Below are 62,981 nucleotides of genomic sequence, written 5' to 3'. Positions count from 1 at the left end.
GTATGCAATATTTGTATATTCTGTAATTAAGACCATTTTCATAAATCTGGCAACCTGTACTCGCTTTTACAATCTATTTTGGCAGAGAAAGCAACAGGGTTTAGAGGATAATACGTATTTACTCCAAACAATGAATACAAAAAAATCAAATACATAAAGACAGCATGAGTTGACATTGATTTACATTTTGAAGTAAATATTCAGCTTAACTATTACAACATGAAGATGCTACTCCCCTATGTAACAAGAATTGTGGTCCACAAGCTTTTTAATGGATATTTGTACAAAAATGTAACTTTCTTCACAACGTAATGATTCATTTCTTTCTCTATTAACTGTAAGCTAGAAAAACACACACACACACACACACACACACACACACACACACACACACACACACACACACACGCCAGGAACAGAAGAAGTACACACCCTATTATCTTTACACACACACACACACACACACACACACACACACACACACACACACACACACACACACACACACACACACACACACACACACACACACACACACACACACACACACACACCCAATCTGTCTAAATAGGGTTCCCATTTCAGCCCCTTGAGTGAAGCTCACCACTAAGTGGGACAGTTAGAGGACATTTTCTCTCTCTGCCTGTCTTACTGTGATTTCTAAGCATATGGCTTGTCTGAGCTTGTGTGCATAGTGTGTGTGTCCTTTGCATAATACCTGCATGTGGCTGCTGAAAGTGCATTTAAACTCTTCATGCTCTGCTAGTGAAAGGCCTCAGGATGCAAATATTGATTGACAGGTGTGTATGTGTGTATGGCAGAGGGAATGGATTGATGGAGGGATAAATAATGTTATGATAAGATGCTGAATGTAGGCTACATTTGAATACTAGAGATCTTCCTGATATGGTAATTGAGTTGACATCAGTTGCCTTAAAGGTCCAATATGTAATATATTTACTGTAATAAAGCCAAAAATGACCTCAATGCATCATCAGATATTAAGGAAACATGCTAATTTGAAATACTATCTTTTCAGACAACAATGCTAATGCCAGTATTTTCTCCTTTTGAAATTTCCGCAATCGCACACGCAATCGCAAGGTAATGTAAGTCAATGGAGGCCAAACGGCACTTAATAAACACCCGAAATAGCGAGTATGCGTCTTTATAACACGCAAATCATGGCAAATGAATTAGTGTGGCCTAGGCAAAAATGTTTCAGAGATGCAAATCATTTCTAGTTAAAGGCAATGCCTTTGTCTATTTTTTTTTCACGGCTGCTATAGTGGGTGAGCAGTAGCCTGTAACGTATTCCACTGTCTCCACATCATTATGTATTTATCTTGATTTATTAGTGTGTGTCCTTATCATCCAACTTTGATTATCTGACTATCATGAGATTATGCCAATAGTGAATATGGTGTCTCAACACTCTCTTCTTTGTTTAATCCACTTTAGTCCTTCTAAAAATTAGTACCAATCTTTCCAACCTCAGCAAAACCATTACATCATTATTTTTTAAATACATAGTCCAAGTGCAACCTTAATATATAAAGATAAAAACAAATCAAACAAAACAAATCTGCCATTTCAAACACATTATGCTTCTTAATGCTCTAGTACCACCTTGTTTACAATTACTGTAAGCTACTACTGTATCACAAACATGCGCAGGATAAAACCAAGCTGAATCAAATCATAGGATCAAGTCAAACAATTAAGCAAAAGTCTATTGTGTGATATTCCCTTGATTGTGCCCTCACTCTTATAGGACAAAGGCGTTAACATGACAAATTCAACAGTCTGAACAGTGCCTCAATGCGCTAATCAACACTAAATCATACACCCTAATCATTAATGTCAGCGGGTGTGTTGAGTGTAGCCACAAGTGAAATATGCTTGAAGTGTAAAGCCTATATACTGTATAGACAGCAATGCTGGTTTAAATAAGATCAGGTGTGCATGTAAGTGTATGACACTTGTCAGAAATGAGAACAATGAAACCAACAAACTATCCATAGTTTAGTTTCAGTGTAGTCTCTGCCAGTGATTTGATGTGTATTGAAGCATCGGTACAATACAATACACGCACAGTATGTCTGCAAAAGATTAGAAATGCAAACAAGGCACAGGTGTAGCTGCTTGTCCATTATTAGTCACTTATACTGTGCAAACACACACACCCAACCTTTTCATATCACACACACATTTTTCATCATCATCTATATCACTAGGGTCCGGCTTGTAAGGATGCTTTCGACAGAAGGTCCTCTAGCTCCAGATTAAACTAAGATATAACGTGTGTGTGTGTGTGTGTGTGTGTGTGTGTGTGTGTGTGTGTGTGTGTGTGTGTGTGTGTGTGTGTGTCCATGTTTGTGTACGTGAGCCTATTAAACCCCTCAGGATTACCTCCCTGTGCTCTCTTGTTAATTTATTAATCAACAGGGAGTGGTACTAACTGTCGTTAAGCCTTCTAAGCACAGACTCCCCAAACACTTTTACATTCCAAAGGCTGTAACAATGTCTCTATGAGCATGTTTAACCTTTTTCCTATAGGCCTGTATTGGATATATAAAATAAAGTAAAATAAATAATAATGATAATAATCTGAATAATTGTCTAGTCCTGCATTATTTATTGATTCAATGAAATATTTTCAGTGGTAAATCTTTGTTGCAGCAGACAATTTGGCTCATCATAGCATAAAAAGCACAGTAATATTAATTGATAATATTACTGATGGCAGTGTTCCATTTAGGTATACCAGTTCCAAAGTCCAGGTTTTATGCATGCTGGCTGTTCGGCATTGGCTCACTAAATGGAACAGAGCCATTATTAATGTTATTAGTTACACCTGCATTTTTCCGACCGTAACAAGTCCAAATTCATGCCATGAAAAAGGTCTTAATTTCTCTATGTGCATGCCACACACTAATTATAAAGAAATATGCAATGGCTATACAGTATTTCACAACAGGATATGAGTCATGTGATACAGAAAGGTAGTAAGGAATTATACGAGTATATAGTATATATATATGTATATAGAGAAGTGCAGTTGCCAGTGACTAATAATTCAACATGCTGTTGAGTTCTGTCTGTAGAAAAGGGAGACACCCAAAACCATTTTACACTACAGACACAACCTGCATATGCACCATTAACATACAGTGTGTGCATGTATACAGTATGCATGTGGGCTGTCTGTGTGTACGGTACACGGACATTTTACATGAGTATTACTAGCATTTATGTTGAGTGGAAGTACAGTATTAGCTCCTTGTCCTCGGGAGTGTTCTCCCAGCATGTCGTGCAGTACTCATCTGAATGATTTAGAGCGCTAGAAGAGCCCTCCCAGAGACTCCTTAATGTTTAATGTGAAACAACATGCACAAGGAGGCTAGGAAGAACTCTCGAACAGCGAGAGTAGTGGCATATAGGAGTGTTGCATTAACCTGACTTTGTCAACTATCCAAATAGAAAGCATGTGTTAGCTAAGCTACGATGCCTTAAAGCAAATAATTACTGCTCTTTTTTTATGATTTGGGTCAAACGCAAAAATGGGACGCTGCCGTAAGAACTGGGCCTTAGAATATGGGGCACACGCTTAACCAGGTAAGCTACCAGGGCCCCCCTGTTCTTATCAGTACTTTGATGTTGCAACTTAAAGCTTTAGTGCGTAACTTTTTGATATCAATGAACGTCCGTAACATTCAAGCCATTGCCAAATGAGTTGCTACAGAGCTAATTAAGGCTATCAGTTCCACACAACTCTCTCTGTATTTCTCAATAAGGCTTTGGTTAGAAGATAGTGTCGTCAGGTGACTTTCGCTCGCAGAAGCTCGAGTGAAGATAATTACCTCTTCTGAAGATTCCATCATGTTTTTTAATCCTCCGTGGCTACTAGCAACTGCGTGGGGGAGGGGTGGGAGCGCGTGAGCGATCTAAGCGTGAATTACAGAAGGCTTGTATCATGTGGACGCGCCAGTGTTGTTGTCATTACTTAGAATTCATCATGGGAAGACAGAAACTACGCACAACAGCTTTAAATTAATCCTATTAAAGCAACTCTAACTAACTTAACTAAACTGAACACTGTGAGCTACAACTTGTTTCTGATTGAAGTAAGGCATTATAAAGCCTCTTTTGCACACGGAATTCATCAAATTTAAAAATTTTATTGAATAAAAAGGTTGGAGAAACCTTAAGAGAGAACCAGATAGAGGTACAATATGTACAGTTGTGTTCAAAATAATCGCAGTCCAACATCACTAACTTCATAAATCAATTTTTTTGGTAGAAGTGATATTTCTACATGGCAAATAATTTACTAGTAAGTGTTATGAGTCATAGAACACCAACAGACCCAACAGTCATGACATGCATGCTGCTCATTCTGTGTAATTGAATCTGTAATTGAAAGGGGCATGTTCAAAATAGCAGTGTTGTGTTCAATTATTGAGGTGATTGATTCTGTGAAGAAACAGGTGTCAAGTATGGCCCATATTTAAGGAAGGAAGGAAGCAAATGTTGTGCATGCTGGTTATAGTGCATTTTACACTGAAATACTCAGCAAAATGGGTTGTTCCAGACATTGCTCTGAGGAACAGCGGACTTTGATTAAAAAGTTGATTGGAGAGGGGAAAACATATAAAGAAGTGCAGAAAATTATAGGTTGCTCAGCCAAAATGATTTCAAATGCCTTGAAATGGCATCCAAAGCCTGAATGACGTGGGAAAAAAACGGTCAACTACCATTCGAATGGATCGAAGAATAGCCAAAATGGCAAAGGCTCAACCAATGATCAGCTCCAGCAAAAATCAAAGAAGACTTAAAGTCACCTGTGAGTACTGTTACGATCAGAAGAAGGCTATGTGAAGCAAAGCTATCAGCTAGAAGCCCCCGCAAAGTCCCATTGCTGAAAAAAAGACATGTACTGAATGGGTTGAAATTTGACAAAGGACACGTTGACTGGCCAAAGGAGAAATGGTGCAACATTCTGTGGACTGATGAGAGCAAAATTGTTCTTTTTGGGTCTAGGGGCCACAGACAGTTTGTCCGATGACTGAATTCAAGCCACAGCACACTGTGAAGACAGTAAAGCATGGTGGTGCAAAAATCATGTTATGGGGATGTTTCTCATACTGTGGTGTTGGGCCTATTTATCGCATACCAGGGATCATGGATCAGTTTCAATACATCAAAATACTTGAAGAGGTCATGTTGCCTTGTGCTGAAGAGGAAATTCCTTTGAAATGGGTCTTTCAACAAGACAATGACCCAAAACACACCAGTATGCGAGCAAAGTCTTGGTTCCAGATGAACAAGATTGATGTTATGGAGTGGCCAGCCCAATCCCCAGACCTCAATCCCATAGAAAACTTGTGGGGTGACATCAAAAATGCTGTTTCTGATGCAAAACCCAGTAATGCATAGGAATTGTGGAATGAAGTTCAATCGTCCTGGGCTGGAATACATGTTCACAGGTGCCAGAAGTTGGTCGACTCCATGCAACACAGATGTGAAGCAGTTCTCAGAACAGCCTAATATTCCTTTTTAACACAAACTTGATCAATTTTGGTCATCATCATGTTAATCATGTTTTGATTTGGAATTGAATGTGCAGTGTTCCCAATGCATTGATATTATGGAATTAAAAGCTATTCTGAGGATTTTGAGCATTATTCACTTTTTTTAAACACACTGCTATTATTCTGAACACAACTGTATGTAAAGTGAAACTAAGGTTGCTAAAAACCATATTCTTCATTCTTCTACATGTTTGTGTACTCTGGGGGCCAATTTTTTTGCCCTTTTCCCTCTGAATGTAGAGAGTATGGAGCTTTGGAGAAAGCTGACACAGGGAGTGCACACATCACACTGCACTGCCAGTCCAAGTTGTGCAAGTGTGCAAGTTGTTGTAGCTGCTCATTAGACATTGATTTGTCTAAGGCCAATGGTCACTTTGTCTGATTGCTGTGTGAATGCGTATGTAAGCACAAAACTCCCATTTATTCCTGCAGTATGTGAGGACAGTGAAGAGAGTGGTGTTTCAGAAATAACTAGTTCACTGCCAGTGCTGCAAGCACAAATTCCATAAAGTATTTAGAAGCACACAGGCTGAGTCTCTGGTGTTGTGAAGGCATGTTTTGTTTCCTTGAGTGCGGCGCAAAGCACTGCACAAATAAAATATACGTAGGTAATAATGGATTTGCAGAGACACACACATCGCACATTCACTCTGTATGCTGACATCCTCCAGGTTTTAACTCTCGTCTTTCTGCAGCAATCGGATTGAGGGAGATGTTTGCTTGTACAGTAAATCCAATCCAATGAAGATCAAATCCTTTCTGAGCTCCGATATGAAGCAAAGTTACAACTTCGGTCTGGAATTAACACTGAATTATTATGGTTTTTAAATATAGCCAAAATACACAGTCTGGCTCGAAAATAAATGTGAACTTAAAGGACAATTCCAGCGCAAAACGAACCTAGGGGTTAATAACAGATGTGTACCCACTCTGTCGCTCTCTGGGACATGTTTTCATGCTAATCGAATGCGTTTGTAGCTCGAAACAAGCTAGCGCGGACCGCTGATTAGCTTACAACGCTAGTATTCGGGGCACAGGGAACGTAAAAACAAATCGCTATTTATACCACTAAAAAGGCTCAAAATATCACCAAACTTCAACGGTAGCATAATGAGGGTCCCTAAATGTTAACCGAAACATTGAGAACTTTGTAAGTGTACAGACAGTTTATTAAAAAGATAGATTATAAAGACAGTCGCGTTCTCGTATACAGGCGGCCGCCATCTTGGGAGCTGCTGTGTTTCTTTGTTTCAAGCTACAAACATTTGATTAGCATGAAAACATGTCCGAGAGAGCAATCAAGTGGGTACACATCTGTTATTAACCCCTAGATTCGTTTTGGGCCGGATTTGTCCTTTAAGTTCACATTTATTTTTGAGCCAGACTGTGTATTTTGGCTATATTTAAAAACCATAATAAAACCCTTGTGTTGTCTTCCTTTCAACCTTGAAAAAAAACACTTTTTTTTTTTACGTTTTTGACGCCTTTTTTCACAGTTTGTTTTTGCTTTTTCCAACGTTTTAAATTTTTTAATTTTTCTTTAACTTCGCTTATTTCTACGTCCCATATTTTCTGATATAAAACAAAAATTTAAAATGGGTCAATGTGACCCAAAGTCAACACAAGGGTTAAGGCCTAAATGCCAATTCCCGAAGGGCAGTAAACGTAACCCAGTTAGGTGTAGAAAAGTGGCCTGCTCCAAGATGTGAGTGCAACTAAAGGAACCTTTGGGATTGTCTGTGCTGGTGTCTTTTCATATTACACTGTTTTAAATGCACTGTAAGGCAATGTTAGGTTTGGGTATGGTAAGGCACCCTAAAATTAAGTATATTATTATTAAGTTAATCTTATAAATCCTGATTTATTGTTACCTACAATAACATTTTATGTAGATATATATATTATGAAGAGTATTTCGACACAAGTATTAGCACACACTATAACTTCTATCCAGTAATGCCAAGCCACACATTTCTTTTTCTAAATTTCCCTTTTTAAAGAGTCCAGCATTTGTCAGTGTTTAGCAGCAGTGGAATGTACTGAGTACATTTACTCAAGTACAACTTTGAGATACTTGTTCTTTACTTTAGTATTTCCATATTATGCTACTTTATACTTCTACTCCACTTTGCCCACTCCACTACATATCAGAGGGAACTCTTGTACCGTTTACTCCACTACATTTATTTGACATTTATAGTTACTAGTAACTTTTTACATAGAACATATGATGCAGCACTATATTACTAATAAGTATCTAAAATTTGCTCCACTTTGATTAATTGCATTAAAATGCATTTGTTGGCAATAAAACCTAAATATAATATTCTATAACAACATAACACTTTGAAAAGGAGCCATTCTAAATAATGAGTACTTTAACTTTTGATACTTTGAGGAGCAGCTATTATACTACTTTTCTGGTCTTAGTTTTTGATTCTGGACTCCTATAGAGCAGCCTGACATGACTCACCGCACAATAATCTATGAAGATCGTCGGCAAACTCTTACCCACTTTCTGCAGCTCCTCTGAAAGCTTGGTTTAGGTTCCTCCTTCCTCAATTACATTTTGCTGATAATACTTGTGTTGTTTTACTTAGTTACTATGCTTAAACAATCTTTTAAAGTTTTGGCTCGTGACACAGTGACAGGGATAGCCGGTTTAGCTCACGATACATCCAAAATAGGCTAAGTTACTGTATGCAACACTTGAAATCCAACGATGCATTTGTAACGTATTCTCTTAATGTAAATGAATGATTTACTTTCTGAGCAAAACATTCATCGCAACGATATGACCTCCAGGTAACGCTAACTTCGTAACATAGGCAATAAAGCACTGTAAAGAAAAGACCGTTACCATGGCAGGTGTGGTAAAAACACTGCTGATTTTGTCCAAAGCAGCCGCTAGAATCATCACAAACTGAAAGTTACATATTGCCACTTTAAGTAACATTTCGAATTCAGAACTTTTACTTATAATTGAGTATTTCTACTTTGACTTAAGGATCTGAGTACTTCTTCCACCACTGGTGCTTAGACACGCAGACTCATTGACCTTCCACCTTGTCCCAAGAGTATCTGTGACAGTGACCTGGGATCAGGGTCAGCTGTCATAAATAATCAGTCATTGACATGACAGACACAGACGACCAATAGGATTTGGGGATCAATTCACGTTAGTAAGTGAGATTATCTAATCAATGTGAGATGTGAAATAGGATTAAATGATCAATGAGGGTGGCAGTTAACAGCTGAACCTTTTCAGGGTCTGCACGTCACAGTAATAGTTAAATAAGGGAAATGACCAGTGACTTCTTAAATCAAAACCGTGTTTAGTCCGATGAAGTTAGTAGTGCAGCAAAATTCTGGTTCAGCGTAGCTTCCAGTGCTAGATTATCTTTACTAATTTAGAATTTGAGGTTTTATTTTTTTTTAAGTCGCTTACATTGGAGCAAAATCAACATTCAGATTAGGCTGGATTCAAGCCTTTAGATGAGATGAAATATTTCTGGTGCCAAAAAAAGTGATTTTCTGTGGGTTTTCATGTAGGGAAATATGATTATTTGTTAAGAATATCAAGGCCATATGTTTAGGATTATATAAAAAGCTGAACAAACTAGAAGACTCACTAATTTTGGATGAATTTATTCTCTTATTCTATTCATTAATTTTCTATAGAGCTTTTCAACATTCATAAAAAAACAAGCTTTTTTGTATAGGTGCAGTATATGACATATTAATGACGCTTTCCATTGAGATTTAGACCATACACACATACAACTTCATTCACTCGGCCCATTCAGGACCATTGCGTAATCAGCAACCTTATCACATACAGAACCACAGCTTCCCCTCGACACGCACACGCTTTCAGTAAGCCCTCACTCACTCGCGCCTGTCCCTCGCTATCCCACAATCCCCGTGTTTGGTCTCAGCAGGTCATGCGTGCCACTCCAAACTCCAGGCTGACAACAGCTGGCTCCTCTTTGGCCGACTCGCTGTTGTATGTCCCTTCCAGCTCTCCGTAGCTCTGCTTCCTGCTCTCGGTGCCGCTGCTGCCCTCCACCATCCGCTCCGTGTCCGTGCTCTCCGTGGCCTCCTCACCCACCTCCTCCTGCTCGTCGTCGTCCTCCTCCTGCCGCTGCACTTCTTTGTGGTTGATCGGCGCCCCCAGGATGAGGGAATTGGGACGTGGCGGGAGGGTGTTGGAGTTGGAGCGCTGATCTCTGGTGGGAGGAGGTGCAGGGGGGTCGGAGGTCACAATGGGAATCACACCGAGCTGGTGGAGCTGCTGGACAGAGAGGAAGGGACAAGACAACACAGAGGAGCAGGTTTTCACTCAGGAATTCAGAACTGCAGCCACTTACTTTTCACCTTTTGACATGCTCTAAATATGATGGCATATTTAGGTTAATATATAGTTAATAATATATATTATGTCTAAATTTTAAACATCATCACATTTCAAGATTAATATATATATTCTAAGATGATTTTACATGCATCCACTAAAAATGTTTTTGGAAAATAATTAAGAGGTTGCAATTATTTCATCTCAAGACAACAATATGCATCGTAACAAGATAATGACCTTGTTATCTCAAAATAAATGTCTTTTTCTCCACCATTTGTTTCCCCAATGTCACGAAAAAAACAACGTTATTTATACGAGATAATTAGCTCATGATCTCGGGATGATGAAATAAAAAACTAAAAAAACATAATTGCAACCATGGCTTCTGAAGGAACGGGATTTAATTTAAAAAAATAAATTAAAAAAATAAAACAGCATATATCCACACTGAATGTATAAAACAAAACAAAAACACTGACAACTGAGTGTATCTTCACATGCCTTAACTACAACAAATAGGCTCTACAGAGAAGTGTCTCAACTCACCTTCTCCAGAGCTTGCAAAGTGCTCTCTGACTTGCGGTTGTTCTCTCTCATAGTCAGAACGGTTTTGAGGATAGACTGACGAGGGTGCATAGACCGGTCGAACTGGTGGTACATGTTCCTCCAGAACCTTTAAACAAAGAAACAGATAAGACATGACGGAGACAATCGAAATACGGTAGATAAAATATGTAACGACAGCGGGGAGGCGAGGAAGGCTGTACTGACTTGAAATTGTAGGGCAGAGTGGAAGGCTCTAGCACAGGGTGCGCTTCAGAGTAGGCAGGGCTGTAGAACGGATTCAAGTAGTTCTGTTTTTCGCTCATTAGAAATGCCCACAGTGAGTGTGTCCGCTCTCTCAGCCTGGAATACAAAACATCAGTTAGAAGGACACAAAGCACATACATTTAAACACAGTCCAATGTCCAATTGTTTAGGTTTTTCAAAAACCAAGATTGATCTCGCTTTCACACACAAAAAGCTCACAGCCGATCTCCACCAAATCCATCACTGCGGCCACTCACGCCACCCTCACAAAATGCCGCAGATATAAACACCTGGATGCTAACGTCCTCAAACTCAACAGCGACATATATGAAATCCTCATCATTGGCCCCAAATCCCTCAACAAATCCTGCCATAATTTCTCCCTCTGCATCGATGGCTCTGCTGTTCCTGCTTCCACACACACCCGTCATCTTGGTGTCATCTTTGATCAAATACTCTCCATCGAAACGCCACGTTAAACACAGTACAGAAACTGCCTTCTTCCATTTTAAAAACATTGCCTGTCTTCGCCTCTCTTCTCGCTCCTGCATGTGTGTGTGTGTGTGTGTGTGTGTGTACGTGTGTGTGCGTGTGTGTGTGTGTGTGTGCGCGTGTGTGTGTGTTGGAATCACCGCAAATCCTCTCTTTGTCTCTGGTTGTTGCCAAGGAAGTTCCCATATTGACAGGAGTGGACGTGTTCATGAATCTGCAGCAGGAACCAGTCGCTGAACTCAAATGCCTACGGAGATGGTTGTCATTACATGAATGCAAAAAAAATATATATATTGCATGTAAGACACAAGCCTGTGTAAATATGATACACAAGTCGTGTAGCTCGCACACTCCCACACACCTGTGGGAACTGCTCTGTCAGCTGCCAGACACACTCCAGGAACTGAGTGAAGATAGGAGACACCTCCTTTGGATCCCCATCCAACTGGTCACACCTAAGGGTACACAATTCACATACACAAAAACAGCCACATAATTACTATTAAAGAATTAACTAAGTAGTATAAATGGTATGTATATAAATAATAATAGAGTTAGGTCGATATCCGGTTTCACCCGTCTGACAGGCTAATCCTATAACAATTTACTGCAGAGTCGAGCAGCCATGAAGGAGATCACATTAGCAGTAGCGTTGGGAGGGGGAAGGGTGCACGTTGTGTTCGTTTACTAGAAAGTTGTGTTGTCTTAGGCCGGCGACAGACTGGATGCGTGGCGTGAGCGTGTCAGCTGCGTGGCGTGTCCGGTTTTTTTCCGGCTCCCATGTTAACAGGTTAGAGCTTGCAAACTGCCTGCGTGACACGCACGTCTCACGCGAATGCACGTGCATGCTAGAAATAGAACCGACGCCTATTTTTCACGCGACACGCAAGCGTGTTGGAAGAGTTTCCAGGCAAAGTAGAATAGGAAAATATGTTTACATGTCATTTGGACACAAATACATATTAATAAATGACATGTTGATGTTTGAAAGTCTCTAGGTTTTAATATAAATGAAGATATAAATGTAATAAAAAAAATAATCGATTTTCTAATATTGCACCTGTCAATACAGAACGAAATAATCTGTAGCCTATTTTGCGGTCAATACTGCCGACGTTGTCTTTGCTGTAATCAAATCAGTATATTTATGTTTAACATGGTATTTCATTTTATCAATGGGAAACATACATGTGTACAGACAAGGCTAGCAGCAGCAGCGCCGCGTCAGACACGTTTCTGGTGTGTAAAGACATAGAAACATCCACGCAGCCGCCACGCAGCTGACACGCAACAGAAACGCCACGCTCACGCCACGCATCCAGTCTGTCGCCGGCCTTAGAGGTGCGTTACCAGCACCAAGTGGACTGGAGTCACTCTCTCGTCAGTCTCACTTGGGAGCCGCTTGTGTGACACCTAGCGGTAAAATTTCGTTATATACCGGTCTGGTCCTGTGTAACAACCCGGTTATTATATTGTATATTAAAAATATAAATGACTATGAAATAAAGAGCAGACTAAATCTTGAGGCTTATTTAATCCAATTCAAACCTCACCTGTCTGCAAACTTGTGACCAAAGGAGATCCAGTCTTTCTCTATCAGTACCTAGAAGACAGAAATGTGCAGAAAAAGAAAGTTTGAAGTAAGACTTTTCACTAGTGCCTAACTGTGTGTGTGTGTGTGTGTGTGTGTGTGTGTGTGTGTGTGTGTGTGTGTGTGTGTGTGGTACCATGAAGCCCTTGATGGTGCGGTAGTAAGGGTCCATAAGCAGCGCCCCCAGTGAGCAGACCTGGGCTGTTCTGTCCCATCCGTCTGAACAGTGAACCAACACACTGGCCCCTTCCACTGTCACCGCCTGGGGTAAAAGTGAAGACAGACGGCAGAGGATTGTTGTGGCATTAAAAAAGGGAAAAGAAATGAAGCAGTCCTTGACAGTCAGTCTATGACGGACTAGTGGAGATGAGCCCATGATGAGCGAGGAGATGATGATATCATCATTGTTATTATTGAATGCTTTACACTTTATTTATGGAATAATATAAACACTAAATGCATTTTCACAGAAACTCAAGCAGGAAAGGGATTTTTTTTTTACCTTGACGAGAAAGATAGCTGCGTCTACAACAGCCTTGATGTGCCGCAGCCAGCCACTACTCTCCAGGCCAACCAGGAAGTCACTCATGGAAAGAGACCGAGTCCCAATCACTGAGAGACACACAGACACAAAGTCATTTCAGACTAACCGTTTACTGATTACTTTTGACATTTGAATTATCAAAAAAGTGGCCTTCATAATCTGCAAAAACTGAAACGGCATTTTTGGGCTGGTGTGTGTCAACACGTGTTTAACCTTCTAGCAATTTATGTAGGCTGGTCCTCATTACGTGGATGTTTTCAATGCCAACAAACTGGAAGCGGATGTTGGAGTAGTTGTCCTCGTTCTCATAGCCTTTACCTGCTGCTCGGTTAGCTAGCGCATTCAACTGCAAGACAGAAAGAAAACACATAAACACAAAGTCTGGTTTCAAAACTGTTTTATGTAGTGTTGAGTCCAGTTGTACGTACAAACAGCACATTTGAAGCATTTCAGAAGAAGTTTTTTGTTCAGCTGTTACCTTTGGCCTAGTGTCCATGACGTAGACGAATCGGCTGTTGTGATTGGCTTTGCTGATGGCCTGCAGCATGCTCTCATCCTCCAAGCATCGCGCACTGAACCCAGAGAGAGGCTGACTGCATCGACACACTGCCGCCTGTCGGGGTGAACAGAGAACGCTGATCACAACAAGGACGTGCACAAAAAAAAGTTTTAAGTGTTAAGGAAAGACTCAGGAGCAGCACAACCCGAAGATTCGGGAGACCTTGATGAATTCCACAGAAGCATTTTATAATGAACTCTCAATTGAGGAGAGAATTTAGGCAGGCAGTACAGTTTGACCACAATGCGTTATTGTGTCGTGCCGTCCCAACTCTCCGAAGTTGCTGTCTTCCTGAAGGTGTACTTCAACTCATGCTGGAAGCGTTACATTTAGCTGAACCTTCAATATAAACAAAGATATTGCAGGCGCCGTAAACACAGATGGCTTAGCTAAAGCCTAGTTTTCACCGACCTACAAAAAGAGACAGTCCTCGAACAAAACATTCCCTTATCATGCAGCTGCCTAGATTCCCCGAATCTGTAGAGACACATATTTTTTCATCAACAGTTTAATGGTTAGTTGATCATGACTAAGCCATTCTGTGGAACTGTATATAGGCTATGGTTGTACTCATTCTGTGAAAACCCCAGATGAAGTCACTATGCCAAAAATGCATTCACTGAATGCCGAGTGCAGATAGTTCATTTTGACGAATCCGTGCTGAGAGTCAGTTTTCCGCATAATGTGGCACAGCAGGCTGGCAGGACTTCTGCTCTCTTGGGCTTTGTGTTTTTAATGAAAAATTTGCTAAAACAATTTAAAATAAATCAACTGATGGAAGAATACTGTCTTTTGAAAACCAATACTACACCTTTAATAGCAATCTTTTGTTACTTTCCATGGTGATTTCTTTTTTCCTTTCACACCCTCTCTACACACTACTACAACAACATACACAATTACTAAACCAAACTTAATAAAAAAGAAATTTCCAAAGCACGGAAAAATGGTTCATACTCATACTGTGAACAGGTTGTTACAGTACCTTCTTTTCTTGGTAGAAGTATGTGAGTACAGGAAAGCGTCCTTTGCTTCTGAACTTGGAACTCCCCACAATGATAGGCTTACTGGCAGTTATGGGAACATACAGGTCCCGTGGATATGTCTCACACACCTGGAAAACCAAACACAAAACATACACAAAATATAATACATAATATAATATTGGCAGATGTCTCCTGGTTTTGGAGCATTGGTATTTCTCTGAACAGTGAAACATGGTGCTGTTAACTAAATCCATTAATCGATTAGTTCAAAACAACAGATGAGTCTACCCTAAAAACTACTCTGTGTAACTATAGTTTGGGTTCTGCACTTTCCTGCGAGTAATCGCTTTTTTAAAGTTTAACTTTTGGATTGGAGCTGTGCTTGTCTGTCATTTTAGAGTTGGAGGTGACCAGTGAAGCTCCAGCGCCCTCTTATGGACATATGTGCATCATGTTTTCATCATGTGTGGTTTCTCCAATATACTAGTATATAGGTGCAATAGGAGTTCCTGCACGACGTCACTTCTGTTGACGTTCCAAGTAAATATCAAACAAAACAGAGCAAGCTCGTCCCTCCCCCCATGGTTCCGTATCTGTCATGACTAAGTGACTTACTGTATTATAGTACTGTCACTGACCCCCAACCATCTTGTCGGTGACTGGCTGGAATGTGGTTTGTTGTATTTTGGGGTACATTTCATTTGTACAGAGAGTCTGGCCACTCTCCATTGACAAGTGTTAACTTCCTTAAAGCAGTCCTTCCAGAAAAAAAGTTTTTTTTGTGATTGTTGCGGGCAAAAATCCTTGATTATGCGGCACGTTTTCTTAAAAAATGCAATGGAATATGCGGGATATTTATGCAATTTTATGCGATGAAATTGCAAAAAATTGCGGGAACTTGCAAAAACTGCGGTTTCATCATGGCTTCATCGCGGGGTTTGCAGCTTTTCGATGATGTTCACGTCGCGTAATTACATCACTTCATAATGTTCCCATGGCAACAGGGGAAAATGGCTGCTCTTGCGTGAAGTAAAGGCAACATTTTTCAACTTTCGGCTAAGATATATGTGACTTTTTTGCAACGAAAATGCGGGGATTATGAAATCATGCAAGTCCCGCATATTTTGTGCGGAAATCGGCAATTTATGCGGCGAAAGTGCGGCGTATTTGAAAAAATGCGGCGCCAGCATAAATATGCAGACTTTGGCTGATTATGCATTGAATTATGCGATCGCATAATCGCGTTTTTCTGGAGGGACTGATAAAGGCGGGTACTCTGTTGAAGTTTAAAACTATTGGATCTTCCCAGAGCCACTCTGGATCTGCCATAACCAATCGCTTACGTTTGGTCGTGACGTATGTCATGCGCATGTGCAACAAGAGGGGAGACGTCAAGGCTATTAGCATTAGCACCGCTAGCGATAGCCTTAGCCAACTCCTTCACCACTAACAGAGCAAGCTGGAAAATCAAACTTTTCCCGAACCCCGTGGGGAGGAGGGCCACAACATCATGGCCACCAACAAAACTCAGCAAAGATTGTTCTTGCTCGGGCTTTAACTTCTGGATATTCGGCGGCGTTGCCACAACGGACCGAATGGCTCTAGCGCACGTCCTCAACAACATTGTTCTCAGCCACTGCCTCTGTTCGCTGATTGGACCGCCAAAAACCTTGGTCGAGAAAACCCAAGACTGTACCGCGAACCCAGACGGAGTACTAAAGCAAAATGAAAATTGAGTGGAAGTACGTAGCAGGGGCGGAGCCAGGCTACACAGCCTAAGTCCCTAGTGTTTGTTTGACATTTACGACCCCTGTGTTGTCTCCTGAAACCGGGCTTTATCACAGTGTATTCAGGGAGCAGGCAGCTAGCGGATCAAGGAGAGATGCCTACGATTTGAGACAAAAATGAAATTGCGCTGAAACCATGCAGGAACTCATAGTGCACCTCTAACTGATTAACTAACTATATTTAACATAGGGATCCCTTTGCCTCATGTTTGAGCAGGCAAGCCTGGAAAATGTTTACACGAAACAAAGTAATACAGAGTGTCAGAAAATAAAACTGTGCCATATGTGTGACTTTACTGCTCTGTAATCATGTGAGATTAACAAACTACCTACTCCTTGGGAGTTTTTGTCTTTGTAGCATGTGTTGTTTATTGCACACAGAGACAGTGCCAAGGTTCAACAAGTTCAACAGCTTTAACTGGACAGAGTGCTTGCTGGGTACAATTTGGAAGCTTTTTAAACTCTTTTACTCCAAGTTTTATTTCATCACTTTCTGTACATGGACAATATATCCTTGCAGTTACCAAAACTGTTGACATGATCAGTGGTGTTTATCCATTTTGTCCTGACTGAGGAGGATGTTGGGCTAATTAAAAAAAGGTGTATGTTTACACAAAAGTCTGGCTTACGGCAGATTTAACTACATCTTGGCTGTGAATGGTAACAAGACATACCATGAAACTGCAGAGACTATTGCTTCATTTCCACTGCATAGTACAGCATGGCCGTACCCAACTTGACTCGCTCGTTTTCTGTTCTCCATTAGCAGAGTTTGTGGATAGTACCTGATACTTCTATGGTATTCGCCTACACTGGGGATAATATCCGCAGTGGAAAACTAAATAGAGAAAAGGACCTACGTAGTACCAAAAGTGAGTTGAGTCAAGCAGAACCATGCAGTAAAAATTAGACGTGCTTGTTCCTCTTTCTCAGCACAGAAAATAAGCTATGACTACAACAATTTGGCACGTCAGATGACCAAAACTTACGGTTTACAAGACACAGCCAACTATCTACCTTGTAGTCTCTGTTGACGTTCGTGAGCTGCCATTGGTCGCAGGGGACACCCATTCTCTCAAACTCCGCCCCGAGGTCGATGATTTGCCATCCTTCCTCCCTCTGTTGGTCGTTCTGTTTAGGGTTGTATGAGAACGCATATACCTCCTCATAGGATACTGCACAAAGGAGAAGGAAATTAGGGACTAAAAACCCTAACAAAACGCACACAAATATGGACAGATAAAAACACAGATCTCAGACGGACACACTGAAACCCACCAGGCCGTAGAAGACGCAGCAGCGAGCTGTAAATGTCGTGGCAATCTCTCTCTCTCTGTACCACAAAATGAACCACCCTGAAGTTGCGACACTGGATGACCAGAGGACAGCCTGTGGTGGTCAGGGAGAGCTTCTCCACAGACGCTATATGGTGATGCAAAATCTGCACAGGAGGGGAGAAGCACAGGAGCAACAGAGAGACAGAGTTGATGATGTTCAGAGTTATTTACGTAGGCTTAATTATGTCGAAAGAAAAAAAAATATTTCTGGAGTATACCGCTAAAGATCCATAGTATGCAAGGTGCTCCTTTCCATTCTTCTCATAACTTTCTGCACCTTTGGTAAACTTAATGTATACACAAAGAAATGCGGTGTGTCAAGATTAATTAATGTAACACCCTTTAATGTGTTCAATCTAGTAACCTCAAACCATTCTAAATTGTTCTAAGGGGACTTATAAGCAAATCATGAGGTTATAAAGCAAAGCCAGACAAGTCATTTTGAAATTTTAAAAAAAGGCACACGTACAAATCCTGCCACTGGTTCAGTTGCTGGACAACAACATCTGTCTTTAGAACTAATGAAGAGAATCTGACAGCATGTTCAAAATCTTTGCAAACAGAGTCCACTAGAGGAAGCCTTTATGCCTACTGTAGCATTTGAACCTATTTTGCGGTTGTTTGCATCACAGATCTTTGTCAGAATAATTAAGATTCAGAATATTGAAAGATGTGCGAGGATTTCAAGAACAGGTAAGTTAAACAGAGGAAAGTTGCAAAAAGCTTGCCGTTTGCTCCATATTACCACTTCATCATAAACTGTTTTAATGCCATACAGTACAAAGGGCAAGCAGGCCAAGAGCAGCACATCACCATATTCAATGAGGGCAGTTTGAACTCCACAGGGATTCCAACCATGGGAGATCATTAAGATGCACATTCATCAGCATTGGTAATGACCAGTGAAATACACACACCCACACAAAGTATATGCTGATCTCACCAGCTGTTGAGACAGACATTAACTCAACTGTTTAATATTTTATAAGGCACAATGGTATTCTAACAAACTCTTTTCTCTCTGACCAACAGACTGATCCTAAAATGCCTCCACAAATGCACGCAGATACAGCACACTGGCACATGCGCGCGCACACACACACACACACACACACACGACTAAATGCACCAACAAACACACAGGACCCAGTAGGAGACATCCCTGCATGCTGCACAGTGCACCAGAACCAAAACAAGAGAAAATGTTCCCTTCTCTCAGCAAATAAAGCAGGAAGGATGTTGGGGAGGGGAGGAGGTCATGGCCCAGGATCTACTGCACAAAGCATTTTAAACCACACTAATCTTTTCACAATGCAGGCCATCTAAACACTGAGAGTGCTACTTTCACTCCATCACATAACAGGATACAAAAAAGGATAGAATTTCTTCCATGCATACCCCAACACATGCCATTGTGTTGCCACTGTAACATTAAAAAAGGAGACCATCAACAAATCACTTCAGGATGCCCTACCGACTGTTGCAGCAGGACATAAGATAACCCAGTTCTCACAGTGCTACAACAGTAATCCTCTTTCAGGTGAAAGCAGAAAACACACACACACTTCACATGTACGCACAAAAGCCTAACTGGATACCTTGAGACTATATAATGAGGCTTTTGAACCTCTAACCTACTTCCTCTTACCACACACATGCTTGCATATTCTCTCCTTTTGCCCAACACACCACCAACGCACGGACACACACACACACACACACACACACACACACACACACAGATTGCAGACTTCCTTGTGGTGGTCACGCTGATGTCTCTTTTCAAAACTGGCTGCAAATTTAGTAAAAAATTGCGCGGGTATGGAGTGCCGTGGGCTGCCAGCCGTGACGGAGCTCCATCTACCTGCCAGCGGGCCGGGGTCTGTAAAGGAGGACAGGCCGGGCGGCGAGGCAGCAACACAGGCAGCACCGGCCGCTGAAGTCCGACACACAGTCGGACAAAATTTGCAATTAGCCATCAATTTTCGTAAAACGGCCCATATTTGACCTCTACATAGTTGACTTTCTCGCATAAAAAAGTCTCAGAAGTGAATTTAGTGATAAAATAGCAGACGAACAATGCATACAATTTCTGAGATCTGCGCAACCTATTCAGAAGACTACCTGATCTGATGAAATTGTGAGATTTGCAGAGGAAAGAGGTGTCAATTGGATTTTGAGGTTCTATGTATGTCCTATTTACTCACCAAACTGTCGTTATTGAACTATGACAAGGTAAAATCGGTTTTGCATTCAATCACCCGTTGAAAGTCCTCCCATTCTGCACCTAACCCTGCACTACTGTGGTATACAACACTCAGCGGGGTTAGCCTAACCAATGGTGGATTTATTGCGGTTACATCCATGTATAACATACTGGGTCAGAAAAGGGACCGTGAATGACACCTGTCATATCGGCAGAATGCAGTCACCACCTAAACTACTCACCCAGATCTCCTGTGCGGCAGATGTTGAGTTGTTAGAGCTGCTCTCCACAAAGATGAGATGTGTAGCTGTGAGGTACAGTGTGCCATTTGTGGACTTGTTGCTGAATCGATCCAACAGTCGCACCTGTTCCACCTGCAAACACACACAACACAGCACACGCACCAGTAAAAACAACATTAATCAGCAGTTCAAAGTTATGTATAGTATATACAAAAAGAAGACAGATAGGATCTTGCTAACATGAATGCAACCTGTCACAAAATGACTAAGTGGCACTCTGCACTGGCTCCAGCTGGCACACCACCTAATCCTGACCACCTGGCCTACCGTTCAGCTGCCAGTTCCATTATAATGAGTCACAAATGATTTCTGGATATGGGAAGAAAGTCTTTGTGTGCGGTTTGACTGAACAATGTAACAAATGTAAATGTGCATGAATCATCTGATTGTTAAATGTGTTTGACCAACTGGTAGCACCGCAAGTCAAACGCAACTATTTATTTCTCCATTTTTCCCTTTTATTCAAAATGTGTTGTCATATAATGCTGATGTATGTAGCCTTGCAGTGCCCCCAACTCTTCCACGCACATAAACACCAAACACCCATACTGTATATGATCTCAGTAGAACATTTACTCCAGTAACACATTTTCACACAGGAAGAAGGTTATGGTCCACTAACTATAATAAGCAACAGGTTTTAATAGCGTTGGTAGTCAGAGTGCCAATTCATTATTCCATTAAATAAGGATTGGCAGAAAACCTCCAGTCAAGAATACATGTTTTTCCATTAATGCATGCATTTTACACTTTTTCCAGAATTACCAAATACACATCACAGGCCTTCATAAGATATTTCACAACATGATGGGGATGTATTCTAAACTTAGCAAAGATGCTATTGATGGACTTTGTGTAATGTGTAACAAATCCCTTTCGAGCACTGAAATCCATTAGAATAAGAGTTCTCCTTATTGTAAAAACATTAAGTATGCTGTTGACAGCAGCAAACAGTCACATACAGGATTCATCATATTAGTGGTTCTGTGGATGACTCAGACATCCTCTCCTTTGTTTCCGTTTTCCTGTGGTTCTCAGATATGAAGAAATAATTAAGCCTATCTGTGTCTCCTAGCAACCAGCGGGACACAGCTCTGTCATATAGACAGGCTTATTAGCAGATAGGTAGGCCTACTGGAAGTCAGGTGTGTGTTTGAGTGAATCTCGTAAGAAAGTTTATGATGAATGTGTATATAACAATGCAATGCAACCTAAGCTCTGCTTAGTACTTACAATATTTAGTTTTATTCAAGCAAATAACCGATAAGACTTAAGACAGACAGTCTGTATGCAATCCCACCCACCAGCATACACTTATTCCATTATGTTCCCAAAGAATTGTGTGCACTTGGCTGTAATGTAGGACTATCCTTGAGCCTCGAAAATGAGGTCACAATGTTTCCAAACATGATGAAGAAAGCTCACCTTTCAACATACACACCCTTACAATTACACATACGAGAATAGATTAGGTGTGGGCCTAAATCATGTCCCAAACTCTGAGCTACAGAGGCTTATGAAGGATACTTTTGAGTTGTTATTGTTGCAACCTGTAAGTATTTGGACAGTGACACGTATTTTTGCTGTGTTGCCTTTGTACTCCAGCAATCTGGATTTGAAGTAAACAATGATTATGAGCATAACGTGCTGTCTGTTTTAGCTTTAATCTGAAGATATAAGTCCCATACTGGGTGAACAGTGTATACTGTAGCCCTTTTAATACAACTTTTAGAGTAGCTGCTACATTGTTACCAGCTACTGGGGATCCAAATAAAAGATAAAGATGGGACGAAACATAATTTGATCATTTATCATACAATTAAATTCAGCATATTTAATATCCGGTTGCTAATCATTTAACGTCCCTCAATTTCTTAAGTATCTAACCCATATGCATCACCAGCCACTTTGTATCTTTTCTATTGCTGCTCTGCAAGGCCTGTACTTCAGTGATCATCAGTTCTTGCTTGTTTGAGGACTTTTTGCCGTCTGGCTGGTGTTAACTCAGGGAGTGATTTGGGAGTCAAGTAATTGACTTGGCCAGTCAAAAACACTCCAATGTTTAGCAAACCCTAATCCATGGTTGGTTGTTTAGGATAACTGTGCAGATGATGAACAGGTGAGACTACATATAAAAAAAGACTGCCAGTCCTGTTGCCTGTCCAGTGATCACTCTGGGTGTGAACACCTAACAGTACAAACACTATCAGACAACACAGATGTGTCATTATGCTTGAACGTAGCTTGGTCTCTCCTTGTGGTGTTCTATCACACTGCATGTGTAACGTTAACTCAGTCAATAATAGGGCGTGCAGATAGTAACATTACAAAGAGGAAGCCCAGCTAACGTTATTTGCTGAACGAAAAAAAATAAATAGCTCATTGATTCTCGTCACGTCTGACACTCCAAGCAGCTGACGACACCTGCTACTAGTCATCGTGCTGTTAGCTAGATCCACAAACATTAGTCTAAACATTTATATTTGGTAAACGTAACCACACTCGGGCATTCCAGAAATCCCCACAAGACAGGCCGAGCTGCTGAATGTACCCCATCCATTTGCAATTAGCTAGAAATGTTAGCTACCTTTGGCGTTCGGATATGCTCCATTTTACCGAGTCGAAACAGCTGTCAGCGACTGAAAGGTTCACACGACGCCTTCCGGATATAACTGTATCATTGATAATTTGTTGGCTCAGACTGCTGCACAAATTGCCTGAACTTTACCGGAGACATACGATGTATGTTTATTGTCAATTATTTTACTCCTCCATACGCGTAAAGATCCTGGCACTTCACGTTGCACACTTTTCAAAGTAAAAGCACGACTTTATGTCGGTATTTATATAACATAAAATGGGTCACGAATTTATCCCACTATTTATAAATTGTGTATAAATTGTTTTTTTAATCTTAATTCAGCACAACTTTACTATTCAGTAAACTTTTTACTATTTACTATTTAAATACTGAAGTAATAAAGGCCTTACAAATCGATATAGTCAAAGATTCTCTGGTTCTAAACTGTCTCTATAGTAATATGTAGATGTTTCCTTAAGGCTACCTAGTATTTCAATTTATAATACCTTATTATAGGATATAGAGCATTTGCCCATTTTGCCTGTGGTTATCTAGATAATGTATGATCATATGGTAAAATCTACACTATAGCAGGTATTGGCCAGTATTACAAAACATTTTACAAAAGTGTTTGCAATAGCACTAGGGGTACTGCAGAAAGGTAACATTAAAATTAAGTTGTATGAAAAATGTGCTTATTGTAAAGGTATTTTTATGCAAAACATAGAAATGTAAATAATGATATATTTGCATTATACATCTGGAGATAGATTATATGCAGTGTAAAATGAAAAAAGAGAGAGAAATTACAACAACAAAAAAAGAAAAACAATATATAAAAGAGAAATCATTCACAAATACAGTACAATGGAACAAGTAAGGCTAATATAGAAATTGACTAGTGGCAAGAATTGACCAAAAAAGAGTGTTTGAGGGAAACAGCATCGTGCAAATAATGTTTGAACCTATTTACAGTCTATGGTTTCCAAATACAGTGCTAAGCATAAGTGAATACACCCATGCTAAAGTTGACTAAAAAGTTGAGAAAAAAAATTGATCTTAATGCCTTAATTAAAAAAAAATGAGGACATATCCAACCTTTAAGGACACCAATTTTCTTTGTGAATGAATAATGTATCGTAAATAAATAAATGTTCTTCCTTAAAATACAGGGGGCATAAGTATACACACCCCTATGTTAAATTCCCATAGAGGCAGGCAGATTTTTATTTTTAAAAGCCTGCAGTTATTTCATGGATCCAGGATACTATGCATCCTGATAAAGTTCCCTTGGCAGAGATTGGCATGGGGTACTTCCCATAAGATCAAAGCATGATTTGTTATTCCTCTTTTTAGTCAACTTTAGCATGGGTGTATTCACTTATGCTTAGCACTGTACATATGTTTTGTCTGCCTGACCTAAGCATCTACTATATCTAGTCTCAAATGGCGTATTTTATTTTGAAAGCAAGGCCGGTCAACGTCCGAAAGTACTAAAATTGATACCTTGCGCATGTGTGAGGCATCACGCGAGAACAAAAAACAGCGATAGGGACGACGGGGAATGTAGTTAAACAAATTACCCGAAATGCAACAGCATTCGGGAATTACCAGGCGGGGAATAGAAAAACACCATGCGAGAATTAATCCTGCGGTATTTGACAGCTTTACAAATCTAAAAACAAAAGAAAGAAGTGCGAAACCATAACACTAAGATTACAGCCAAAGAGCTCCGGATTTAACGTATTTGGAAAAGCCGACATTTTTGTCTTTTTGAGGAAAGGCAAACCGCGAATTTGGCCCTCACGCGGGCATCTTTCAAAGCTAACTAGCGTGCATTAGCCGGGATGCTGGGTTGCTAGCTGAGTGTCTTCTGGATAAAGTCCAAATCGCCAGTTGGTGTTAAATGTGTGCCTCTTAAGACAAAATGTCTGGCTTTAACTTTGGATCAGGGACTCTTGGTTCTACCAACACTGGTGGAGGATTCGCATTTGGGGCCGCAACCAGGTAACGTAATGAGATATTTCAAATAGCCGACTGAGCTAACGTTAGCATAGTTAACCTGGCGTTAGCAGGTGACAAAACGTGCATGCTTTTATAACATTTCCTGAGTATTCTAACCTTATGTTATCGTTAAAGGCAACTCGACATACTTTTGCGAAGACAAGTAACGTTAATATGTGAGCGAGGATTGTTTATGTAACGTTAACGCTAACAATCTAACGAGAGAAAGTGTTAGCTAACGCGTATTTTAAGTTCAAAGTTACGTTCTGTCTGTTGTGTAATTAACGTTACTTGTAGCTTGTCCTGATAAGCAAAACAAATGTGGCGTGGCATTCTCAACAGAAGGAACTGTCACAGCTGTTACTTTGATCCACCAAATTTAACTCTGCGAATTGTCCTGGTAATCTGTTGTCTGGACATGTAACAAGTAAAATGTGTAACGTTAAGGGAAAGAGTTGGAGGGCATTTTTTTTCTATTCTTTCTATTGAGTAGTTCTACCAAGTTCTATTAGAAAAAAAACAAAAAACGTTTGCATAACTGTGACGATGACAGATTATCCCTAGTTTGACACTTGTCTGTGGTATCTTGAAAGAACTGTGTTATGTAACTGAATTTACTGCCTTTTGCCTCATTAGTGCACCTGCGGCCAATACTGGTGGCTTCTCCATCGGGACTGCTCTGGGTACAGCAGCAGCAACCCTTGCCACCTCCACCAGCACCACCCCATCTCTTGGTCTCGGAGGAAGTCTCTTTGCTCAGAAACCAACTGGAGGATTTTCTTTCAACACACCTGCCTCAAGTAATAATGTCACACAGATTCAAAAAAACAAACCCCATGGCAAACGGTGACATAAATTCCTGTGTCTGGCAGCTGCATCCATAGGCTAATACCTTATCTTATGTTGCGATGTTGTTCTCTTTTAGGCACTGCAGCACCCACTGCAGGCCTTACATTAGGTATGTTTGTGTTAATGTTTTATTTATTTTTAAGAAAAATCGGGAAAAGTTAATGAAATAAGTTTTATATCCTTGATTTCTACATATACTTTCTTTCAGGTGCCCCAGCTACTACAGCTGCGTCCACTGGCTTCAGCTTGGCCTTTAACAAGCCCACCGCCTCAGCAACACCCTTCTCCCTCACCACCACTTCCATTTCCTCATCAGTCCCTGCAGGGGCAGGTTTATCATTTGGCTCTGTCCTGACATCCGTGGCTCCACAGCAGCCTGCATCGGCAGGCTTCAGCCTTGGTCTTGGTGGCACAACGACCACCACAGCTGCAACCTCAACAGGCCCATCACTGGGCGGAAGTCTCTTCGCCAACACTTTATCTGCAGGTGAGATGCAAACAGGTAACCTGAGCTTGTGGACATGGTGCTGAGAGCTCAGCATATTGGCAAAACATTGTATGATTTATATTAAAGCAAGAATTGTATACAAAGGCAAAGTCAATAAAACGTCTTAATTGTTATAAATGAACTAATCATAATAAGTTTTTTTTTTTTTTTTGGTCAGTGGGAGAGCAATGTAGTGGTGGCCTTTTCACAGCGCTATGACTGTTGATTTTTAATGAGGAAATCAATGTTTTAAATTGTTAAAGCTGCCGTGGTTTTGATTATGACTCAATCTTAACTGAGGACTATTTCAGAAGTAGTTCTCAATCTTTACAATGTTGCACAAGGTTACAACCCATATGTGTACTTGGTGTTGCAGGTTTGGGTCAGACCACTCTTGGACTAGGAGGCGGGTTAACGTTGGGTTCTCTGTTAGCTGCCTCCACAGCAGTATCAGCGGCCCCTGCCCCCAGTATTGGCCTGGGTGGAGTCGACTTCAGCACTTCCTCTGAGAGTAAGAGCGACACTTCTGGAGCCAACGCACAGTAAGTCCTGCTGACTAACAAATGCATGGTTCTTTGCTCAATGTAAATCCTAGAACTGTCCAGACCTGTACATGCTATAATGTAAAATAGTGTATATAACTGTTTACTGAGAGGCATTCTGTGGCTTTGTACCCTGTTTATGTATACCTGATCAGCATGTACTATTCAGTTTTTTTGTAATGATGAAAAGCACTTTTTTTCTCTCTCAGGGACAGTAAAGCTCTGAAAGATGAGAACCTGCCCCCAGTTATTTGTCAGGATGTCGAGAATTTCCAGTAAGTGTTTTTGTATGTGTATACACTCACCTAAAGGATTATTAGGAACACCTGTGAAATTTCTTGTTAATGCAATTATCTAATCAACCAATCACATGGCAGCTGCATCAATGCATTTAGGGGTGTGGTCCTGGTCAAGACAATCTCCTGAACTCCAAACTGAATGTCAGAATGGGAAAGAAAGGTGATCTAAGCAACTTTGAGCGTGACATGGTTGTTGGTGCCAGATGGGCTGGTCTGAGTATTTCACAATCTGCTCAGTTACTGAGATTTTCACGCACAACCATTTCTAGGGTTTACAAAGAATGGTCTGAAAAAGGAAAAACATCCCGTATGCGGCAGTCTTGTGGGTGAAAATACCTTGTTTATGTTAGAGGTCAGAGGAGAATGGGCCGAGTGATTCCAGCTGATAGAAGATCAACTTTGACTCAAATAACCACTCGTTACAACAGAGGTATGCAGCAAAGCATTTGTAAACCTGGCTAGAAGGATCGTAGTCATAAAGCTATGACTTCCACTTATTAGGTGGAGTGTGGCAATGTTAGGGCTGGGTACCGAATTCAATACTTTTTAGGCACCGACCAAGTTGCCTCTAAAGTATCGAAAAATGCTGCGTCATTCAATACCCAATTTCAATATCTAAGGATTAATTCAGCGTCAGGGAGCCAATAAGCAGGCGCCAGAGATTTTTTTTGCTGGTGCTATGGGGTTGCTCGACGTTTCTGTGAGGGTGCTCTCAGGGCTATAAATAAATCAATGTCCTGTGCACTGTTAATGTTGGTTTTGTGATTTTATTTATTCACAGTTCTGTAAAAAACATTTTCACTGTAATGTTCTGCTACGAGACAGAGATAGGAGTGAAGTTCTTGCATAGACCCCTATAGAAAACTCCTCGCCCACTATGGCCTCGCTGTGCGATCCCCTGGCCTAATGTAATTTACAGCAGTGTAACGTTAGGCATCCTCAGCAGCAATCACGGCCGCGGTCAGGTCATCATCCTCGTCCCGGTTGGTGACAGGTTCACCATATCGCTGTAAATCGTCTCATTTACAGGTTTTTTGATAAAGTCTCCACACGTTGACGTTTAGCTAGTAAAAACGACCCATTACTAACGTTACACTCACTTCGCTAATCCTAATGGCTCCAAATATTGCGCTCTTCTACTGTGTGAATATCTTACTGTGGAAGTAAGGTCAAAAGTTTAATATGTGCTGCACACATTGGCCGAATAGTATCTGTGTTTGCTTCATGTTTTTATTCTAAAAATAATCGGTTTGTTTTATTAATGTATAATGTTTAAATCTAAATTATAGTATTATTAAGACATTAACGAAAACATATTTTTTTTTATAAATAAACCACAGCAATTTCTTGGGGGTGCTGAGGGGATGCTATAGGAATCCTAGGGCTAGCTACAGCACCCCCAAGCCCCTCCCTGGAGCCGCCAAGTGCTGGCCAATTGCCATGTAAAATCCATTATTCACTTTGGAATTAAAATGCAAAACAACTAGTACTGGTACCCGTCCACCGACAATGTATTGCTGGAAAACATTTTTTGTTTAGTTATTTCCAGTTTTCTGTCTGTCTTCTTTTTATAGAAAATTTGTGAAAGACCAGAAACAGGTTCAGGAAGACATCAGCAGGATGTCATCTAAGGCCATTTCCAAAGTCCAAGACGACATCAAGAGCCTCAAACAGCTTCTCTCTGTCAGTGCCAGCGGTCTGCAGCGCCAAGCCCTGGCCATCGACAAGCTAAAGCTGGAGACAGCGCAGGTAAAAACAGTACATTTACATACACAAGCCTAAGTGTGAAGTTATGTGTTGACTCAACTTTTTGGTCCTGATGCACAAATTCTATATAGTCATACAGTAGATTCATTGTCAGTATGAGCATGCATCACAAGGAACACTTGACTTCCTCAATCAAGTCAAAAAATACACATGGCAACACACATTGTATGTACCTACTGTTGCCCATTTTAATCACAAACTACATATATAATTCACAAGAAAATGCCCCAGTTCTATACCAAGATGGATAAGTGGTATTTTTCTCTATAGCTGTAGATCAATGTAGCTCTTGCAAATGGGACTTCAAATGAGAGGAAGTGAATTAACTGAAAATGTTCTCCAAAAGAAAAGAAAAAAAATCTGTCTTTTTACTTCCCTCTTTTCCTTTGTTCTCAAGGAGCTGAAAAATGCTGACATAGCACTGCGTACACAAAAGACTCCCCCTGGACTTCAGCATGAAAACACTGCTCCATCAGAGTAAGTAAGCCACCACATGTAGCAAGTAAATCAAAGGGAGATGTGCAGTAGCAGTGGACAAAGATGAAAATATGTCTACATTTTCTGTGTTTAGTTATTTCCGTAGCCTGGTAGAGCAGTTTGAGGTGCAGTTGCAGCAGTACCGCCAGCAGATAGAAGAACTGGAGAACCACCTGACAACGCAGAGCAGTGGCTCCCACATCACTCCTCAGGGTGAGAGGACATTTGTCTTTTTAACACAACCCAGGAAAGTAGGTAAATGTGTCTTGTCATCTCCATGTATTAATTCATGTATTTTCTATTAACATTAACGCTGATGACTGTGGAAAGTGAAAACTGTTGCTCACAGTGACAAACGGCAAATTACTGATCTGTTTAGGTACTCTGTTTTATATTATTGAAAAAAAATTAAAAAAAGAATATCCAAATACTAAAATTGAAATCCGAATACCTACCCATCAAACAAATTTCAGAATAGTTGAATTTTTGGGTCCAGACCTACTTATTTTGATGCAAAGATATGTACATTAGCAGGAATGAAGCACAGCATTGAAATGAAAGCAGTGCTCTGTTTATTTAAATGTGAAAGTGCAACAACAACAAAAAATGTCCGTAATCACTGAATAATCGTGATTATCATTTTGGCCATAAACATGCACCCCTACCTTCATCTTTTCTTGAACTCAGCTCAAATGTGTACTCGGATGATGATGATATTTTGTATGTTTTTTGTTTCCAGACCTGACATTGGCCATGCAGAAGTTGTACCAGACATTTGTTGCACAGGCTGCCCAGCTCCAGTCTGTTAATGAGAATGTCAAGGTCAGTTCTTTTCCTCCAGCTTTGTCTGAAAATGATGCAATATTCTTATCATATTTCAAAACCCTGTTTTGAAAATGTGTTTAATATTGTCTAATGGTGCGTTCACACCGGCTGCGCTACACACGAAATGCGCGGCGTAATTACAAAGTCAACGCAAAGACGCCAGTAGACGTAAATGAAGCGAACATGCGAAATTCACGTGACTTGCGTATTTGCACGTCGTTAAAAAAATGGCAACTCGAGCAAAACAAATTGCGTGACGTTGTGTCGCGAAACCGAATCGGCGTTGAGATTCTCCTGCATAGCATAGCCCTGATTGATCCTAACTAGGTTTGGGTACCGAAACTCGGTTCCTACACACCCGGTAGGAATCGGACCGGATTACAACGCAGATTTCAGTTCCTCATTTCGGTTCCACTTAATGTGTCGACTGAAATATTTTCCCTCGGTCGCTCCGAAACGGCCGTAAAAATATCACACTTTCTCTGTAGTCTACCGTTAGCTAGCTACCGTGAATGTAGGCTACTTTTAAAATGCCATATTCTCCCTCTGGGCTCACCAAAATGGACGTAAAAGCATATTAACCATTTACTGCACGTGATCGCTAGCAAACATAAACTTCGTTTTTCAAGAATCGGTTTAGGAATCGGAATAGTTTTAAAAGTACCGGTTCGGAATCGTAAAAATCCAAACGATACCCAACCCTAATCCTAACCTGCAGAAAACAAGCATTTCAAAAGCTGTTTGGTTGTCGTCTTGCGGACAGACTTGACAAAGCATGAATTCAGACTTTTTATACATCGCCATCATGATGTAGTTATTGTGGCATACTTTTGATGAGTTTATTACAAACAAACCAACCAGATTTAATTGACAAAGCACATCATAAGCTACGCTTCATCTGTATCATCTTCTCGTTTGTTTAGTTTTGTCTTTCCAAGTTTATTTGTTAATGTTGTAGTCATTGTTTTCAATAATTAGTGAATACACCTTTTGTTTTACTAGTTTATGTGGGAAACGCTGAAGGCAGTAAAAATTCACCGAGCTGTGTGCTCCTTCAGATGATGTTATGAATCCAGACACGATTTTGTGACATATCTGGGACTTCCGCAACGGGTACAAAGCAGCAATAGTGGTTATTTGGGCTGTGGTTGATGGCGGAACGAATCGTTGTTGGTGCCTACAGCTCTGCACTGGCGCAAGTAAGCACAATGATGCTGCGATCAAACTCGCGCAAATAATAATACACAAAACTATCGGCCAGTGTGAACCCAACACAAGGCTGTGTGAAAAGGCATTTATCAAGCATAAGCATTGTAATAATATGATCATGTTATTATTTACAAAATGATGTTGCCCACATTGTCCAGATTCTAAGCAAATTGTAAGTTACAATGTGTCAACCATATGTTAATTCCATTCTTTTCTTTGTCTTTCCCTTTGTATACGTCTGATATCATAGATCTTGAAGCACCAGTACCTTTCCTACCGTCGGTCTTTCCTGGAGGACTCGACGGACGTCTTTGAGTCCAAACGGGCATCCAACAGGAAGTGGCAGAGTACGCCGCGAGTCACGACTGGGCCTGCCCCATTCTCCAGTGTGCCCAACGCTGCAGCGGTTGCCATGGCAGCCACGTTGACCCAGCAACAACAGCCTACTCCAGGTCTGACTGCCTACAAGTTCTAGAAAGTTTTCCTCTTCTCACCTTAAAATAAAGGAGGGAGAGGAGAGAAATGTTTTGGAGAGGACAGGATAAGTAACTTTTAAAATGAGGCAATCGTGGGAGTGGAAAGGTCAAGAGGGGACAGAGAGGATGATTAGAAATAATAAAAAAATAAAACCTTAGCTGGTGCCAAGCTATTGTGTCTGTACTTTCTCTAATGAAAGAACAGCTAAAGAAAGATGGAGAAAGGCAGAGATAAGAAATCTGTTGCTAAACTCCGACAGGAAACCTTTGTGCTGCCTTACCATCTTATCATACAGAATGTCATACAAACACTTTCAGTAATACTAGGGATACAATAACCTACTTCACCTAATTTCTCTCTGTGCCCTATGTTAGAGCAGGTATATGTGGCTGACAATGAAGAAATGATAATGTGAGAGAAAGTCCAGCTATCTCAATTTTACTCACATGAATCTTGAAGTTATAATTGGAGCTTGTACATTTCATTTGAGTTAGGACTCACTTTTTTATTTAATGGATGCTTGAAATGAGCCTACTCAATGAAGGTTGTTATGTGATGGGGTTAGAAGCATTAGACACTTGCTGTGTGATTACTTGGCAAACATTCTTTGAATTGAATCAGAGTTCTGTTTGTTTTTTTTGTTTTGTTTTTTTAACAAGATTGTGTCTTGGTGGTCAGTTGGTGTATAAATGTATTATAATGTAGCTCCTACTCTCTTTCAGTCCAACTGTGATGTAGGGAAGCTCCAATTGATTATTTACTTCACTAAAAATACAGGAATGTTGAACATTTTAAAGAACAATTTATAAAAAGATTGTATTGCCATTGTTTATTGAAGCATGGAGCTTCTCCTGTTCAGGGTCTTTCTGATAGTAGGCACAGTTTAGGCTAAGACCCATTTTAAGGCAACCACACTCTAAATAATTAAACTAAAGGCCTAAATCAACTTGTATTCAAAAAAGCAAGTTCTATTTAATAATTTAAAAAGTTATATTCCTTAAATGTTAACCATCATACCACATGTGAAATTCTTTCCATATTCTGCAAGTAAAATCCTAACTATTTCTAAAGGTTGTTCTACACAGTATTAATATCCAGGACAAGCAGACAGGTGATTACACATGCAGCTTACACACAGATTGGTGTCAACGGTGTGTTAAGACTAGTGTCCATAATGGTTGTTGCCACATCTCGGAGGTGTTAAACAAATGTTTGGCCTTTTTTGTAGGCTTTGTTTTGTAGGCCATTTTATTGGCATAAGCTCCTCTATATTGGCATGTTTCTGCTGTATTTTTCTTTCTTGTAAAGTGTAGTAAAGACATAATTCAAAAGTTTAAAAGCAATATTTTAATTGGATGGGGTTGGGCAGCATGGTTTGGAAATTCTCACATGGAAAATTCAGCTCAAGTCTGGCTTCATTTACAAATATCTGCTGCCTCCCTTTTCACAAAAATCAGCAAATCTGCTCAGACTGTCATCAGATCAAATAATCACCAATTGTTACCCAGACAATGAATGAAAGAAATAATTTTTCAGTGTTATAATATTGGAACATTCAAATGCCTTTGGTCGCTTAGCGGGACATGCAGTAGCTATTCTGAATAAGCATCTAGCCTTTTTAAGTATGTGCCAAGTAGGGAAAGGAATATTTTTTACAATCCATTGCTTGACCCTGATTTGCAGATAAAAGCCCTTTGTAATCAAGCCCTGTTGCCACAGTAGGTCAAATCCACTTGTGTGGTAGAAGTGCACGCTACCTTGGTGCCTGCTGAAGATTTGTGTGTTGCTTTCCATTTTTTATTTCATATAAAGCCAAATCAGTTCCTGATCATTTTGTTTGATCATTTGTATTGTAACTGTGTTCTCTGGGTATGCTAGCTGTCAAAAAGGCTGCGTTGCGCTGTAAATTATTTAATATAAGGTATAACTTTGCAAGCCTGTTAACCCCAGAGTTGGGTACTACGTTACAAGATTGCATTTATTATTATTTATTTTTATAGCAATGATAATATTCAGCAAAGTTCCCATCCCTCTTTCTAAACAGTGGTTATTTACTAGTATTTGACTGAAGTCACTGAGTCATTTCATAGAATAAGCCTACTCAGAAGTGGTTGTCTTGATCTCTTCACTATTTATTTACCTATTTATTTCCATTTATTTTTTTGTTTGTGTGTAACTTAGTCTGTAATTGGAATGGCATAGTGGCAGGTGGCCAGTATCACAACTCTTACAACACTAACCAGGCTCTTACTTCAGGCAGATTCTTGTTTGACCCATATATTTGTCAGCGTTGGGTTGATTGTGCCTCAATGGACATAAGGTGAAAGGTGCCAAAAGACTCAGGACTGAAAATAGAAGTTATTTAATTACCTGAACTGTTCATTAAAACTAAGATTATCTTTACATTACTGCACTTACTCTGTCTTAAAGTGGAAGTGAGGCTGCTGAAATAGCCCCAGTCTTTGTCACTTATTGATGGCCTCAATGAACCGGTGTGCTCAGTGTTTGTATACAATCAAGTGTTGTGAACGAAGAGCCCTCATTTATATTGAAGATTCATTTACTAAATTGATATTCAACAGTCCCAAAACTAGTCTGCGTTTACTCACTGTTCAATACTGGATTTGGTAGGTGTAGTTGTGTGAGGCCATACTGCTGTTACTTGATTTAAGCTATTTCACCTAAGGGCTACTGTCAGCGTAACGGGGACAGATCATTTCACATTCAGTTCAATTGAATGCAAATGTAGAGTAAAAGTACTGTTAACAAGTTGTAATTTCAGGTATTTTATCCAAGGTGTTGGTACTTTGTATGGACCTTTTGCCGTGACAAGTTTTCTTGTAGAACACATACTTTCTTATTAGTTTGAGTCTAGTTTGTTTGGTAGTTCCTTAGAGAAGAATGATCTTTGCTGCTCACACTGGTCCTTCAGTACCAGCAGGATATATTGGTGCCAAACGAAACAGACAGATCAGTGTGGTTCAGATTGTGTAGTGTCCACGTCTCTTTATTGCACGGGGTGTTATTTCTGACCATTTTATGATGAAAGGATAGTCTTGCTTGATATTGAATTATATTGATTGAGATAGTGGTGAGAGCATAGCATTTTTGGCACTCAAAAGATTGAAGACAAACATTTAATGTGTTGTGATATTAACTGGTCAGTTCTCTCTCCAGCATGTGCTGTATATTGCTGCTAGTTACAGTGGTGCTCGGGTGTTCCCAACCTAGTGGATTCTGTCTTGATGGAGCCGCTGCGCGTTAAGAGAGAAACTGCTGCTTTGGACATTCCAGTCCTCTGTTAAACAACTCTAAACTTTCTATAGGCTTGAAATACAGTTTTGGGGCTGAGCAAAAGTTCGTTTTAAAGTTAGCTAGATTCCCAAGTTGTCCAGACTTTTGTGTAATTTAGCATACACCTTAACATATTGTCTTCCACATCTCTGCAGGCATACTTGGCACAATAATGACTATTAAATTATGTAATAATTATTGGTCTGTCAAAGCTGTTTGAACCTAAGTGGTGATAGTTGGTATTTAGCCACCGTATTCCTGTATGTTGGGTGTCTTCTCAATATCTGTCAGTAATATGTATGCAAATGCTGACTGTTGTATTTTCTTGAAAGGCATTACAACATTTTTTTTTATTTTTAATGAAGGAATTCAAATGTGAACACAGTGCTCAACTCAACATGAGTTATTCTGAAACGCAATGATTCTGAATTTATACGGTATAGTATCTTCTTACTGTGTGATGTTGAGCATCAACACAGAAGTTCTCTTAAACCAGCCCGATTAGTCGAAATCCAGAAAATCACTCTGGTCCTTATTGGCTGTTGACTGTTTTTTGAATGTTCTTATTCTCTCTTAATCATTTCCTTTTGACCATTTCTCATATGCTTACATTATGCTTTTTTGAAGTGCTATTTCTGTATGTGGCTTCCAGGAGGTACTACTATTGCAGGTTGTGTTTTGGGGGGGGGGTCCTCTGTGATCTCCGACCAAGCTAATATTTAACTAGACTGAATCTCGTATCAGACTTGATTCAAAGTGTGTTTGTAGCTTATAATCACGTGTAGATTTATCCAAGGTGCAGCTTTTGTGTTTAGAAAACAACCACCAAAAATTTGGCTGTTATGTCACTGGTGAAAAGTGTTCAGACACAAACCACAAAACTTGACCACATTGACTTTGACAGGCAAACTGTAACATATCACTGAGTTTCCTTTTATCTTGACCAGTTTACACTGAGGCAGCCGTAGATGCCAAATTCACATTTCTTATCTAAATCTCGAGTGCTTTTACTTGTAGATGAATGTTTAAAACATATATAACCAATGCCTGTTGATACAGTATATTTAATATATAATATGGTGTGCCTTTTAAGCTTTATTCAATAATTGTGTGATGCATTTTTTTGCCGTATGCTAGTTCATTCACTCTCAGAAATCTTGAAAATTTGGAAACTTGTCAAATGCAGTAGCAGTTAGCAATTAACAATCAATTCTGTTATAAACTTTGTTTGTTTGTGTTTTATGTAAGTGAAATTGCATATTAAATTGACAATAAATCCATTTTTAAACAAAGAAACGTTTGTCCTTGTTTCTTTTCGACTGAAGTTGTATTAACAATGCAGACTAATTGGAAGCCTTACAAAATTTGATTACATAAAAGAAAAAATTGCATAGAGGAAAAAAAGACAAGTTTCTGAGTGAAAGAACTAGCAGCATCCCCCCCCCCTAGTTTGTCAGCAACTACTGTTATAGTTTAAACTTTTTGTAAATATTTATAAAGTACATATATAAGTGCACTGCATTTGTAAAAGCATGGTGCATTTTCTAATTCTGCAGTTGCACTGTAGTAATCTCGTGATGGCTTGACAAATACAACCACAATGTTAGATTACTCTTATGCAAGCTATTGCAGACATGTTTTTATCACGGATGCATTTAAAAACAAGGTTATTTAAAACCTACGTGCTTGGGATCTTTTTGAAGCATATTTTCAATGTGAAAAGGAAGTCAATTTTATGTGACCGTAGTGCAAATCCCCAAATACATAATGTCCTCGTCATAGTGAATGTTCTTACCAACTTTTTTCTGTCAAAGGAGATGGACATAATTACACACAGACATGCACGCATTCAGAGGAGTAAAGCATATGCTCTCTCCCTGTGCCTTAGGGACCCAGGCACCCTTGGGGGCAGGGTTCGGAAACCCCTTTGCCTCGGCAGTGGGCACTAGCTTGGGCTCTTCTACCCTTGGAGGTATTACCTCTGCCCTTCCCTTACACAGAATACCCTTCCCCTAATGTCTTCTAGCTTTTTTTTTTTTGGTCTTTGTGTTGTCCTGTATGAAAGTATTGGTAGGCAGTGTGTATGTGTGAGAGAGTGGTTCAGTTAAAGCTTGGCAATGCATTTTCTTCTCCTGTTCTTCCTTGCATAAGAGGTCAAGTGCGTTCACACCACAAGAAAACTGAGCACTGGTCACTGTGTCTTTTGACGTGACAAGTTGGATGATTGTTTTCCTTTAGTGAGGAGACATTTGGCCAAAACTAAGCAGTCTGTTATACTAAAATAATGTTCTGCATGTACCATGTAGCTAAAACACCTTTGGATGTCAACTGGCAAATCCACTTGGCCACAACAGCCAGTTAAAAGTAACTTGGCGGTGTGGGAGCAAGTGGCTGAACGCACACCGAGTTGGTGTGTTCTCTTGTAGTTGGTGTGTTTGGTAAAATCTTTCTCATGATGTTTTTCTCCCTTTGGCCCTTGCTTTGCCATTAAGTGTACTGCTAGTACTGCTTTGATCTGCAGTCTCCAGTCAGACGTTAAGCTCTGGGCACTGCTCTATTGATTAGGTTGTGGCATTTGTTTTGCATATGGGTCATTCTGTGTCAAATCAAATAGAGGTTTTTGTTTACATTTATGATTTTGTTCAAACTGTTTATACAAAAAAATATTTTTGTGAATTACATAGTTTTTTTTTGCCCCTGGGAATTTTGTCATTTTCACACCTATCAGAAATATAACTTCTAGAGACATGACATGTTGTAGGGGCACAGACAAAACAATGTACAACGGATCCAGATTGGCTTGTCATACTTGCCATAATGGTAAGAATGGTGAGCCAAGGTTGCAATTTGTTGCCTTTTATTTTTGTCTATCTGATTTGACACATAATTACCCAAATATGTCTGCCACTGCCTGCCTTTGTGTAATCCTGAGCCACTGCGCCTTGTTTTTATTTCTAGTGTAGGCTGTGTGCTTAGCCCAAACTGACTTCCATGTCACTCTCTCCCACAGGTTTTGGTGGTGGGCCAGGATTTGGTGGGGTGGGGACTGGGGGGTCTTCTTTTGCCTTCTCCTCCACCAGTAAGCCCACAGGAGGCAGTCTGAGTGCAGGTACATAATACTGTATACCCCCTTCACACCCCGCCCCCAAAAATTACAGTGCAACTAGAATCTGAGTAGGCTTGTGTTTTCAAGTGTACTTCCTTAATTGAGATATTTCTCTGTGCAAATGTCATCAGAAGCAGTTGGTCAAGCTTTCTGTTACATTTTGTCAAGCTACTTTGAGCAATGTGCAGATACTACTGTATAACAAGATTTTCTGGTTTCCTGTTTGCTGTAAGCAGGTTTTGTCGACAACATTATCCTTGTGTAGTTAGCCTTTTACGCAAGTGTGCTGCCAGCTTAGCCAACACATTTTGGGATTTGGGGTTTCACAACAAGTGGACAAAATCTGTTCACAACAGAATGTGTATTTCATATGGACATCCTTTATTTTAATCCTTTATTTGCTCCACTACTTTAGTTTTCTCTAACATTTCTCATGTTTTCCTCTTTCTTTTTTTGTCCTGTGTCCCCTGTCTTTTGCTTTTCTAGGTTTTGGTAGCAGCAGCAGCACAGGCTTTAACTTCAGTAGTAACCCTGGCATAAACCCCTCGGCCGGCCTGACCTTTGGCGTGTCTAACCCAGCTGCTGCAGGCTTCGGCCCAGCACCCCTTCTCCAGCTCAAGAAACCCCCTGCTGGTAATAAACGGGGCAAGAGATAGAACCAAGGAAAAACCAGAACCCTGTGACTGAACAGCTTGGAGTTTAGAGCGGGTAAGACCTGGTCTCCCAAAAGCATAAAAGTGCTGTAATAATTGTTATCCAACAACAAGACAAAGAAAATGTAGATCTGAGGAAAACATCAGGGCTGGGATTGAACCCACCATAAAACGGCAACACAGGATCACCCATTTAAAATCACATGGAGGTATATACTCAATGAACTTTGAGAAAAAGCAAATCCCATTCACCAACAAGCATTATCTTTCCATCATACGTTGGTGTGTATTGTCCACTGAGTTAATTCAATTTAATTTGATTCCAAATTGCCAATTCCTGAGCCAATATGACCTGTCGGTTGATACCAAAAGGTTCCTACGTTAAAGTGTTCCTATTAGATTAAACAATTCAATTATATTACTTTGGTCTTATTAATACTCAGTAACTCTGAATAAATGTAGTAGACGGTTGACTGTGTGGAAAGGTTATAAATAGGGTTTGTATAATTTCAAACGCAAGTTTTCCCATTTGCATTGACTCCAAATGCTGCCTGCACACTCTACTCTGTAGCGCTATAATGCTTTTGGGAACGCCAGCCATGGACAGAGCTGGGTCACTTCAAATCGCTATCTGTGAGGATGTGCTTTTGTCTGAATATTTTTCAAGATTGATGTGTTTTTGTGCTTTGAGGTGGACAGAGCAGTTGGTTCCATTGTTTTACACAAACTCTGTCAATCGCATAACTGCACTTGAATGCCTGTCAAATGATGACTTAGACCAAAGTCTCGTCCAGGGAAGGGTAAGATAAGGTAAAGGGAAAGGAGCTTATGAGATAATAGTTGGTCTGGAACAGTGTAATCCCTGCCTGAAGATGTCAATGGGGAGTATTATCTGATCCTAGATAGTTTTATAGGCACAGGAGTGTCCAGGGTGGGTTTTTTGGGGAAGCACAGTTTTATTTTTGTACCAAGTGGAGAAAGAGATGACATTCGGGAGGGGTAAAAGGGGACTAGGGCCTTGGGATAGTCCACATAACCTGTGTTGTTTTTGCTAGAGTCCATCCTTATCATTGTTTAATAATGACTTTTTTTTAGACACATTTAGTTTGCTCCAATGTAAGAACTTGAGAGAGGAAACGCTGTGCTGTATTACATGGCTCCCATTAAATGTTAAGTTAGTTGAATCTGAAAGGGATTTCACAAGCAGATTCTACCTACACATCTTATACATGTGCTCAAATAAATTTGCACTTGCCAGCGTATATGACCTGACAGTGATTGTGTGAATGTGCATGTGTGCCTATTGCACAAGTATGCATTTGTTTCTGTGGTCTATCATAGTTTCTGACTTATTTTGAGTGTCGGGGGTGGTAGAGGTGATATTCTGCTTTTTTAAATTGTCCATGTCCGTTCCGTTACCAAATACTGATAGTTGTACTATTATTTTCTAATCACAGTCTGTGTTAACCTGTATTTTCAAGAAGCTGTTTAATAATAAAATCTTCAATATGTTTTGCTATGGCATCACTTCAATAAATGTGTGTGTTGACACAGAATGGTGTATGTCATTATATGTTTGTCCGAATGTGCAAATCACCTGATTTGGGACAGTTGTAACTTTAATCTGACAATGAAGATCTAGTTGTATTCAGTCTATGATGAAGATACATATATGGTGCAGCAGTTGTACCACTTCTGTGGTACTGTTTACTGTATGTTAACATTATCATAGCAGGCCCTGTATCCATTTCCCTGGAAATTGCACAAGCAAGTAACCTTTTTGAAATACTTTGTCAAACGAGTTTTAAAAATTCAGTGTATAACTAGTTCCTATGGGAAAGAGTGTCTGCTTCACAAGACACATTTTTAAGTTGTTCCGGATAAAACAGGATCAGTTTCTTGGGAACATGATGCATCAATGCCAATGTCTTAAGTGGTATTAAATAAGCTTTTAAGTTTTTTTGATTCATCTTTGCAAGAGTTAGAAGTTAAATTATTTTGTAATTATTGTCATTTTATATGTCCAACAGCTTGATAAGTGAAATATCCTTTGTCCTCTCCTTAGCAGAAGGAGGCGGTAGTGCGCTTCACGCAGCATTACAGCTGCCCTTGAAAACAGAAGAAGAACGCTGTTGCTATGCGACGTTGTTGCGATACACACATTAACCGTTCTCTTAATACATCCATGACATCAACTGCTACTTTTACATTATTTGAGCCGGCCACCCATATTTTAGCCAATCTTTCCGCATTTTTGTCTGCATTCATTGTTCAACAATCCAGGTAACGTCGACGTTACATTTGGTAAAACTCAAGATATTCTGACAGGTCAAATTAGTCAGAAATGCCTTGGCTTTATGCCAATATTTGCCAATTTAGCTAGCTAAATGGACGGTAACCTATGACTAAAAGAGCCCATTTTACGTTAAGGAACGTTCATGTATTAACAGCTAGCTAGCTAGCTACATTTAACGTTAACTAAGGTTTCTTGTTTCTAACATTATTAACTCTGTTGCTTTATTCGCCGAGCAGCTTCTGCAATTTACTGTAAAATGTTAACGTTAACTTGGCTACATTTTTCGGGTGGCTAATGCCAGATTCAGACACATTTATTCTCGGCCTTTTACTTTCTTGCTGTATTTCTCATTTAGCTAAGCAACTTTACCTAATTGATGATAACAAAACTGTATTCATTGCGGGATGTTCGCCAACATGGCTCCTTTTATCATACAGTTCTATTTTGTATCATAGTTCTGTATAATAAAAAGATACACATAGCCTATATGTAGCTTTTTTGGGCTTGTACTGTATCTCATGAAACACGTACCTCCATATTCCTCTTAAACTTACTAAGTCAGAAGACCCAGAACCATTTCATTATGTTAATGGGGTGGTTATTGTCACTAGTTTTAGGTGGCCAGCCCAGTGAGCTGCCACTTTTTCTCTTAAATCTGCTAGATCTTATCTGCTAATTGGACTATATTGCGATGTTTTAGATTGCAGCCATGCCTCTTCCAGACACAATGTACTGTGCCCAGCAAATCAACATCCCTCCCCAGCTGCCAGACATCCTCAAAAACTTCACTAAGGCAGCCATCCGTACACAGCCCAAGGATTTGCTGCTCTGGTCTGCGGCGTAAGTTTTAATCTCTGTCAGTGGTGGTTCAGTAGAGGGTAGATGTTATTATGTTTTATTTCAATCTTGATCTCTTAAACAATCCTATAAACAGTGTCTCCAGGCAGCATCACTCTATGAAAAGGCAGGCCCTTTTCACCTGTGCATCTCTCATCTTTACATTGACTGGGTGTAATTGGATCCCAGGGGCTTCTGTTTCTGCAGCGGTTATCTGCCTTTTTTCCAACAAAGAAAAAGTACTTTAAAGTACTGGATGAAATTTAAATATATTGGGGGTTTTTTTGTACCCCAAAGGACTGTCATATCATCTGTTATTATCTTGGCAGGGTTTACAGCAAAAGGCAATAAAGTGAACCATATGGTGAAACAAAAACAATTCAAATGTCTCCTGGGTTACAAGATGTTTATATGCTATTAAAGTAACACCAGGCTCTGTTGCCTCTCAGGGATGCTGAAAGTCATGCTGCCTCTAAATTCACAGCAAACAGTATTTAAACTGTGAAGTAAGCACAGTAAGAATATTGGTAAACTTCAGACAGGGAAAACTACAACACATGATTTATTCAACTAAAGGCCCTCGTGAGAACTCATTCAGTTGGGCTAATGCCAATGTGTGCTTTATTTTACATAGTCTGCCTCTATCACTTTATTTGATTGGCATGCTTAGGAAGCAGGGGAGATGAGTGACAAGCAGAGGGAAGCTAAGCACAGTGTTTACATATATACTGTGTGTGTGTGTGTGTGTGTGTGTGTGTGTGTGTGTGTGTGTGTGTGTTTTTTCCAGTTACTTCAGTGCGCTGTCTAAAGGAGAGTGTCTGCCTGTCAAGGACAGGCTGGAGATGAATGTTGCCACCCAGAAGACAGACACTGGGCTGTCTCCAGGTCTACTGAAGATTCTCCATAAACAGGTACTTTCTTTACAGCAGGACCACACCCCATTAAACTGATCAAATAATTGTTTGCTTCATATTGTTGTCCTGTGCATGCTACATTCTGTAATTGATTACTGTACCTTGTTATTATTTGTTGCATTAAGTTTATTATCCATATTTGCTTACACTTTTATTTTGTGTGTATCTGCATATTGGTGTGGTGCTGTTACCCCATTTGAATCATTAAAGTTTAATATTATTGTAAACCTATTTTTTTTCTCACCTGGGGCATCTACTGGCATCATATGTATCTATCCTTGCTGTGTCTTAAGGTCGTGACACACCAACCAGACGGCCGACCGTCGGCAGATAAGGCAGTTGGACTGATCAGTCTCCCCGAGTTGGTCAAAAAAGTGCCTCGGAACACATCAAAGCTACGAGACGTAATACGTCTCCATAACAGCAGGCGGCGCTAATCTGTATTGTTGCCCAAAAATGAAAACCGGCAGCTGATTGGACGAATGCGTCACGTGGGTCTGGTTTCTCCAGAAATTCAAAGCCAGACTGTCATGGTGGCTTGTTCATAATACGATCTCATATTGTACTAAAATAGTTCACCGAAACGTGTTTCTGAAAGCATTTTCAGCGAGAAATAGGCCATGCAGTTGCTGAATCTGTCTTCATTTCAGATCAACAAAGGTCAGTTTAAAAGATTTTCGTCAGATTTTGAGAGACTCTAGTCACGGTCATCCCGCTCTTCGTTTCCGGGTTAGCACTCCACCAATCAGATGGGTCATTTGAGTCTGACTGCCGGCAGTGCCCGCTTTCCGATTATACATGTCAAATTGGCCAAAATGAAGGCTGACGGCCCCTCGGACGGACGACGGCACGGAACACACCGAACAGACTCGAGTCACTGTCCTCGCCAGACTGTCCGACGGCCGATTATCGGCTCTGTGTGTCTCGGGCTTTAACTAAATAGCTTCCCATACGAAGAAGTAAGAAAATCTTGCTGATAAACAGATCATTAGTATGCATGGCTGCCTGTTTCCCCGGATCCACAACTGCAGTTTATTACAACAAATAATACGGAATAATTACTCTGTATTTTTTACAGTCATCTGGTAAAGTAGATAGCCTAATTTTTTCGTCTAATCTCTACTAACCCTCCACTCCCTCCACCCAATCGTAGCTGTCCCCCAGTCAAACATGCAGCAAGGAGGAACTGCAGAAGAAATGGAAGGGTCTGTGTCTACCCATGGATCAGCTGGAGACCCTGCTGTCGCTGGGAAGCTTTGGCTCAGACATTAACTGGATGGATTTTTTCGCCCTGGGCTGCAGTGCTCTGGGAGGGGTGAGATGTTACATGAGGCCAGATATAAATTCTAACACCACTTTATACCACTTCCTTTGAGCCTTAAAACCTACTGTGAGGCAGAGCACAGCTGGAGATCGTAGAAGTCTTTTTTTTTGTTCATCTCACAGTCTAGTTTTCTAGTGTTTAGACTAGATCCAGAAATCCGTGATCCAGAGTTCTCCATCACGGTCCCCAGGCTCCAGAGATAAATCCTTCTCTGACTGCTTGAATCTTTGCAATGCTTTTAAGCCAATGGTTTTAAAGTTGCAGATAGAGCAGTAGAGACAGATTAAAGAATTTCTAGAAGATGAACTTTGCAGGTGATGACTTAGATTATGCAGAAGCAAATGCAGCTCAGCATGAACAACATTATGTACTCATTGCCAGGAGTTTTTCTTGGGAAGGATGCTGCTGTGTATGAGGCTGTTGAACACTTTAACCACATGAGGGCAGTCATGTTCTACACTGATTAGGCTGTTTTTTTTTTGTAACTGTCCGTGAGCTAGTGTGTGTGTGTGATCGTCCTTAAATGCTGAAGGTATGTTTGTTGACGTGTGTCTGTTGTTTTTCACACAATCCCATTGTCTACTTCTCCGTGTCTCTGGAAATATTTTGTCAGACCCTTGTGAGTTCTCTGAAGTTTGCCTGTGAGATCCTGACAGAGGATGACGAGGGTGGCGCTGCGAGAATCCCGTTCAACACCTTCGGCCAACTCTACACCTACCTGGCTCACCTGGACGGGGACATGCCACAGGATCACATTGACAACTTCCTCCGCAGTCTACAGGCACAAGCGTAGGTCTTTGTGTGTGTGTGTGTGTGTGTGTGTGTGTGTGTGTGTGTGTGTTCTTGTTTAAAAACCAGGAATACAGTATAATTGTGGGGTCCGGACAGCTTTGTGGGGCCAAAATGCTGGACCCCACAACTTTAAAGGGCTGTTGAGGGTTAAGACTTGGTTTTAGGATTAGGGTTAGAATTAAGTTATGGTTAGGGTAAGGGTTAAGGTTAGGCATTTAGTTGTGATGGTTAAGGTTAGGGTAAGGGGCTAGGGAATGCATTATGTCAATGATGGGTCCCCACAAAGATAGTGCCACGCACTGTGTGTGTGTGTGTGTGTGTGTGTGTGTGTGTGTGTGTGTGTGTGTGTGTGTGTGTGTGTGTGTGTGTGTGTGTGTGTGTGTGTGTGTGTGTGTGTGTGTGTGTGTTCTCGTCAGCTTTATAGCTGTCGGTATGCTTATAGAAATGAAGCCTACCTCACTAGCACCACTTGCAATAAGCAGAGTGCATGTGGGTGGTGGACAATTAGGATGTTTCACTTGCATCACCAATAGAGATGCTACACACTTCTCTTTTCTCAAACAGCCTAATTATTTTCCTCATTTGAATCAGTTCCCCCTGAATTCAGCTCCTGTCAAATCACATAAAAAGTACTTATTTCACTTGTCTATAAAGATTATATTAAGATATGCCAATATGGTTTTTTTGGGTGTGCTGAACACTGCTTTAGCTTCTGCCAGTCAGTGTTGATAGGCTAAGAAGCACAGACAGTTTAAGAGCTAAGCCAGGTCCCCTGGCCTCAGATGATGTTGTGAGATAGCGATATTCACTGTTGTGAAAATCCTTATGCTGCTGAGTAGAGCTGTTGCACTGATGCACTGGTTTCTCCTCCTGACAGCGAAAAGCAGAACGACACGATTCAGGTTTCCAACTTCCACATCAGCAGGAAGTAAGGGAAGGAGAGACGGAAAGCAATGGAAGACAGGAAGGAAGGGATAGAAGTAACACAATGACAGTGTTCATTTAATAAATGGGCACGCTAATGCTCCTAAATGCACAGCTGTTGTTTCATTACCTAGAAATTGGCCCCATTAATTGTTAGCATCAGACACAGTGGGTATATCATTGTCCAACTGAACGAGGCTGCTATTTTGAATCAGGTTGGAATCCTTTAATGATCAGCATGAGAGGCACAAAGCTTCCATACACAAACTGTCAGGTGGAGTGTGTGTATGCTTTTTATTGCCTGTTCCCTTTATGTCTGGGTTAGCCAAAGTTAATTCATCATACACACAACCCATTAGCTTGCAGACTCGCCGCATTTGGCCTCTGTGCTGCTGTATTCATTACACCCAGCAGACGAAAAAGAGGAGAAGTAAAGGAGATAGGCTCTGAGGGCACAAGAGCGTGGTTTTCAGCTCGTGTTAAGGAGCTAAAACCCCCTGTGTTTTGTTCACTCCTCCATGCAATATTGGAAATGGGCAATTACAAATGCACACTCAGACGGGTTTATTACACTAGTCAGAAAGCACAAACACAACATCACATTAAGGGCCAAGGCATCTCTTAAGGCGTACACACAATGCATAAATCTCACACCCAGTCTCTCTAAACTTTAGATTTACATTTTATTTTATACAATGCACAATACATGGTCAGAGAGGCCCAGTATGACAGTACCACACACACACACACACACACACACACACACACACACACACACACACACACACACACACAGACAGTTGGCAGTAGGTTGTAGGGGTGGAGGAGACACACACACACACACTCCCACACTAAAGCTTTACCCCTTGCACGATTGTAGCTGTGGCTGAGTCAAAGGGGATTGGATGACAGATTGAATCCCTGATATCACCCATATGACACAGCAGTAAAGGAATTTTGTCAGGGCTTAAAACAGAGATCTTTCTGTGAAGCAATAGTATGTTGAAAATATCTCAGCATCTGGTCAGATTATTTTACACAGATTATAAAGATTGTGATTGTATGCATTTTTATTATGACTTTTGTAACATACTATACTATGACTTTTTTATGACTTTTTAATAGCTAACTATACTTGGACTTTTTAGGATGTATTATATTTTTTATGACATACTTTATCATGGCACTATGCTATGACTTTTTGTGACATTTTCACCGTACTATACTACATTATGAATTGTGTTATGGCATACTATGCTATGACATTTTATGACTTTTAAATAACAATGCAATACCATTACTTTTATTTATGACTTTATATGCCATACTATGACTTATTTTATGACAATGTTATGACATACTATACTATGACTTATTTTATGAATTGTTTTGTGACATACTATGACAGTTTTGATGACATTTTCATTAATCTAAGTCCCTATTACCTACTTACCAGTGGTCAGGGAACTACCTGGATTGCGTTTGTGCTGCTGAGCATCGCTGACTTGTAAAACACAAGCCTGGAGACTGCAGCAGTTTGTGTACATTATTTATTCAAACTGTAAGCAAGTCCTGCCTGTAGCTAGATTCAATATTAGGACATCCAGTGGGAATTTTGTTTTGTTGCAGGTGTGTTAGATTATGTTTTGTTGTTGACTGAGATATAGACAGTGGGCAAAAGAAGCAACATTGAAAGTTTTTACGGTGGTCATTTCGTCATATCGGTCATTCCAAGCAGTGGCTCCTAGGCTGTGGAATGACTTGCCTCTCCCGCTACGCTGTGTGGATTCTGTCGAATCTTTTAAAAAGCAGCTGAAGTCTCTGCTGTTCAAGCAGGCTTTTACTTAGTTGAGGGGCTTTTATGGCTGTTTGTTATGTTTTCTATTTGTATTTCAATTTGCTTATATTGTGACTTCTTGTGTTGTATTGCATTTTATTGTGAAGCACTTTGTGATTTTTATCTGTGAAAGGTGCTATACAAATACACTTTACTTATTTAATTACTTACTTACTATTTATTAAACAGAAAATAAACTGTAGATCCTTAATGCTTTAGATACTTACCTTTTTGGCTTTCTTAAATATCCCTATTCAACTCTGCATGTCTTCCTTCAAGCATATATCAGATTTTTTTTAAAATCACACTCACAATAGCACACCACCAAGAGCAATAATGTGGTCTCAAACAAAACTACTGAGTTTTGGTTATCTGTCTAAAACTGAAACCACTAAAACTGGCACGTGTGTGATCAGAGACACTACTTGCACTTATTATTATTCATGTATAATTTACCTAGTTAATCCATTATGGACTTTGTTGCCATGCATTTGATTATTTTTGCCTGCTAGGGGTAAGGTTGAAAGAGAAATATTCCTGTATTAACTGACCTAACGTCTGTTTCTCCCTGTTCCGATATTCTCAGTGTACAGTGTGAAACAGAGCATTTGTAGGCCGATCTTCAAATGTCTATGAAACACTCCTTATTTTTTCTAGTACATTGGTCATACAGTACAGCTTCAGAACTGTATGCTCCATTGTTTTAGGATGTTGGAACTTGGTAGAAACATGATGTCATTGTAAAGATGTCAGTGGCTTAGGAATCTCTGCTCCAGGGTGGACACTGTTGCACAACCCCTACTGTTTCTTCAAGCTTCGCTCATAACATCGCATCTCCAGGGACACGACGAATGTAGCAGAGCAGTGTGAAAGAGACAGGAGAAGAGAGAGTGGACACAAAGACTCCAATTTAGTGTTACCCTCTGTAGCTGTTGTGAAACAGATTTCAGGGTAAGGGTAAGAGAAAACACGAATCACGCTCTATTCTGAAGTTGCAGAACATGGTTATTTTATCAGTCAGCTTCTTGTACTCAATACAACTGTACTCTGTTAGGAAATTGGGTTGTTTTACATGATTTAATCAGTCTAGAATGCATAATAATGCTTGGCTGTTTGTATTATGTAGTCTTAACCTGAAAAACAAATATAATGATTGTATGAGTCACTAGTGACATACATTTGAATTAGCTTTTGTAGTTATATATGTAATTATATTGTACAATTGTATATCCTAGATGTCTAACAGCATACTATTTGTTCCAGGGAACTCCAGCATGGGATGATAAAACCTCTGGACTTTATCCATCGGGATGATATGGACTCAACGCCTTCTGATTCGTCAAACTTTTCCAGAGCAACCTTTTCCGGAGCTGAATAAGGACTATGACAAATAAATTATAAAGCACTATGTTTAACAGGGAAAGATGAACTTAACTCTAAACAAATCTGCTGCTGAGTGCAGGGTGCAGCATGTGTATGTTGGTGTGACCAAAAGAGGGATTCAGCTGGAAACGCCTGCCACTACACTGTATCTCATGTAACTAATGTCCTAGAAACATGGACATCATGCCATCGACATCACCCAAGGGAGCCAGCAGAAAGCTCCAGGGCGCCCTATGACAGGCACCTGTCAATCAAGCAAACACCCCCAAAGCATTTTTGTCTTTGAGCCTCATTATCATGGAACAATGATCTCACAATCCCCACTGTGACACACATTGGCAGATGTAAAATTAATTATTGAGACCTGAACTACTAGTGGAAAAAATAAATAATTACTTGTATTTTGAGAGAGAAGTTGGAGGAGTTTCCCACTGATTTCAACACATACTGGGATTTCTTGGAGCCAGTATCCTGCAGCCATTAGAGAAACTGCACCTCTGCAATGGCTCCACCACTCTGCCTCACCATTACAGTGAGGTTATGTGTGTGTAAGAGGGGCCTCGTTTGCTTAACAGTATAGATTGTCTTTAGTCTATTTCATGTTTTTGTGTATTTATTATTAATAATGATTAGGGTCTAACAACAAATGTGGAATATGCAAACAATACATTAAGTTGATTTGTCCAGGCTGTTTTTTGGAGTTGTTTTTACACACATGAGCACACATCACAAAAATAACTTAATTAAGGGCCATTGCTGGCTGATTAAAATGAGTTAATTGCCAATTGTGGACTATTGCGTTTCCCCTATTCACCTAGCAGAAACAGCTTTCTTCTTCTTTTTTTAAGTGTTGTCCCTAGCTTCTGAATACACATTGTTGTCTCTCTCAGCCTCATTAACTGATTAAGCAATAATTTGAAGTGTTTATAATCAAGCTATTAGTAATCACTACATTAGGCCTTTGCGATGAAGTGGAGAAACAGAAAGACATTTCCAGGCAAATCTTAGACACATGCAGCTCCTGGTTAAAACCCTGGCGTAAACACTCACAATGTTGGTCACACGTTCACTTTATCGTCACACATATACACACACCTAACAGCTCAGTACTTGTGTCAAAAGGGAGACTCATAGGAGATCTTTGTATGGCACTCCTGCTTCAGGTATGACATTAGAAGAGACCATGGTGTGTTGGGGGGTTTTGGCTGCTTGTGGTCTTTGGGGGAATAAATGAACGACTGAATGGGGGAAGGACTGCAGGAGCTTGTCTAAACCTACCAGCACCAAGGTCATGTGCTCATTAGGTGCATGTGGGATGCATGTATGAGCTCTACTGAGAGAGGTGATGTTAGAGAAATGTATTTATGATCAACAAAAGCCATACAGTCATACAGATATACAGTCATTTCTTAGTGTAAAGGAACATTTTGCTGCTAATTATGTAGAGATGCATTCCATGCTTAAGGTCAGATATATATATATATATATATAAAACAACCACTTTGGAGACATTCTGCTCAGCGAGCACATCCCACAATGCCTCCATGTTCAAGTAACCTGTGCATGTGAGCTTCTCAATTGTACACCATGAGGCATACTTAATGTGGCTGCAAGGTCCTGATGACTCGTTGAAAATATGACTTTTTTTTTGACATGCTATACTATGACTTTTATTTTTTTGACATGCTATACTATGACGTTTTTTGTGTGACTTTTTATGACTTTTTTTCGACATACTATGACTTTATTAACATATACTATGATTCTGTACGACTTTTTTCGACATACTATACAGAAAAATATTCGAACATCTACAACGTGAGAAAGGTGTATAGGAGGTGGGCAAGTAGGTCAAGAGTTGCAAAGAAACTATGACTTTTTTATCACTTTCTTTTACAAACTGTACTACGACTTTTTTTTTATCACTTTTTTCGACATACTATACTTTGACTTTTTTTTATCAATTTATTCGTCCTACTAGTATAACTTTTTTTCCGACATACTACTATGATGTTTTAGTGACTTTTTTGCAATACTATACTATGACGTTTTTATGACTATGCTATCATTTTTTTGTATTTATTTTACATATACAAAACTGTTACGGCTGTCGTCGGCATCCTCCTGTGTGTGTTTAATGTGTGTGTTTATTTGAGTGATTTGTGAGATGCAAAGCAGACTGAGCCATCCCGTGCTGCAGATTGGATGGTCAAAAGAAGTCCCGCCCAGTTCCTGGAGGAAGAAGCTGATTGGTGCGGCATGCCACCACTGACCAGCCAATTGAGGAAGGCTGCCTCCAACTTAAAAAGCCTGATTGATTGCAGCTGAGGGTAGCTGCCAGACCAGATTCATTTGTGAAATGAAAGTGTTTGTGAGAGTCAGGAAGTGGGCCAAGGCTTGAGTTTTAAAAACTGATTCCATCTTTGCATTTAACAGGTTGATTGTTTAGTCACACTAGGTTCAGGGGTGCTGTGTGTATTACGTTTTGTTTTGTAAAAGTACTTTAGTTAGAGAGGATTTTTGTTTAACCTTGTTGTCTTATAAGTCTAGAAATAGTCTTCCTTTTGAGGATCTCTTTTTGTTATATTCTGTTGTTTATTTCCACAGCACCCACCGGCTCATTTTTCCTTTTTGTAAGCTCCTTTGTTAAATTTCCTTATTCAAAATAAATTTCCTTTCAAATACCAATTACACCTGGTTTTATGTTTATGTCCTGATACCCCTAGCTACAGGATGTAACAAATACTATGACTTTTTATGACTTTTTAATTTATAATGTATGACCTTTTTATGACTTTTTTCGCAATACATATATTACGACTTAATATGACTTTCTTTATACATTTTTTCGGCATAGTATACTATGACTTATTTATCACTTTTGTTGACATACTATACTATGACTTTTTATCACTTTTTTCGATATACTATACTTTGACTTATTTTACAATTTTTTTTCGACATACTACGCTATGACCTTTTCAATACTTTTTTCGACATGCTATACTATGACTTTTTTTTATAATTTTTTTCAACATACTGTACTGTGACTTTTTTATCACCTTTTGCGACATACTATACTATGATTTTTTTTTATCACTTTTTTCTTTTTTTTTTTTTTAGATTATTTCTTTGGGCATTCTAGGCCTTTATTTCGACAGGACAGCTGAAGACATGAAAGAGGAGAGAGAGGGGGAACGACATGCAGCAAAGGGCTGCAGGTCGGAGTCGAACCCTGGCCAGCCGCGTCTAGGCACAAACCTCCACAGGTGGGCACCCGCTCCACCAACTGAGCTATCCGGGCGCCCATCACTTTTTTCAACATACTGTACTATGACTGTTTTTTATAATTTTTTTCGACATACTATACCATGACTTTTTTTAAACTTTTTTTCGATGTACTATACTTTGACTTTTTTTATAAATTTTTTCGACATACTATACTATGACTTTTTATAAATTTTGTTGACATACTATACTATGACTTTCTATATCACTTTTTGCGATATACTATACTATGAATTTTTTTTATAATTTTTTTCGACATACTATACTATGACTTTCTATATCACTTTTTTCAACATACTATACTGTGACTTTTTATCACTTTTTTCGACATACTATACTATGACTTTCTATATCAACTTTTTTGACATACTATTCTATGACTTTTTATAAATTTTGTCGACATACTATATTATGACTTTTTAATCACTTTTTTTTGACATACTATACTATGACTTTTTTCAACATACTATACTATGACTTTTTTATAATTTTTTTCAACATACTATACTATGACTTTTTTATCACTTTTTTCAACATACTACACTATGACTTTCTTATCCCTTTTTTCAACATACTATACTATGACTTTTTTATCACTTTTTTCAACACACTATACTATGACTTTTTTGAACATACTAAACTATGATATATACTATAACTATGCTATTTCCCTCCTCAGGTGCTACAGGACTCTCCATTTCAGCACCAGCAGGCTAAGGAAAAGCTTCCTCACCTTAACCTTGCTGAACTCTGCAGTTCTATGACAGCAATCATAAACACTGTTAATACTGCGCCATAATATATCTAGTATATTCATACCCCTTACTGTTAATTCCACATACTGTTGATATAACATTTTCTTCTGTATATACACTGTACATACTCTCCACTTTACTGCTTTTTGACCTTCTGGTTAGATGCTCTACTGCATTTCCTTGACTCCGTGCCTGTACTCAGCAATGACAATGAAGTTGAATCTAATATATATTATATATAAATATATTTTCTTGTCAAACTATACTATGAATAAGAATAAAGTTTATGTTTGTATACTGTTTCTTTTTTATTACTTTTTTCGATGTACAATACTATGTCTTGTTTTAATAAATTTTTTCGACATACTATATTATGACTTTCTATATACATTTTTTCGATATACTATTCTATGACTTTTTTTAAACTTTTTTTCGACGTACTATACTATGACTTTTTATAAATTTTGTCGACATACTATACTATGACTTTTTAATCAAGCTATTGTAACAATTATTTCCTAGACATCGTACACTGAAATGACAGCCAATCTTTTTCACTTACGACTAAGCCAAAAGAAAAACACCAGACACACTTTGTTCTAAGGCGGTAGAGGTACTTTTAACAGGGCAGAAATGCGTTACTATGTGGATACCGTTAACCAGGGATGCATGCTATGACAAGTACCTATTTTTTTTCACCTCTGAATACTGAGAGACACGGACTTGTATAGAAGAGGAAATCTAAGTTTTTAGATTACTGTTGGGCTGTAGGAGCCGGCTATACTATCATAGTCTAAAACTGCAGCTAACACCTCAGCAAATAGCCAGGTTCTGCAACTCTGCAGTTCTATGACAGCAATCATAAACACTGTTAATACTGCGCCATAATATATCTAGTATATTCATACCCCTTACTGTTAATTCCACATACTGTTGATATAACATTTTCTTCTGTATATACACTGTACATATTCTCCACTTTACTGCTTTTTGACCTTCTGGTTAGATGCTCTACTGCATTTCCTTGACTCCGTTCCTGTACTCAGCAATGACAATGAAGTTGAATCTAATAATGAAATATTTTTTCTTGTCAAACTATACTATGAATAAGAATAAAGTTTATGTTTGTATACTGTTTCTTTTTCATTACTTTTTTCGATGTACAATACTATGTCTTGTTTTAATAAAAATTCTTGACATACTATACTATGACTTTTTTTAACACTTTTTTCGACATACTATACTATGTCTTTGTAATCACTGTTTTCAACATACTATACTATGACTTTCTACATACATTTTTTCGATATACTATTCTATGACTTTTTATAAATTTTGTCGACATACTATACTATGACTTCTTTATCACTTTTTTCAACATACTATACTATGACTTTTTAATCACTTTTTTCAACATACTATACTATGACTTTTTTATCACTTTTTTCAACATACTATACTATGACTTTATATATCACTTTTTTTGATATACTATACTATGAATTTTTTTATAATTTTTTTTGACATGCTATACTATGACTTTTTTAACACCTTTTTCAACATACTATACTATGACTTGTTTTATAAAGTGTGTCGACATACTATACTATGACTTTTTTATCACTTTTTTCAAAATACTACACTATGACTTTCTTATCCCTTTTTTCGATATACTATTCTATGACTTTTTTAAACTTTTTTTTCGACGTACTATACTGTGACTTTTTATAAATTTTGTCGACATACTATACTATGACTTTTTAATCACTTTTTTCAACATACTATACTATGACTTTTTTATCACTTTTTTCGACATACTATACTATGACTTTCTATATCACTTTTTTTGATATACTATACTATGAATTTTTTTTATAATTTTTTTCGACATACTATACTATGACTTTCTATATCACTTTTTTCAACATACTATACTGTGACTTTTTATCACTTTTTTCAACATACTACACTATGACTTTCTTATCCCTTTTTTCAACATACTATACTATGACTTTCTATATCACTTTTTTTGATATACTATACTATGACTATAACTTTTTTTTCGACATACTATACTATGACTTTTCTATATCACTTTTTTCAACATACTATACTATGACTTTTATCACTTTTTTCAACATACTACACTATGACTTTCTTATCCCTTTTTTCAACATACTATACTATGACGTTTTATGACCTTTTTCAACACACTATACTATGACTTTTTTGAACATACTAAACTATGATATATACTATAACTATGCTATTTCCCTCCTCAGGTGCTACAGGACTCTCCATTTCAGCACCAGCAGGCTAAGGAAAAGCTTCCTCACCTTAACCTTGCTGAACTCTGCAGTTCTATGACAGCAATCATAAACACTGTTAATACTGCGCCATAATATATCTAGTATATTCATACCCCTTACTGTTAATTCCACATACTGTTGATATAACATTTTCTTCTGTATATACACTGTACATACTCTCCACTTTACTGCTTTTTGACCTTCTGGTTAGATGCTCTACTGCATTTCCTTGACTCCGTGCCTGTACTCAGCAATGACAATGAAGTTGAATCTAATATATATTATATATAAATATATTTTCTTGTCAAACTATACTATGAATAAGAATAAAGTTTATGTTTGTATACTGTTTCTTTTTTATTACTTTTTTCGATGTACAATACTATGTCTTGTTTTAATAAATTTTTTCGACATACTATATTATGACTTTCTATATACATTTTTTCGATATACTATTCTATGACTTTTTTTGAACTTTTTTTCGACGTACTATACTATGACTTTTTAATCAAGCTATTGTAACAATTATTTCCTAGACATCGTACACTGAAATGACAGCCAATCTTTTTCACTTACGACTAAGCCAAAAGAAAAACACCAGACACACTTTGTTCTAAGGCGGTAGAGGTACTTTTAACAGGGCAGAAATGCGTTACTATGTGGATACTGTTAACCAGGGATGCATGCTATGACAAGTACCTATTTCTTTTTTCACCTCTGAATACTGAGAGACACGGACATGTATAGAAGAGGAAATCTAAGTTTTTAGATTACTGTTGGGCTGTAGGAGCCGGCTATACTATCATAGTCTAAAACTGCAGCTAACACCTCAGCAAATAGCCAGGTTCTGCAACTCTGCAGTTCTATGACAGCAATCATAAACACTGTTAATACTGCGCCATAATATATCTAGTATATTCATACCCCTTACTGTTAATTCCACATACTGTTGATATAACATTTTCTTCTGTATATACACTGTACATATTCTCCACTTTACTGCTTTTTGACCTTCTGGTTAGATGGTCTACTGCATTTCCTTGACTCCGTTCCTGTACTCAGCAATGACAATGAAGTTGAATCTAATAATGAAATATTTTTTCTTGTCAAACTATACTATGAATAAGAATAAAGTTTATGTTTGTATACTGTTTCTTTTTCATTACTTTTTTCGATGTACAATACTATGTCTTGTTTTAATAAAAATTCTTGACATACTATACTATGACTTTTTTTAACACTTTTTTCGACATACTATACTATGTCTTTGTAATCACTGTTTTCAACATACTATACTATGACTTTCTACATAAATTTTTTCGATATACTATTCTATGACTTTTTTAAAACTTTTTTTCGACGTACTATACTATGACTTTTTATAAATTTTGTCGACATACTATATTATGACTTTTTTATCACTTTTTTCAACATACTATACTATGACTTTTTAATCACTTTTTTCAACATACTATACTATGACTTTTTTATCACTTTTTTCGACATACTATACTATGACTTTCTATATCACTTTTTTTGATATACTATACTATGAATTTTTTTATAATTTTTTTTGACATGCTATACTATGACTTTTTTAACACCTTTTTCGACATACTATACTATGACTTGTTTTATAAAGTGTGTCGACATACTATACTATGACTTTTTTATCACTTTTTTCAAAATACTACACTATGACTTTCTTATCCCTTTTTTCGATATACTATTCTATGACTTTTTTAAAACTTTTTTTCGACGTACTATACTATGACTTTTTATAAATTTTGTCGACATACTATACTATGACTTTTTAATCACTTTTTTTCAACATACTATACTATGACTTTTTTTGTATCACTTTTTTTGACATACTATACTATGACTTTTTTTATCACTTTTTTTCGACATACTATACTATGACTTTTTATGACTTTTTTTCGACATACTATACTATGACTTTCTATATCACTTTTTTTCGACATACTATACTATAACTTTTTTTATCACTTTTTTCGACATACTATACTATGACTTTTTTTTATCACTTTTTTCGACATACTATACTATGACTTTTTTCGACATACTATACTATGACTTTTTTTTAATCACTTTTTTCGACATACTATACTATGACTTTTTTATCACTTTTTTTCGACATACTATACTATGACTTTTTTATCACTTTTTTTCGACATACTATACTATGACTTTTTTTTATCACTTTTTTCGACATACTATACTATGACTTTTTTTTATCACTTTTTTCGACATACTATACTATGACTTTTTTTATCACTTTTTTTCGACATACTATACTATGACTTTTTTTATCACTTTTTTTCGACATACTATACTATGACTTTTTTTAATAATTTCTTTCGACATACTATACTATAACTTTTTTCGACATACTATACTATGACTTTTTTTATCACTTTTTTCAACATACTATACTATGACTTTTTTTTATCACTTTTTTCAACATACTATACTATGACTTTTTTATCACTTTTTTCGACATACTATACTATGACTTTTTTCGATATAATATGCTATGACTTTTTTTTATCACTTTTTTCGACATACTATACTATGACTTTTTTCAACATACTATACTATGACTTTATTTATCACTTTTTTCGACATACTATACTATGACTTTTTTTTATCACTTTTTTCGACATACTATACTATGACTTTTCTCGACATACTATACTATGACTTTTTTTTATCACTTTTTTCAACATACTATACTATGACTTTTTTTTATCACTTTTTTCGACATACTATACTATGACTTTTTTTTATCACTTTTTTCGACATACTATACTATGACTTTTTTTTAATCAATTTTTTCAACATACTATACTATGACTTTTTTCGACATACTATACTATGACTTTTTTTTATCACTTTTTTCGACATACTATACTAAGACTTTTTTCGATATACTATACTATGACTTTTTATGACTTTTTTAAACATACTATACTATGACTTTTTTAATAATTTCTTTCGACATACTATACTATAACTGTTTTCGACATACTATACTATAACTTTTTTTATCACTTTTTTCAACATACTATACTATGACTTTTTTTTATCACTTTTTTCAACATACTATACTATGACTTTTTTTATCACTTTTTTCGACATACTATACTATGACTTTTTTCGATATAATATGCTATGACTTTTTTTTATCACTTTTTTCAACATACTATACTATAACTTTTTTCAACATACTATACTATGACTTTTTTTTATCACTTTTTTCGACATACTATACTATGACTTTTTTTATCACTTTTTTCGACATACTATACTATGACTTTTTTTTATCACTTTTTTCGACATACTATACTATGACTTTTTTCGACATACTATACTATGACTTTTTTTTATCAATTTTTTCAACATACTATACTATGACTTTATTTATCACTTTTTTCGACATACTATACTATGACTTTTTTTTATCACTTTTTTCGACATACTATACTATGACTTTTTTCGATATACTATGCTATGTCTTTTTATCACTTTTTTCGACATACTATACTATGACTTTTTTAATCACTTTTTTCAACATGCTATACTATGACTTTTTTTTATCAATTTTTTCAACATACTATACTATGACTTTATTTATCACTTTTTTCGACATACTATACTATGACTTTTTTTATCACTTTTTTCGACATACTATACTAAGACTTTTTTTATCACTTTTTTTTCGACATACTATACTATGACTTTTTTTTATCACTTTTTTTCGACATACTATACTATGACTTTTTTTTATCACTTTTTTTTCGACATACTATACTATGACTTTTTTTTATCACTTTTTTTTCGACATACTATACTATGACTTTTTTTATCACTTTTGTTTTGACATACTATACTATGACTTTTTTTTATCACTTTTTTCCACATACTATACTATGACTTTTTTTATCACTTTTGTTTTGACATACTATACTATGACTTTTTTTTATCACTTTTTTCCACATACTATACTATGACTTTTTTTATCACTTTTGTTTTGACATACTATACTATGACTTTTTTTTATCACTTTTTTTTCGACATACTATACTATGACTTTTTTATATCACTTTTTTTTCGACATACTATACTATGACTTTTTTTATCACTTTTTTTCGACATACTATACTATGACTTTTTTATCACTTTTGTTTTGACATACTATACTATGACTTTTTTTTATCACTTTTTTCCACATACTACACTATGACTTTTTTTTATCACTTTTTTCGACATACTATACTATGACTTTTTTTATCACTTTTTTTTCGACATACTATACTATGACTTTTTTATCACTTTTTTTCGACATACTATACTATGACTTTTTTTTATGACTTTTTTTTCGACATACTATACTATGACTTTTTTATCACTTTTTTTCGACATACTATACTATGACTTTTTTTATCACTTTTTTTCGACATACTATACTATGACTTTTTTTATCACTTTTTTCGACATACTATACTATGACTTTTTTTATCACTTTTTTTCGACATACTATACTATGACTTTTTTTATCACTTTTTTTCGACATACTATACTATGACTTTTTTTTATCACTTTTTTTCGACATACTATACTATGACTTTTTTTATCACTTTTTTTCGACATACTATACTATGACTTTTTTATCACTTTTTTTCGACATACTATACTATGACTTTTTTTATCACTTTTTTCGACATACTATACTATGACTTTTTTATCACTTTTTTTTCGACATACTATACTATGACTTTTTTTATGACTTTTTTCAACATACTATACTATGACTTTTTTATCACTTTTTTTCGACATACTATACTATGACTTTTTTTATCACTTTTTTCGACATACTATACTATGACTTTTTTATCACTTTTTTTCGACATACTATACTATGACTTTTTATCACTTTTTTTGACATACTATACTATGACTTTTTTTATCACTTTTTTTTCGACATACTATACTATGACTTTTTTTTATCACTTTTTTTCGACATACTATACTATGACTTTTTTTATCACTTTTTTTTCGACATACTATACTATGACTTTTTTATCACTTTTTTTCGACATACTATACTATGACTTTTTTTATCACTTTTTTTCGACATACTATACTATGACTTTTTTATCACTTTTTTTCGACATACTATACTATGACTTTTTTTTATCACTTTTTTCGACATACTATACTATGACTTTTTTTATCACTTTTTTTCGACATACTATACTATGACTTTTTTATCACTTTTTTTTCGACATACTATACTATGACTTTTTTTATCACTTTTTTCGACATGCTATACTATGACTTTTTTTATCACTTTTTTCGACATACTATACTATGACTTTTTTATCACTTTTTTTCGACATACTATACTATGACTTTTTTATCACTTTTTTTCGACATACTATACTATGACTTTTTTTATCACTTTTTTTTCGACATACTATACTATGACGTTTTTTATCACTTTTTTCGACATACTATACTATGACTTTTTTATCACTTTTTTTCGACATACTATACTATGACTTTTTTTTATCACTGTTTTTTTTCGACATACTATACTATGACTTTTTTATCACTTTTTTTCGACATACTATACTATGACTTTTTTTATGACTTTTTTTCGACATACTATACTATGACTTTTTTATCACTTTTTTTCGACATACTATACTATGACTTTTTTTATCACTTTTTTCGACATACTATACTATGACTTTTTTATCACTTTTTTTTCGACATACTATACTATGACTTTTCTTTATCACTTTTTTTCGACATACTATACTATGACTTTTTTTATCACTTTTTTTCGACGTACTATACTATGACATTTTCTATATCACTTTTTTCGACATACTATACTATGACTTTTTTATAACTTTTTTCGACATACTATACTATGACTTTTTTCATCACTTTTTTTCGACATACTATACTATGACTATTTTTATCACTTTTTTCGACATACTATACTATGACTTTTTTATCACTTTTTTTTCAACATACTATACTATGACTTTTTTTATCACTTTTTTTCGACATACTATACTATGACTTTTTTTATCACTTTTTTTCGACATACTATACTATGACTTTTTTATGACTTTTTTTCGACATACTATACTATGACTTTTTTTATCACTTTTTTTTCGACATACTATACTATGACTTTTTTATCACTTTTTTTCAACATACTATACTATGACTTTTTATGACTTTTTTCGACATACTATACTATGACTTTTTTTTCGACATACTATACTATGACTTTTATTATAACTTTCTTTTTCGACATACTATACTATGACTTTCCATTTCAGCATCAGCATGCTATGACATACTATACTATGACCTTTTTGAACTCTACTGTTCTATGACATGCTATCATATGACTACTGTTAATACTTTTTCGACATACTATACTATGACTTTTTCTATCACTGTTTTCGACATACTATACTATGACTTTTTCTATCACTTTTTTTTCAACATACTATACTATGACTTTTTTTATCACTTTTTTCGACATACTATACTATGACTTTTTTATCACTTTTTTTGACATCCTATACTATGACTTTTTTATGACAATATTTCAAATCTAATATACTATTATTTATATATGACTTTTTTCGACATACTATACTATGACTTTTTTATCACTTTTTCACATACTATACTATGACTTTTTTATTACTTTTTTTCGACGTACTATACTATGACTTTTTTTATAACTTTTTTTCGACATACTATACTATGACTTTTTTATCACTTTTTTTCGACATACTATACTATGACTTTTTTATCACTTTTTTTTCGACATACTATACTATGACTTTTTTATCACTTTTTTTCGACATACTATACTATGACTTTTTTTATCACTTTTTTTCGACATACTATACTATGACTTTTTTATCACTTTTTTTCGACATACTATACTATGACTTTTTTATCACTTTTTTTCGACATACTATACTATGACTTTTTTATCACTTTTTTTCGACATACTATACTATGACTTTTTTTATCACTTTTTTTTCGACATACTATACTATGACTTTTTTTTATCACTTTTTTTCGACATACTATACTATGACTTTTTTTATCACTTTTTTTTCGAC

General features: G+C 37.8%; 3 protein-coding genes across 8 annotated transcripts; 2 read left to right on the top strand and 1 right to left on the bottom strand.

The window, feature by feature from the left end:
* Positions 1-9,226: 9,226 nt before the first annotated feature.
* mtmr6 (myotubularin related protein 6) lies at positions 9,227-23,367 on the bottom strand. Of its 3 annotated transcripts, XM_078280517.1 has the most exons (15): positions 23,153-23,367; positions 20,506-20,637; positions 17,999-18,161; positions 17,738-17,895; positions 14,933-15,061; positions 13,867-14,001; positions 13,602-13,734; positions 13,347-13,456; positions 12,981-13,106; positions 12,807-12,856; positions 11,615-11,708; positions 11,394-11,500; positions 10,723-10,857; positions 10,498-10,624; positions 9,227-9,888 (listed from the first exon to the last, which is right to left on the bottom strand). In XM_078280517.1, the coding sequence occupies exons 1-15, from the start codon at positions 23,174-23,176 to the stop codon at positions 9,529-9,531; spliced, it is 1,983 nt and encodes a 660-aa protein (XP_078136643.1). In that variant the 5' UTR covers positions 23,177-23,367; the 3' UTR covers positions 9,227-9,528. The 3 variants fall into 3 exon arrangements, with proteins under 3 accessions (XP_078136643.1, XP_078136641.1, XP_078136642.1); XM_078280515.1 differs by having other exon boundaries at positions 13,602-14,001; XM_078280516.1 differs by having other exon boundaries at positions 9,227-9,885; positions 13,602-14,001.
* A 1,355-nt stretch (positions 23,368-24,722) lies between these two features.
* On the top strand, positions 24,723-40,691 carry nup58 (nucleoporin 58). Of its 4 annotated transcripts, XM_078280170.1 has the most exons (14): positions 24,723-25,153; positions 25,787-25,950; positions 26,076-26,108; positions 26,208-26,486; positions 26,863-27,028; positions 27,238-27,303; positions 28,902-29,076; positions 29,492-29,571; positions 29,666-29,784; positions 30,311-30,393; positions 31,856-32,057; positions 37,265-37,348; positions 38,387-38,485; positions 38,969-40,691. In XM_078280170.1, exons 1-14 carry the CDS (start codon positions 25,074-25,076, stop codon positions 39,136-39,138), a joined length of 1,800 nt encoding a protein of 599 aa, XP_078136296.1. In that variant the 5' UTR covers positions 24,723-25,073; the 3' UTR covers positions 39,139-40,691. The 4 variants fall into 4 exon arrangements, with proteins under 4 accessions (XP_078136296.1, XP_078136297.1, XP_078136299.1 ...); XM_078280171.1 differs by lacking the exon at positions 37,265-37,348 and having other exon boundaries at positions 24,724-25,153; XM_078280173.1 differs by lacking the exons at positions 38,387-38,485; positions 38,969-40,691 and having other exon boundaries at positions 24,724-25,153; positions 37,265-38,378.
* A 1,449-nt stretch (positions 40,692-42,140) lies between these two features.
* Positions 42,141-50,175, top strand: ropn1l (rhophilin associated tail protein 1-like). Its single transcript, XM_078280596.1, has 5 exons — positions 42,141-42,271; positions 43,056-43,179; positions 44,336-44,497; positions 45,120-45,295; positions 49,323-50,175. Exons 1-5 carry the CDS (start codon positions 42,141-42,143, stop codon positions 49,435-49,437), a joined length of 708 nt encoding a protein of 235 aa, XP_078136722.1. The 3' UTR covers positions 49,438-50,175.
* The last annotated feature ends 12,806 nt before the right edge of the window (positions 50,176-62,981 follow it).

Source organism: Sander vitreus, chromosome 22, assembly GCF_031162955.1.
Source record: "Sander vitreus isolate 19-12246 chromosome 22, sanVit1, whole genome shotgun sequence".
NCBI classification, from domain to species: Eukaryota; Metazoa; Chordata; class Actinopteri; order Perciformes; family Percidae; genus Sander; species Sander vitreus.
Note: the sequence above shows the minus strand (reverse complement) of the source record. Positions and strands in the feature narration are given on the sequence as shown.

Excerpts from the sequence above, each read along its gene's own strand:
- mtmr6 (XM_078280515.1), bottom strand. The coding sequence starts at position 23,176 with ATGGAGCATATCCGAACGCCAAAG. Across the intron at positions 17,896-17,998 it reads GCTGCGTCTTCTACGGCCTG|TATCCTATGAGGAGGTATAT; the intron begins GTGGGTTTCAGT and ends TCCTTTGTGCAG. Across the intron at positions 12,857-12,980 it reads GCACCATCAAGGGCTTCATG|GTACTGATAGAGAAAGACTG; the intron begins GTACCACACACA and ends TCTGTCTTCTAG.
- nup58 (XM_078280170.1), top strand. The coding sequence starts at position 25,074 with ATGTCTGGCTTTAACTTTGGATCAGGGACTCTTGGTTCTACCAACACT. Across the intron at positions 25,951-26,075 it reads TTTCAACACACCTGCCTCAA|GCACTGCAGCACCCACTGCA; the intron begins GTAATAATGTCA and ends GTTCTCTTTTAG. Across the intron at positions 27,029-27,237 it reads ACTTCTGGAGCCAACGCACA|GGACAGTAAAGCTCTGAAAG; the intron begins GTAAGTCCTGCT and ends TTTCTCTCTCAG.
- ropn1l (XM_078280596.1), top strand. The coding sequence starts at position 42,141 with ATGCCTCTTCCAGACACAATGTACTGTGCCCAGCAAATCAACATCCCT. Across the intron at positions 42,272-43,055 it reads TTGCTGCTCTGGTCTGCGGC|TTACTTCAGTGCGCTGTCTA; the intron begins GTAAGTTTTAAT and ends TGTTTTTTCCAG. Across the intron at positions 45,296-49,322 it reads CGCAGTCTACAGGCACAAGC|GGAACTCCAGCATGGGATGA; the intron begins GTAGGTCTTTGT and ends TATTTGTTCCAG.